Source organism: Cricetulus griseus, chromosome 3 (genome assembly GCF_003668045.3).
Source record: "Cricetulus griseus strain 17A/GY chromosome 3, alternate assembly CriGri-PICRH-1.0, whole genome shotgun sequence".
Classification (NCBI taxonomy): Eukaryota; Metazoa; Chordata; class Mammalia; order Rodentia; family Cricetidae; genus Cricetulus; species Cricetulus griseus.
This window is the reverse complement of record NC_048596.1, coordinates 144,520,172-144,592,260: the sequence shown is the minus strand read 5'-3', so window position 1 is coordinate 144,592,260 and position 72,089 is coordinate 144,520,172. Positions and strand designations below refer to the sequence as shown.

The 72,089-nt window shown below is 40.2% G+C and overlaps 1 protein-coding gene across 2 annotated transcripts; it reads left to right on the top strand.

The window, feature by feature from the left end:
• The first annotated feature begins 14,684 nt into the window (after positions 1–14,684).
• Positions 14,685–34,298, top strand: Nlrp9 (NLR family pyrin domain containing 9). Of its 2 annotated transcripts, XM_027404759.2 has the most exons (9): positions 14,685–14,955; positions 19,474–21,049; positions 22,255–22,419; positions 23,964–24,128; positions 24,694–24,861; positions 27,069–27,239; positions 28,754–28,924; positions 30,634–30,804; positions 34,154–34,298. In XM_027404759.2, the coding sequence occupies exons 1-9, from the start codon at positions 14,685–14,687 to the stop codon at positions 34,296–34,298; spliced, it is 3,003 nt and encodes a 1,000-aa protein (XP_027260560.1). The 2 variants fall into 2 exon arrangements, with proteins under 2 accessions (XP_027260560.1, XP_035297288.1); XM_035441397.1 differs by lacking the exon at positions 22,255–22,419.
• The last annotated feature ends 37,791 nt before the right edge of the window (positions 34,299–72,089 follow it).

The following is a 72,089-nucleotide window of genomic DNA, read 5'->3' as shown; positions in this document are numbered from 1 at the left end:
TCCATGTCAAAACCAGATTTAAAAATACATATCCACAAACCCAGCAATACAGAAAGTCCTAGAGGGCAAACTGCAAACCAATGAAGATAACTACACTCACAAAAACATAGATAATAGATAATCCAAATTTACCAAACAGGAAAAGAAACAGAAGGACGAAATACACACACAACGACACCACCAACAACAAATCTAAAACAAACAAAAACCAACAATCAACGGACAATAATATCCTTCAATGTCAATGGTCTTAACTTGCCAATAAAAAGATACAGGTTAACATAATGGATACGAAGACAGAATCCATTCTTCTGCTGTATACAAGAAACACACCTCAACCTCAGACACAGGCATTACCTCAGAGTAAAGGGAAAGATTTTCCAATCAAATGGACTCAAGAATCAAGCTGGTGTAGCAATTCTAATATCTAACAAATTAGACTTTAAACTAAAATCAATGAGAAGAGATGAAGAAGGGCATCTCATACTCATCACAGGAAAAGTTCATCAAGATGTAGTCTCAATCCTGAACATCTATGCCCCAAATACGAAGGCACCCACATTTGTAAAAGAAATATCACTAAAGCTCAAACCACACATAAAACCACACACACTTATAGTAGGAGACTTCAACACCCCTCTTTCACAACTAGAGAGGACCACCAGACAGAAACTTAAACAAAGGATCTGACAGAAGCTATGACCCAATTGGGATTAACAGACATCTATAAAACATTCCAACCAAACACAAAAGTATATACCTTCTCAGAGCCACATGGCACCTTCTCTAAAATTGACCACGTAGTTGGCAACAAAACAAACCTCCACGGATACAAAAGAATTGAAATAACCCCCTGTACCTTATCAGGCCACCATGCTTTAAAGCTAGAATTTAACAGCAATACAAATTGCAGAAAACCTACAAAATCTTGGAAATTGAGTAACACCCAAATGCACCATTTCTGGGTTGAGGAAGAAATAAAAAGTGAAATTAAAGACTTCCTAGAATTTAATGAGAATGTAGACACAACATACCCAAACTTAGGGGACACTCTGAAAGCAGTTCTAAGAGGAAAGTTCTTAACACTAAGTGCCCAAATAAAGAAACTGGAGAAAAGTCACACTAGAGAATTGACAGAAAAACTGAAAGCTTTAGAGCAAAACGAAGCAAACAAACTCACCACGAAGGAGTAGATGCCAGGAAGTAATCAAACTGAGGGCTCAGATCAATAAAGTAGAAACTAGGAAAACATTACAAAGAATCAATGAAACAAAGAGTTGGTTGTTTGAGAAGATCAACAAGATAGACAAACCTCTATCTAAACTAACCAAAAGGCACAGAGAGAGCATGCTAATTAACAAAATCAGAAACAAAAAGGGGGGGTATAACAACAGACACTGAGGAAATCCAGAGAATCATCAGGTCATATTTGAAAACTGTACTCCATAAAATTCAAAAATCTAAAGGAAATGGACAGTTTTCTGGATAGATATCACTTACCAAAATTAAACCAAGATCAGATAAGCAGTTTAAATCGACCTATAACCCCTAATGAAATAGAAGCTGTCATCAAAAGCCTCCCAACCAAAGAAAGCCCAGGACCAACGGCTTCACTGCAGAATTCTACCAGAAATTCTAGCAAGAGCTAATACCAGTACTCCTCAAATTGTTCCACACAATAGAAGAAGGGACATTGCCAAAATCTTTTTATGAGGCTACAATATCTTTGATACCCAAGTCACACAAAGATTCAACTAAAAAAGAGAACTACAGTCCAATATCCCTCATGAACATTGATGCAAAAAATACTAAACAAAATATTGGCGAATCGAATCCTAGAACACATCAGAAAAATCATCCTCTATGATCAAGTAGGCTTCATCCTAGGGATGCAAGGATGATTCCACATACAAAAATCCATTAATGTAATCCACCATATTAACAAACTGAAAAAGAAAAACCACATGATCATCTCACTAGATGCTGAAAAAGCCTTTGACAAAAATCCAACATCCCTTCATGATAAAGTTCTTGGAGAGAACAGGGATAACAGGAACATACCAAAATATGATAAAAGCAATATACACCAAACGAACAGCCAACATCAAACTAAAATGGAGAGAAACTCAAAGCGTTTCCTCTAAAATCAGGAACAAGTCAAGGCTGTCAAATCTCTCCATATCTCTTCTATATTGTATGTGAAGTTCTAGCTAGAGAAATAAGACAAGAAAAGGAGATCAAAGGGATACAAATTGAAAGGAAGAAGTCAAACTTTCACTATTTGCAGATGATATGATCGTCTACATAAGTGACCCAAAAAACTCTACCAGGGAAATCCTACAGCTGATAAACACCTTCAGCAAAGTTGCAGGATACAAAGTTAACTCAAAAAAATCAGTAGCCCTACTATATATAGATGATAAATCCAATGAGAAAGAAATCAGAGAAGCATCACCCTTCACAACATCCACAAGCAACATAAAATATCTTGGGGTAAGAACAACCAAAAAAGTAAAAGACCTGTACAGTAAGAACTTTGAGTCTTTTAAGAAAGAAACTAAAGTAGATACCAGAAAATAGAAGGATCTCCCATGTTCTTGGATAGGTAGAATCAATATAGTAAAAATGGCAATCTTGCCAAAAGAAATCTACAGATTCAACACAATCCCCATCAAAATCCCAACACAATTCTTCACAGACCTTGAAAGAACAATACTCAACTTTATATGGAAAAACAATAAACCCAGGGTAGCCAAAACAACTCTGTACAATAAAGGATCTTCTGGAGACATCACCATCCCCAACTTCAAGCTCTAGTATAGAGCTGAATACAGCTTGGTATTGGCACAAAACTATACAGATAGACCAATGAAACTGAATTGAAAACACTGATATTAACCCACATACCTACGAACATCTTATTTTTGACAAAGAAGCTAAAGCTATACAATGGAAAAAACATAGCATCTTCAACAAATGGTGCTGGCACAAACTGGATTCGAACACGCAGAAGATTGCAGATAGATCCATATCTGTCACCATGCACAAAACTTAAGTGCAAAAGGATCAAAGATCTCAACATAAATCCAGCCACACTGAATCTTCTAGATGAGAAAGTGGGAGACACCCTTGAACGAATTGGCACAGGAGATTGCTTCCTGAACATGACACCAGTAGCACAGACATTGAGATCTGCAATTAATAAAAGGGGACCTCCTGAAACTGAGAAGCTTCTGCAAGGCAAAGGATACAGTCAGTAAGACAAAATGACAGCCCACAGAATGGGAAAAGACCTTCACCAACCCCACATCTGACAGAGGGCTGATTTCCAAAATATAAAAGGAACTCAAGATGCTAGCCACCAAAACACCAAACAATGAAATTAAAAAGTGGGGCGCAGAACTAAATAGAGAATTCTCAACAGAGGAATCTGAAATGGCTGAAAGACACTTAAGAAAGTTGCTCAAAATCCTTGGCCATCAGAGAAATGCAACTCAAAACAACTCTGAGATACCACCTCACATGTGTCAGAAGGGCTAAAATCAAAAATACCAATGAGAATCTATGCTGGAGAGGATGTGGAGAAAAAGGAACACTCCTCCATTGCTGGTGGGAGTGCAAACTTGTAAGACCACTTTGGAAATCAGTATGGCAGTTGTTCAGAAAAATGGGAATCAGTCTACCTCAAGATCCAGCCATTCCTCTCTTGGGCATATACCCAAATAGTGCATTCCATACAACAAGGACATATGTTCAACCATGTTCATAGCAGCATTGTAATAGCCAGAAACTGTAAGCAACCTAGATGCCCCTCAACTGAAGAATGGAAATTAATGCTTGTTCAGCTTTACACACACACTGCATCCCACAGTCCCCATGGAGACTCTTAAAACTCCATGGACCCATCATGCTGATTTTAGGGTCACACAAGAGCCCTCACTCGACCCATCACACTGATTTTAGGCTCTAGCTCATCATCATTTCAAGCCATGGACCTCAGAGGTCCTGCCAACACCTGCCTCACTTCTCCTTGAGGGCAACACCTGGCTCAGCCCCCCTATTATCACCGTGTGGTCAACAGAGAGAAAGATGGAGGGTGAAATGAAATCACTATCAGTTAACATGAAGCTAGGATTTCCAGGAACGTCTGGGCACAAAAAATTTAACTTCAAAGCCAACGAGCCCAAACACCATAGCAACAGGTGTTATACTTCATTCACTTTCTCCCTACATAATTGCATAGCTTTCATCCCTCTGCCAGGTTCCCTTCTTCTCACAATCAGACCTGGCTCAGTCAACAAGTCTGAGAAACAGACCTTTCAGTTTTCATGGTCCCTCCTTTTACCCTTAATTCTCCAAATATCCAGAGCTTTCAAATCTCTATGCCTTCAATTAATATTTTCAAGGCGTGGTCTCAGGAAACCCAGACAGGCCTCAGACTCACCATAGATCTGAGGATATCCCTGATCTTCTGGTCCTGCAGTGTCTACCTCCCAAGTGCTGGGATCATACTATTGCCCAGTTTGATACAATGCTGAAGAAGGAACCCCAGACTTCATGCCCTCCAGGCAAGTACCTACAATGCTATGTTCTCAGCCATAAATAATTTTAAAAGTTATAATGAGCCCTGACTCCTTTGGGAGGAGGTATTTCCTTTCATCCAGTTTAGAGTTCAAAAACAGAGGCTTAAATTTTTCCTACATTTATTTTGAGGCCAGGTCTCACTATGCAGCCCTAGCTGGCCTGAACTCTGTATGTAGACCAGGGTTGCCTCAAACTCACAGAGATCTGCCTGCCTCTGCCTCTCTACCGAGACTAAAGGTATGTGCCACCATGCGCAGCCAACTGCAGTTTTACTTGGGGGTGGGGGGCATGCATGTGCTACAGTGCATATGTGAAGACAAGAACAATTTCTGGGAGTCTGGTCTCTCTTTCCACCAACTGGATTCCAGAGATGGAACTCAGGTATCCAGGCTTTGTAGCAAACACCTTCACTCACAGCGCTATCTCACCAGCCCAAGGGAAAGCTAGGCATTTAAAGGGAAGAAATGCTGGGTGCACAATCTCTTAATAATCCACACATTTCCCTTTGACTACCTCCACATAGTAACACAAGGAAAGAGGTTATCAGCTCTGGAGACCCCACTTCTGGCCAGTCCTCTAAAGAAGTAAGAGTACCAATGAAAAACAACACAGCGAGGGTGCAATTAACTGTATGGACTTACATAAACAACGAGACAGACAGATCACAGTCAATGTTGAATGAGGGTCAAAAGAACTCACTCGTGGTTCTGTAAACCATCTGTAAATCACTGACTGGACAAAACAGACAGAGAGAAAAGCCATTCCACTAGAGGAAATGAGTTCCTTACCCAGTCTGGAAAGCGTCCTATGGGCTGGTACTCATCAAAGACCACCTTGGCAACTAAGAATAAGAAGTCATGCTAACTTGTTGATTCGTGGTTGACTCTCTCCCCTTCATTGGCTGCTAGGGCTCCATCATTGGCCTCAGGCTTTGTAAAAAGGTTTTGCCTGTGCTCTAAGACCCCAGGTGTAAATGGTGTAAATGTTCACCCTGAGGTTGCTGTAGGACAATGTAGGGAAACAGGGAAAATTTTTGTGCTGACAAGGCAGCAGTCTTCACAACTCTTTCCTCTACTCTGATGCCTTCAAATACTTGGGAAAATGGGGATCCTAATGTCAACTCTGACCCCAGCCAGTCAGGTGGGTTGTGGCCTTAAAGTGAAGGGCTACACCATCAGCTTTCATCTGATGCTAGATTTTCAAGAGGAACTCAGGGTGCTGAAAGACACCTAACACTTATAGATTCTGTGTTTTGTAAATGTAAGTAGTCATTGCAGAACCATCATCCATTTCTTCACAGACAATTCTGAGGTCCTGCTGTGAAAATTCAGAACCATAAGGTGCTTTGCCTTGGAGAAGCACAAAAAAGGAAGGTAGATATTCATATTATATACAGAATGGACCCATGAATCGTCTCTCTTATCAGGAGCTGAAGGTTGTAGAGAGAAGTCCTAGGGTTATACTTACAATACTGCATGATGCTATAATTACAGTTATCATATTACTAAAATCATGGAAGTTTCCAGATAGCAACCGGAGGTTAACCATTTACACCATTTACACCTGGGGTCTTAGAGCACAGGCAAAACCTTTTTACAAAGCCTGAGGCCAATGATGGAGCCCTAGCAGCCAATGAAGGGGAGAGAGTCAACCACGAATCAACAAGTTAGCATGACTTCTTATTCTTAGTTGCCAAGGTGGTCTTTGATGAGTACCAGCCCATAGGACGCTTTCCAGACTGGGTAAGGAACTCATTTCCTCTAGTGGAATGGCTTTTCTCTCTGTCTGTTTTGTCCAGTCAGTGATTTACAGATGGTTTACAGAACCACGAGTGAGTTCTTTTGACCCTCATTCAACATTGACTGTGATCTGTCTGTCTCGTTGTTTATGTAAGTCCATACAGTTAATTGCACCCTCGCTGTGTTGTTTTTCATTGGTACTCTTACTTCTTTAGAGGACTGGCCAGAAGTGGGGTCTCCAGAGCTGATAACCTCTTTCCTTGTGTTACTATGTGGAGGTAGTCAAAGGGAAATGTGTGGATTATTAAGAGATTGTGCACCCAGCATTTCTTCCCTTTAAATGCCTAGCTTTCCCTTGGGCTGGTGAGATAGCGCTGTGAGTGAAGGTGTTTGCTACAAAGCCTGGATACCTGAGTTCCATCTCTGGAATCCAGTTGGTGGAAAGAGAGACCAGACTCCCAGAAATTGTTCTTGTCTTCACATATGCACTGTAGCACATGCATGCCCCCCACCCCCAAGTAAAACTGCAGTTGGCTGCGCATGGTGGCACATACCTTTAGTCTCGGTAGAGAGGCAGAGGCAGGCAGATCTCTGTGAGTTTGAGGCAACCCTGGTCTACATACAGAGTTCAGGCCAGCTAGGGCTGCATAGTGAGACCTGGCCTCAAAATAAATGTAGGAAAAATTTAAGCCTCTGTTTTTGAACTCTAAACTGGATGAAAGGAAATACCTCCTCCCAAAGGAGTCAGGGCTCATTATAACTTTTAAAATTATTTATGGCTGAGAACATAGCATTGTAGGTACTTGCCTGGAGGGCATGAAGTCTGGGGTTCCTTCTTCAGCATTGTATCAAACTGGGCAATAGTATGATCCCAGCACTTGGGAGGTAGACACTGCAGGACCAGAAGATCAGGGATATCCTCAGATCTATGGTGAGTCTGAGGCCTGTCTGGGTTTCCTGAGACCACGCCTTGAAAATATTAATTGAAGGCATAGAGATTTGAAAGCTCTGGATATTTGGAGAATTAAGGGTAAAAGGAGGGACCATGAAAACTGAAAGGTCTGTTTCTCAGACTTGTTGACTGAGCCAGGTCTGATTGTGAGAAGAAGGGAACCTGGCAGAGGGATGAAAGCTATGCAATTATGTAGGGAGAAAGTGAATGAAGTATAACACCTGTTGCTATGGTGTTTGGGCTCGTTGGCTTTGAAGTTAAATTTTTTGTGCCCAGACGTTCCTGGAAATCCTAGCTTCATGTTAACTGATAGTGATTTCATTTCACCCTCCATCTTTCTCTCTGTTGACCACACGGTGATAATAGGGGGGCTGAGCCAGGTGTTGCCCTCAAGGAGAAGTGAGGCAGGTGTTGGCAGGACCTCTGAGGTCCATGGCTTGAAATGATGATGAGCTAGAGCCTAAAATCAGTGTGATGGGTCGAGTGAGGGCTCTTGTGTGACCCTAAAATCAGCATGATGGGTCCATGGAGTTTTAAGAGTCTCCATGGGGACTGTGGGATGCAGTGTGTGTGTAAAGCTGAACAAGCATTAATTTCCATTCTTCAGTTGAGGGGCATCTAGGTTGCTTACAGTTTCTGGCTATTACAATGCTGCTATGAACATGGTTGAACATATGTCCTTGTTGTATGGAATGCACTATTTGGGTATATGCCCAAGAGAGGAATGGCTGGATCTTGAGGTAGACTGATTCCCATTTTTCTGAACAACTGCCATACTGATTTCCAAAGTGGTCTTACAAGTTTGCACTCCCACCAGCAATGGAGGAGTGTTCCTTTTTCTCCACATCCTCTCCAGCATAGATTCTCATTGGTATTTTTGATTTTAGCCCTTCTGACACATGTGAGGTGGTATCTCAGAGTTGTTTTGAGTTGCATTTCTCTGATGACCAAGGATTTTGAGCAACTTCTTAAGTGTCTTTCAGCCATTTCAGATTCCTCTGTTGAGAATTCTCTATTTAGTTCTGCGCCCCACTTTTTAATTTCATTGTTTGGTGTTTTGGTGGCTAGCATCTTGAGTTCCTTTTATATTTTGGAAATCAGCCCTCTGTCAGATGTGGGGTTGGTGAAGGTCTTTTCCCATTCTGTGGGCTGTCATTTTGTCTTACTGACTGTATCCTTTGCCTTGCAGAAGCTTCTCAGTTTCAGGAGGTCCCCTTTTATTAATTGCAGATCTCAATGTCTGTGCTACTGGTGTCATGTTCAGGAAGCAATCTCCTGTGCCAATTCGTTCAAGGGTGTCTCCCACTTTCTCATCTAGAAGATTCAGTGTGGCTGGATTTATGTTGAGATCTTTGATCCTTTTGCACTTAAGTTTTGTGCATGGTGACAGATATGGATCTATCTGCAATCTTCTGCGTGTTCGAATCCAGTTTGTGCCAGCACCATTTGTTGAAGATGCTATGTTTTTTCCATTGTATAGCTTTAGCTTCTTTGTCAAAAATAAGATGTTCGTAGGTATGTGGGTTAATATCAGTGTTTTCAATTCAGTTTCATTGGTCTATCTGTATAGTTTTGTGCCAATACCAAGCTGTATTCAGCTCTATACTAGAGCTTGAAGTTGGGGATGGTGATGTCTCCAGAAGATCCTTTATTGTACAGAGTTGTTTTGGCTACCCTGGGTTTATTGTTTTTCCATATAAAGTTGAGTATTGTTCTTTCAAGGTCTGTGAAGAATTGTGTTGGGATTTTGATGGGGATTGTGTTGAATCTGTAGATTTCTTTTGGCAAGATTGCCATTTTTACTATATTGATTCTACCTATCCAAGAACATGGGAGATCCTTCTATTTTCTGGTATCTACTTTAGTTTCTTTCTTAAAAGACTCAAAGTTCTTACTGTACAGGTCTTTTACTTTTTTGGTTGTTCTTACCCCAAGATATTTTATGTTGCTTGTGGATGTTGTGAAGGGTGATGCTTCTCTGATTTCTTTCTCATTGGATTTATCATCTATATATAGTAGGGCTACTGATTTTTTTGAGTTAACTTTGTATCCTGCAACTTTGCTGAAGGTGTTTATCAGCTGTAGGATTTCCCTGGTAGAGTTTTTTGGGTCACTTATGTAGACGATCATATCATCTGCAAATAGTGAAAGTTTGACTTCTTCCTTTCAATTTGTATCCCTTTGATCTCCTTTTCTTGTCTTATTTCTCTAGCTAGAACTTCACATACAATATAGAAGAGATATGGAGAGATTTGACAGCCTTGACTTGTTCCTGATTTTAGAGGAAACGCTTTGAGTTTCTCTCCATTTTAGTTTGATGTTGGCTGTTCGTTTGGTGTATATTGCTTTTATCATATTTTGGTATGTTCCTGTTATCCCTGTTCTCTCCAAGAACTTTATCATGAAGGGATGTTGGATTTTTGTCAAAGGCTTTTTCAGCATCTAGTGAGATGATCATGTGGTTTTTCTTTTTCAGTTTGTTAATATGGTGGATTACATTAATGGATTTTTGTATGTGGAATCATCCTTGCATCCCTAGGATGAAGCCTACTTGATCATAGAGGATGATTTTTCTGATGTGTTCTAGGATTCGATTCGCCAATATTTTGTTTAGTATTTTTTGCATCAATGTTCATGAGGGATATTGGACTGTAGTTCTCTTTTTTAGTTGAATCTTTGTGTGACTTGGGTATCAAAGATATTGTAGCCTCATAAAAAGATTTTGGCAATGTCCCTTCTTCTATTGTGTGGAACAATTTGAGGAGTACTGGTATTAGCTCTTGCTAGAATTTCTGGTAGAATTCTGCAGTGAAGCCGTTGGTCCTGGGCTTTCTTTGGTTGGGAGGCTTTTGATGACAGCTTCTATTTCATTAGGGGTTATAGGTCGATTTAAACTGCTTATCTGATCTTGGTTTAATTTTGGTAAGTGATATCTATCCAGAAAACTGTCCATTTCCTTTAGATTTTTGAATTTTATGGAGTACAGTTTTCAAATATGACCTGATGATTCTCTGGATTTCCTCAGTGTCTGTTGTTATACCCCCCCTTTTTGTTTCTGATTTTGTTAATTAGCATGCTCTCTCTGTGCCTTTTGGTTAGTTTAGATAGAGGTTTGTCTATCTTGTTGATCTTCTCAAACAACCAACTCTTTGTTTCATTGATTCTTTGTAATGTTTTCCTAGTTTCTACTTTATTGATCTGAGCCCTCAGTTTGATTACTTCCTGGCATCTACTCCTTCGTGGTGAGTTTGTTTGCTTCGTTTTGCTCTAAAGCTTTCAGTTTTTCTGTCAATTCTCTAGTGTGACTTTTCTCCAGTTTCTTTATTTGGGCACTTAGTGTTAAGAACTTTCCTCTTAGAACTGCTTTCAGAGTGTCCCCTAAGTTTGGGTATGTTGTGTCTACATTCTCATTAAATTCTAGGAAGTCTTTAATTTCACTTTTTATTTCTTCCTCAACCCAGAAATGGTGCATTTGGGTGTTACTCAATTTCCAAGATTTTGTAGGTTTTCTGCAATTTGTATTGCTGTTAAATTCTAGCTTTAAAGCATGGTGGCCTGATAAGGTACAGGGGGTTATTTCAATTCTTTTGTATCCGTGGAGGTTTGTTTTGTTGCCAACTACGTGGTCAATTTTAGAGAAGGTGCCATGTGGCTCTGAGAAGGTATATACTTTTGTGTTTGGTTGGAATGTTTTATAGATGTCTGTTAATCCCAATTGGGTCATAGCTTCTGTCAGATCCTTTGTTTAAGTTTCTGTCTGGTGGTCCTCTCTAGTTGTGAAAGAGGGGTGTTGAAGTCTCCTACTATAAGTGTGTGTGGTTTTATGTGTGGTTTGAGCTTTAGTGATATTTCTTTTACAAATGTGGGTGCCTTCGTATTTGGGGCATAGATGTTCAGGATTGAGACTACATCTTGATGAACTTTTCCTGTGATGAGTATGAGATGCCCTTCTTCATCTCTTCTCATTGATTTTAGTTTAAAGTCTAATTTGTTAGATATTAGAATTGCTACACCAGCTTGATTCTTGAGTCCATTTGATTGGAAAATCTTTCCCTTTACTCTGAGGTAATGCCTGTGTCTGAGGTTGAGGTGTGTTTCTTGTATACAGCAGAAGAATGGATTCTGTCTTCGTATCCATTATGTTAACCTGTATCTTTTTATTGGCAAGTTAAGACCATTGACATTGAAGGATATTATTGTCCGTTGATTGTTGGTTTTTGTTTGTTTTAGATTTGTTGTTGGTGGTGTCGTTGTGTGTGTATTTCGTCCTTCTGTTTCTTTTCCTGTTTGGTAAATTTGGATTATCTATTATCTATGTTTTTGTGAGTGTAGTTATCTTCATTGGTTTGCAGTTTGCCCTCTAGGACTTTCTGTATTGCTGGGTTTGTGGATATGTATTTTTAAATCTGGTTTTGACATGGAACATCTTGTTTTCTCCATCTATAGTGATTGAAAGCTTTGCTGGGTACAGTAGTCTTGGTTGGCATCCATGTTCCCTTAGTGTTTGTAGGATATCTGTCCAGGACATTCTGGCTTTCAGAGTTTCTATTGAGAATTCAGATGTGACCCTGATAGGTCTGCCTTTATATGATACTTGATCTTTTTCTTTTGCTGCTCTTAATATTTTCTCTTTATTCTGTATGGTTGGTATTTTGATTATTATGGGGGGAGGGTAGTCATTTTGTGGTCCAGTCTATTATGTATTCTGTAAGCTTCTTGTACTTTCATAGGCATATCCTTCTCTAGGTTGGGGAAGATTTCTTCTATGATTCTCTTTAATATGTTTTCTGTACATTTTTCTGTATATCTTCACCGTCTTCTATACCTATTCTTAGATTTGGCCTTTTCAGGGTGTCCCATATTTCATGGATAGTTTGTGTTAGAGATTTGTTAGAGATTTTCCTTGGATGATAACTGTATATTCTTTAGCGAGTCTTCACCAAGTAAGATTCTCTCTTCCATCTCTTGTATTCTATTGGTTATACTCACATCCTTAGATCCTGATCATTTATCTAGCCTTTTTTTCCAGCATCCCCTCTTTCTGTGTTTTCTTTATTGTTTCTATTCTAACTTTCATGCCTTGAACTGTTTTCAGTGCTTCCTTCACTTGTTTTGTTTTTTTTTTTTAGATTCCTTAAGAGAATCACTTATTTCTTGAATTGTTTTGTTTTTATTTTTCTAAGAGATTTTCTTGCTTTCTTTAAGGTTCTCGAACATCTTCATGAAGTAGATTTTTAGGTCTGTCTCTTCTTCCTCTGTGTTGTGCTTTTCCTATCTTGCTGGTCTGGAGTCCATAGATTGCAGTGGTGTCATATTTGTCTTTCTGTTGAGTGTGTTCTTATTCGTTCTTCTTCCATCTCTTCTTCCAGTTGGTGCAAGTGGGTTCACTCTATTTCCTCTTGTCACTTTGTGGTGTATGTGGGCTATGACATCAATGTCTGCAGATATGGATGTTCTTGCCTCTCCTGGTAATCTTCTCACTCAAGAGTTTGGGGTGGCAGAAGCAGAAGGGAGAGTGAGGTATATTTCCTGACTCATGGAGATCCTTCCTGTCTGGGCTGGTCCACTCTATGCAGGTGGGACCACTCTGCAGCTGCAGGCCCAGAGAGATCCTGGGCTGATGGGGACCTTTTGGAGGAGTAGGCCTCAGAGGTCAGGGAGCCAGAGGGAGAAGGAAGAGTGAGGTATTTCCATACTCATGGAGGTCCTTCCTGTCTGGGTGGGTCCACTCTATGCAGGTGGGGCCACTCTCTGCAGCTGCAGGCCCAGAGAGGTCCTGGGCTGATGGAAACCATGGGGAGGAGTAGAGCTCGGGTGAGGTCAGGGAGGCAGAACTGAATACAATCTTTAAGGAACTGGATAGATGATTGCACAATTGAGTGTACTGGCTGATCTATACTACCATGAATCCTCAGTACAACACAGACTCCACTGTTCTCCACCAATCCTCATACTCCAATCCTCTGTCTCCTCCTGCCTTATATTCCCCTCGCTGCCCTGCTATATCACTCCTGTTCCACCTCTCTAGTATAGGGATTAAAGGCAAAGTATTCCAAGTGCTAATATTGCCTTTGTGTGAGCCGTTTTCTCTTTTTAGACTGAATCAATTTTGTGTAGCTCAGTGTGTCCTTGTACTAACAGATACTTCTACCTCTATCTACCAAGTCCTGGGATTAAAAGTGTACATCAGTGCTGCCTGGCTCTGACTGTTGCCAGCTTTGCCTTTTGACCCTCAGTGGCTTTATTAAATCATAAATAATACCGAGGTAAACACTTTGTCTTTAAGTATTTTATAGCACAATTTTTATCTTTACTGTCAATTTATAGTAAGCATTTTCATGAGGAATTTTGTGGACCAATTCCCAACATCTTTGGATGTAAGTTATAATATGCAATGTTCAATTTGTAATATGAGATTTGGCATGCCATTTTTCTTGTTTGTAAAAGCTACTTTTAAATTTTGAGAATCTGCACATGAAGAAAGCATTAGCCACTAATCACATATAGTAATAAAACATTCAGAAATAATGGGTAAAATTTAATTTTCATTAATATGATATTTAATTTTATTTTACATTTTACATAACAGCCTATGTAACCTCTCCCTTGTCTTCTCCCACTCCCACTGGCTGATCTACAGAGGATCAATTTCCAGCAAACTCTGAGGGCTCACAACCAACTGGAACTCCATTCCTACAGGATCTGATGCCTCCTTCTGGCCTCAACATGTACTGCATGCAAGTACATTTTTCATAGGCATAATTGCAGGCAAACACAGAACACTTTTTAATTAAAAACGTTTTTTGGAGCTGGGCACATTACAGCTTGCCTTTAATACTAGCACTCTGGAGGCACAGTCAGGTGGATTTCTGAGTTTGAGGACAACACGGTCTACAATTCACTTCCAGGACACCCAGAGCTGTAACACAGAGAAACTGTGTGTGGGGGCAGGGTAGGGTTTTTTTTTTTTTTTTTGACCTATTAGCTACACCAGACATTGTTTAAAAATAATCCAGCTTTAGTGTGTTAAAAATTTATAGAGTGGTTCTCACAAGGACTCTGGTTTACTATCAGTTCTAAGACATGTCCCTAGGAGTATATAGTAGCAGGAACAAAGAATGCCAACATGCCTTCTTTGGCTCTATTGATAAATTCACTGCTTTGTAGATTTCTTTGAAGTGTTATTCTCTAACTGTGGAATTAACATAGTTCAATTTTAACATTGCTTCACATGCATCATAGATACAGTGGGAAGGATGAGCCACCCATATCTGAAGGCAGGGATGCATGGCATCAATAATTTTGAGCTTTTTTAAGTTGAGACTTCTCATGTTATTCTTGTCCAGGTGTCACTTATTTCTTGGTTTTCAAGATTTATCAACCACTGAAGTCCCTGCTCATCATCTTAGATGGAGGAAACAACAGGTTATAGATTGACTCTTTGCCTACAAAAGCTCAGTGATGCAGAGTTCCTGAAATTTAAAGAGCTGCTCAGGAATGCGCCAGAGAAACATAAACTCAAGCCAATCCCCTGGACTACAATTAAGAGGACTTCAAGAAAAGACATGGAAATGCTGTTAAACACACATTATCCAGAAAGGGTCTGGGGCATATCGTTGAGACTGTTTCTAGACATCAATAGGGAAGACCTCTGGATTATGACTCAGGAGCTGAAAAGAGGTAAGTGAGCATGGAGAAAGGGGGGACACAAGGGAGAAGGTTAGCCACATAGGAGCTGATTTTTAAAAACGTATTCTCTCATTTCCTATATCCTGACCAGTTTCTCCTCCATCCGTTCCTCCCACTCTTTCCCACTTCCCTGCTCCCCAGATGCACTGATCCTGCATTTTCCTTCAGGAAAGAGCATACCATTCAGGAACATCAACTGAACATGTCACGCCAAGCTACAAGACTAGGTACAAACATTCATCAAGGCTGGGCTAGGCATTTCTGTAGTAGGAAATGGGTCCAAAAAAACAGGTGAAAGAGTCAAAGACACCCCCTTCCACTTCTAGGAGTCCCACCAAGCTAAGAACCAGAATGTGGAGGTCATGTCACTCCTGTCCTAAGTGTTGAAGGCTGTACTGAAGAAACCAATGGTTGTTACATACATGATCCTTTAACTGGGCTTGTGAGGGTATCCTAATGCACATGCCCATTACCAATAAAAGAAAAGGTAGGATCCATTGAAATAAGTAAAGCAGATCCTAGCATTAACATTGCTTTCTTTGGTTCATGAAGAAAATGATTCTTTCCCTTGTGTTTTTAAAACTAAGAATATCAAAAATTAATTTCATCACAGAATTCCTCCCCTGTCTCTTCATTCTCTCTCCCTCCATTTCTGTCCCTGTTTTGTTTGTTCTTTCTATCTTTGAAAATGTATCACTGTGTAGCCAAAGCTGGATTCAAAGTCACTCTATAGACCAGACTAGTCTTAAACTCATGATTTCCTGCCTCAGCTTCCCAAGTTCTGGAGTTTCAGGTGCACTGTGCCACACTGAGCTGAAATGGAGTTCTAATTTAGTACTTATCCTTTTGGCCAGACATTTAGTGGTAAGACTAGGCCTTCATCTCCTTTCCAAGAGACCTCACCTTTATTTCCTATGAATTTCTTGAAGCAGTAGAGGAAGACCTCAAATTATTAAGCTTGGATGATCTCTAGGTGGGGGAGCATGTCATAATACATCCAGGGGGAATAATTTACCAACACATCATCCCACATTTCAGATGCATATTAATTAGCATAGTGTTACAATTTGTTGTTCATGATCATTTGACAGAACTATGATGTACCAGATGCTGTGTCAGTAGTGTCAGCCAAAATGATGACACATCTGGAACTATGCATCATTTAGCTGCTCCTTAGTCATGTGACTTGTTATCTGGTCATCTTGCTGAAGCTGACTAATGTCACTACATCTGTCTCCTCATGAGGATAAAGATCCAGTAATTTGGCAAAGACCAGGTAGACACATGCATACAAGACATGGAGAATGAAAGGTCATGGTTATTTTATCAGTTACATTTTGGTTGCTGTGATTAAATACCACAAACAAAACAGCTCCTGTAAAAGAACATTATTTTGGCTTACGTTTCCAAAGTGATGAGCCTCATCATGGAGAGAGGTAAGGAAACACACAGACATAGTTATAGGGGCCAGAAGCTAGCTATAAGCATGAATCTGAGAGGGAACTGAAGCAGGGTGAGGCTATAAAATCTCAGTGCCTGCCCTAAGCAAAATGCTTCTCCAGCAAGGCCACACCTCTTAAACCTTCCAAACAAGACCATTAACTGGGGAACAAATCTTTACATATACCAGTCAATGGGGCACATTTCTAATCCAAACCCCCACACTGATGCAGTATAGTCCCCCCTAGTGTTCCACACAGGTAGGGGCAAAAGGTAGAGTTTGGGAGGATAAGGTCAGCCTTCTTGGCTATTTTGAGGTTGGTGGTCATTCTGGTCTACACAATACCCTGACCCTAAAAGAAGAAGAGAAAAGAAACTATATTAAAGCAAGACAATTTCTAGCTCACATCACCCTAAACTTTTGTCTTTTTTAGGCCACTACCATAGGAGTGATTGCAGGCTGGTGGTCTCTTACTGGACCATGGAGCTAGATCATTTCTACACAGTGAGAGTTCTGGTTGCCTGCCTACACATAGAGATGTAATGATGTCCTTTTATTAACCATGCATTTGATTAAGTAATTACACCTTGGTCATTTTAAGGGGTTGAATGGTACACATGGCAAGTTGCTCTCATTTATAAGCAGGTTGCATGGCCACACACACCCCAGAGCCTGCAATAGCATGTGACAGATAGCAGATCCCTTAGGATGAATGAATGAAGTGTCTGTCCTCTGTGGACCTGTGCAACATTTTCTCCTTTTCTTCTGATAAAAAGGTTTCCCAGGCCTAATGACTAAGTTTGGGGTTGTTTAAGTTTTTACTTGGAGTTTGTCTTGGTGGTTGAGAGAAATTATTTGTGGTTTTATTCCTCACCAGATGACAGGATTCCCCCTACTAGTGATGAAATCAAACAATACACATGTTATATATTGTCTTGTTGGTGAGACAAACATAGAGCAGGAGCCACAGACATAGGGCACAAAAAGAAATTTAAAAAATTAGGTACAAGATTTGTATAATAGAAATAATCTAGACCTTATAGTTTCAAATAAAGGAGCGGTGAAACTTCATACAATCCTGATATTTGTCATCATATAAACCCTCAACATACAGTTTTACATTTATTATTTGTAGGTTTATTTTTATTAGGTTTATATGTGTTTGACAATATGAGAATATGTTCAAGAGTGCAGGTTCCTTGAGGTGAGAGACATAGATTCATAAGTGGTGGAGTCGTAGGCATTTGTGAACCACTAGATGTGGATGCTGGGAACTGAATTCAGGTCCTCTGCAAAAGCGATATTCATTCTTAAACTCTTAGCTATTACTCCTACCCATGTTGAAGTGTTTCCTTATTTCTCTGGATTTACAACTGAGAACATGTGAAGATCATATGAAAACCTGTTGGAACTGGTTATGTGTCCCCATCTATTGAGCCAGGTTGACAACTTCAACACTTTATAATATGTGAATGTTGCATTTATTTTTTAATAAAACAATTTACTAGCATTTAAAAGTCCACACAGATACCATTTTTCATTTTTGAAAAGATTTTCGTGTGTGTGTGTGTGTGTGTGTGTGTGTGTGTGTGTGTGTGTGTATGTATGTGTGTACCTGTGGTGGCCAGTAGAGGGCAGGAATCCCTGGAGATGAACTAAACAAATTGTAAGTGGCTATGTAGGTGGTAGACACTGAACCCAGCTCCTCTGGAAGAACAGCAAGTGCTTCTAATTTATTGAACATTTGTAATGTACTAGTCACTGATGCAAGTCCCAGTAAATCTCAGAATAGAGCAGGCTTTTCTCAGAAAGCTGGTGTCAGAAATTCATGGGAAAATATTAAAGTATGGTACTGATTATATCCTAACTGCCTGCTAAATACCTCCATGAATGACTAGAGAAAGAATTTTGTTAATATTATTTGGCTTAGAACATTGATCCAGATTTATTAAATAACATATCTAAAACTATGAGATGCTTAAGATTGAACATAGGACAATCTGACAGCCTGATCTGGATTGTTTTCCATAGATTTCTAATCATAAGCCCAAAGTTTGTTTCACTCTCTTGTTGCCTGAATCAAATCTTGCTTTGACTAAACATGGAATTACAAATATGTAAATCCAAAGGAACTTATAAATTGTAAATGACTTATGGAAGGTATGAAAGTTTTACACTTGTGTAACACTATTCTGAGCCCTCACTCATGAAATTAGTACAAATGAAGTAGTCATAGATTTGGTTCCGGGGAGATAGTCTGCCCTTTGCAAATTTGTAATGCATTACCCAGAATTCATGCCTTACAGTAGCTGTCACTCAGAGGTGAGTTTCCATTTTGCTCATAATAGTTTTACAGGCAATATGTCAAATACATTATCACCCTGGATGGGGTAAATTGACAACTGAGGCTCTGGGGTTTATGCTATAGGTGTGTACCAAGATGAGGGTGACCATTTAGTGATTCATTTTAATCCCTGAATTAAAGAATTTAATGGGAGGAAAAGTTTCAAGGAAAGTGAAATTTGAGTTAATTTGCATTGTAGCTTTTTGTAGGTAAAGAGGCCCTACATATGGAGACTATTGACTCTAGATGGAACCTCAATTTTACTTTGGTTTAAAGTAAAACTTTGGTTTACTGTAGTCCTCCTTCGATTCTATTGGTCTTAAAATATTCATATATACCCTTTATGACAGTGATTTGAGTAAGTTAACATTTCTAACACTTGTTCACAAGCATGGAAAGATTTGCATACAGTAGAAGTCTGTATCTAGAGATGTGGGTATAGAAAGAACCAGTTTGTCAGTTGAGTTAGGGTTAGGGTTAGGCCTAAACATTGTTTGAGGTGTAATGGGAAGAAAAATTCTCTATCAGTTGTTGGGAAATGGAAACTTGTTACAGGGGAAGGGGTAGATGGCTCTTCTCCTTTTCTCCTTTCCATGAGACCCATGCCCTCACTGGTCGTCCAGATGTATAGATCACTCTAGACATGTATTTAAGAAAATCTGTGATTCATTCTCAAGGGCATCCTATTCCTAACTGCCTTATGTTCTGATTTCATCAAACTCAGATAAACAACGTCCATACAAAGAGACGATGAAGACTATATTTAAATACATATGGACCCAGGAGAACTACATTCATTTTCAAAATGAAGAATACCAAGTAATTATAAAAAAGCAGTACAGTGCATTGCAAGAAACATTTGATCATCAGTTAAAGCCAGTTACTGCAGTCGTCTTGGGTAACATCGGAGAAGGCAAAAGCACTTTCTTAAGAAAAGCAATGTTGGATTGGGCATCAGGAAACTTATGGCAGAACAGATTTCAGTATGTTTTCTTTTTCTCTCTCATTTCACTTAATAACATCACAGAGTTAAGCTTAGCTCAGCTCCTCTTAAGTAAGTTGTCAGAATCCTCAGAGGCACTGGATGATATCTTATCCAATCCCAAGAGAATCTTGTTTATCCTGGAGGGATTTGATTACCTAAATTTCGACTTGGAACTCCGGACCAACTTGTGCAGTGATTGGAGGAAGCATTTGCCAACACAAATTGTCTTGGGCAGTTTGCTACAGAAAGTAATGCTCCCAGAATCCTCTCTGCTTCTTGAATTGGGACCCCAAAGTGAGCCAAAAATCTATCCTTTGCTGCAGTACCCAAAGAACATAATTATTGGAGGATTTAACTCAGCTATGCAGTTATATTGTATGCTTTTCTTCAATATTGATAAAGGCTTAGAAGTCTTTAAGTATATACAAACCAGTAAACCATTGTTCTCTCTATGCAGCAATCCTTATGCTTGCTGGATGGTCTGTAGTACTTTAAAACAGCAGTGTGACAGGGGAGATCGAATAATCTTACCTTTAGGAACAGATACAATTCTGTACACAATGTTTATGTTGAGCTCATTCAGATCAGTGTATGCCAACTGTTCATCTAAAGAGAACAGAGCCCGATTAAAGACCCTTTGTACCTTGGCTGTGGAGGGAATGTGGAAACGGGTATTTGTGTTTAACTCTGAGGATCTCAGGAGGAATAGGATATGTGAATCTGAGCAGACGGTGTGGCTGCAAGTGAATTTTCTCAATACTCGTGGAGACTGCTTCGTGTTTTACAATCCTGCACTACAGTGGTATTTTGCTGCTCTATTCTATTTCCTCAGAGAAGACAAAGACAAACCTCACCCCATCATTGGAAGCCTACCCCAACTTCTAAAAGAAATTTATGCTTGTGGTGAAACCCAATGGTCTATGACTGGGATATTTGTGTTTGGAATCGCCACTGAAATAGTTGCTGCCATGCTAAAACCACACTTTGGTTTTATACCATCAAAGGAGGTGAGACAGGAAATCCTCAAATGCTTTAGAAGTTTGAGTCAAGGGGATTGTAGTGGGAAACTGAGTCCCCAGCGGTTATTTGATGGCCTTCTTGATAGCCAGGAAGAACCATTTGAAACACAAGTCTTGGATCTATTTGAAGAAATGACTATTGATATTAGTAGTACTGATGAATTGTCACTGGCTAAAATCTATCTGCTGAAATCTCAAAAATTAAAGAAACTTCATCTGCATATACAACACAGAATTTTTTCAGAAATCTATAACCCAGAAGAGGGTGACTTAGAAGAATTTACACAAGAGAAGACGTGAGTACATCTCTGAACCTTGTCTTCAGTTTTGCCCTTGTGTCCAGGGCACTATTTTATAGGTGTGTTTGTGTGCACATTGTATTTTTATGAATTCATGAAGAAGTCAGAGGAAGATGTGGGGTCCTTCTCTATTTTCTTTCATCTTAACCCCTTGAAACAATCTCTCACCAAACTTGAAGCTCACCATCTTGACCAGGCTAATGGCCCAGTAAGATATGAGGATCTACCTGTTTCCCCTTTCTCATGCTGGAGTAACAGCTTCCTGCATCCATGCCCAGCCTATTATGTCAGTCTGTCCATCTGAACTCAGTTCCTCATGCTTGTACAGAAAACTCCTACCCACCAATAGCTCTCTCCAGCATAGTGTTTCCTAAGTTCTTATAGGTCTATGCGTGAGTGTTTTAGATGGCATAGTCGGGAAGGATTTTGGTTGAATGTTCCCATTGCCATTTATATCTATGTGACCCTAAACAGCCATGCCTTGAGTTCCTCCATTTATACAAAGAACAAAGATGTTGCAAGGCCAGTGTGAGGTAGAAATATGTGCAGCTTTGCTTGATTGTCTGGCTCTTTCCTTCATCCACAGCCATGATTAGTGCTCTGTTGACTACACTGGAGAGTATTCTAGGAACTCATGTCTTGGTTAAGGCTGTATTCTTACTACATTGCTCTGGTTGGTTTGCCTTGCATTGGCTGTAGGCTGCTAGCTCATACTTGATATTTTAAGGATGTTGCTACTTTTATGATACTAATGGATGTAGGCCACTATTCACCAAGGAGTTGCAAGTATCTCCCTGAATTCACATAAAAGTTATGTTTTCTCACTGAAAAAGGTGGCATTTGAGAAAAGAGTAAGTGTGGATGTCTTCAGCAGTTATGCAGTGGTAACAGACCAGGTATTTTGCAAGTAGTGGAGGCATCCATAGCTCTTGTGCAATTAAGACTGCAATGGTGATTCCATGCCCAGATGATGACATTTTGTAGCCCACAGTGCTTGCTCTCTCTGCTGCCTCTGTCTCTTGTATGCTACTTTTCTTTTTCAAAGATTTATTTATTTTTACTTAATTTGTAGTCATGTCTTGCCTGAGTGTATGTCTATGTGCCATGTGTACTCCCACAGGGGGTTGGGAGTGATCTTCCCTTCTTAGGAATGTCTTGCATTGCATTGAGCTACCAGAGAAAAATGTGTTATCTCATTGCAGGAAAATAAAGAAAGAATGGAGTGAGTTATGCAGAATTTTCCAGAACTTGCAGGTGTTAGATCTGGACAGCTGTAATTTCAGTGAAACTGCGATTCAGGATCTTTGTTCTTCCATGTCTCCACCTCTTATGATGCCTCTGAATGCATTTAAGCTCCAAAGAATGTCGTAAGTTTGATAGTCACCCATCCTTTAAATAGATAGGGGAAATTCCTTCTCTACTTGGAGACTAATTCATAGCAATACACAACTAAATCCAAACTAACGAATACAATATTAGCACATATTTGATGTATTCTATGTGACACACATAATACATACTTATAGGTTGTTTGTAAATATCCATACATCGTGTGTATGTGTGTGTATGTGTGCACACGTGTGTGCGTATTCATGTTCATGTACACAGCAAAAAGGAATTGACTAATCTCTAGAGAATGCAATGAATGTTAATGAAAAGTTCAATTTTAAAGTCTCATTTGATTGTGTATATGTATGTGTGCATCTAAATTGGGTCTTATGGAGTCAGAGTCAAAATAAGCAGTGAGCTGCCAAACATGGGTGCTAGGAACAGAACTCCAATGCTCTGCAAGTGCAGTATGTGCTCTTAACCACTGAGCCATATGTCCTGCCCAATGATTCTTAGCCATCATGCTGACATCTGTTCCTTATGAGTAAACATGACAAGGTGTAAGTTTGGCTACAGTAACCCAACCTTGAAAATGAATAAATACATAAAGCATAAAGAAATCACATTTAATTTTCTTGAACTTTTAAGACAATTCTGGATAGGGATGCTTTAAACAGCAGTAGTATTTACTAAGCTGGGAACTGGTGGCACATGACTTTAATCCCAGAACTTGGGAGGCAGAAGCACAGATCTCTAAGTTGGAGACCCACTTGGTCTACAGAGTCAGTTTTAGGAAACCCAGGGTTGCACAGAAAAATCCTGTCTCAAACAACAACAAAACATCAGTCCTTAAAGAGAAATGGGCACCTCCCCTGGGATACAAAGCAGAGAACATTAATATACTTATAAGAATCTGTATTATACATAAGATAACTCTGGTTTGTTTTGTCCTGCTGGGACAGGCACCATGACCAAAAGCAGCCCAAGAAATTAAAGAGTTTATTCTATTTTACCACTCCTAGACATAAGCCATCACCAAGTGAAGTCAGGGCAGGTACCTGAAGTTAGGAACTGAAGCAGGGACCATGGAGGAATGCTGTTCCCTGGCTTGTCTCCCCCTGTCCTTCTCAGCAGTCTGTCTTATTCATACCAGACCTACCTGCCCAAGAACAATGCTACTCACACTGTCATTTTGATGCCAATTACCTATCAAGAAAATGACACTCACACATGCCAATCTGATGGAGGCAATTCTTCAATTCAGGTTCCCTTACCTAGATAATGTTGAGGTGGAAACCTTGATTAGCCATGACAGGCAATGTTTAAAGTGAGGGTACATGTGAGTCTTCCTAGGATGTTCTGCATGTTCCACAGAGGCAGGGGAAATAGAAGGGAGAGATAGGAGAAGCTTGAGCCTGTGTGTTTTTCTGGCACACGGAGATAATCAGCCAGATCTTGTGGGGCAGCCAGAATGCCCAAACAACCATGGTGTGAGGCAAAGTTTGGAGGAGCATGTGTACAATTTTCTTTGGCATGTACCCACACAGCCTGGTATAATGTGCTATTTGGCCTTATTCTACAGCTGTTCCTTCATGACTAACTTTGGAAATGGTGCATTATTTCCCACACTTCTTCGACTACCTCACCTGAAATCCCTGAATCTCTATGGCACTAATCTCTCCAGTGATGTGGTTGAGAATATGTGCTCTGTGCTGAAATGCCCAACATGCAGAGTGGAGGAGCTGCTGTAAGTCAGGGCACTGTCTACAGTCAAGGGCTTCTCTAAAATCATTTTAAAAATCGCTTTTTAGGCTTAATTTGAAAGTTTTGCTTTGCATTGTACATGCTGTGGTAGAAATGAGCTTCATTGTGATAGTTATTTTTTCTTAAAAATGTCCACGTGCTTCTGGTGTGTGCATGGCTTGTGTTTCACTGATATTGGTAATCAGATATACAGTGTTGCAGACCATGTTTTAGTGATCGAATTCTAATTATACATTAAAGGCCATGGCTTCTAACCACTGCATTCCCACAACCACTATCTCTATTACTTTTTGCAACCAACAACATCATCACCAAATATTTCTAAATGGATCCTTGAGAGGACAAGTCACCCATATCTGACAACAAGTGGCTTGTCATTCACCATGATAGTCACATAAATATACTTATGAATTAAATAAGCCTATGATGTAGATGTGGATGGATATGTACAGCATTAGAATCTGGGGTGTTTGTTTGAACAATAGGCAGTCTTACACAGATTACCTAAACATGTTGTTCCTAACCTGTGACATGTACCTCACATGTAGGTTGGGGAACTGTGACATCTCCAGTGAGGCTTGTGGTGTAATTGCTACTTCCCTAACCAAATGCAAGGTGAAACATCTATCATTGGTTGAAAATCCCTTGAAGAATGAAGGAGTGATGCTACTGTGCCAAATTCTGAAGCATCCAAGCTGTGTGCTGAAAACACTGATGTGAGTTGTTCTTGGGGAGCATGCTCTGGAGACATTGCAGAACTCTGCATGTGGGTGCAACTATCATAAAGCTGGTCCAAAGCCCAGTGAGGAATGAAGGAGGCTATGAGATATGTCACTAGTCCCTGCCTCAGTACCATATCAGTAAGTGGATCAAATGTAAACAGATTCCATGAGATGAACTTCAGAAAATTTCAAGGGTAGCTCTGAAATTCCTTACATATAATTTTATCTTAATGGATATGATTATTATGGGGAAAGATGATGCCCTTCGAAAGAGCCTGGCCACAAGGCCAAAGAAGAATATAAATAAGAAAAAATATTCCCTTCTGAGACAGGCCTTCCTACATCTTACCTACATCATTGTGTGCTGTCTCCTGCCCTGAGGCTGAGGTTGATTCCTCATGGAAGCATTCTGCCAGGCTATTGTCTCAGGGAAGTCATACAAGCTAACTCAGGGAATGTGCTCAAAGATACCTGGGTTCAATGAAGAGAAAGAATATACAGACACAAAATTGTGTCTTCTATGATCATGTACTCGTGTACTAGTATGTATATGTGCAGCTTACAGACATGAAGATGCATATAAAATGTAGGAGCTTTGAAATTTGACCCTCATGGAGATATCTGTTTACAGAAGAAAAATGCAATTAAGTACCTCTTACATGAACTGCTTATGACTAGACCAGAAATGTTTCATATTCCATTTATATTTTTGAATACTTTCATATCATGAGTCTTGTTGATGCTCCCTAAGTCCAAACATGAAATTTATTTGCATGGTATATAAAATTTGTGCACATGGCTTAGGGATAGTTCTATGTAGTATTTCAGTGCCTTTTCTGTTTTGACCTGGGCTGGGTACATGAGAGCAGTTGTGTAATTTTCTGTGTACCATGTGAGTGCATGAGCATGCAGAAGCCAGAAGAAGCCAGTAGTTCTCTGGAACTGCAGTTACAGGAGATTTGAGTACCTTATACATATTTTGTGGGTGCTTTGCCCTGAACCCCATGTTCTCTGAAAAACCAGCAATAATCTTAAATGTTGCACCATTTCTCCAGTCCTGAAAAGAAATTTGTAAAAGGAGAAAAAATGCACTATAGAAAATGTTAAGAATGTTTCCTAAGAATAGGAATAATGACATTATATGACAAGGACTAAATGAAATTATATGAAACATTATTTGGTTATTTAATTGCTAGTATAGAGTACATTGAAGTAAATTTAAAAGAGCCACATAAGCATGAGTTATTTCAAATTTTATCTAGTCATTGCAATACTAGCCTTCACCAATACAATTAAAGGATTAGGAAAACGATTTCAAATGGGGCTGGAGTAATAGCCCAATAGTGGGTAAAACACTTGCCAGGCTAGCATGATGACATAACTGATTCCCAGAACCATGTGAAAAAGACAGTTGCAATTACACACCAAAGACATGGAGACAAAAGGAACCCTAGACCTCTTTGGGCAACAGTCATGTCTAATAAATGAGTTCCAGTCCACTGAGAGACTCTTTCTCATAGGAAGCATGTCATGTTCAGCATGTGTCACAAGAACTTGTCCTCTGACCTCAACTTGCATGTGCACCAGCATATATACATACACACACACACACACACACACACACACACAGAGAGAGAGAGAGAGAGAGAGAGAGAGAGAGAGAGAGAGAGAGAGAGAGAGAGAGAGAGAGACAAAAAGATATCCCACTAAGACAGGCATCTGCAACATGGTGAATTTCTGATGTAGGTGAAGGAATTAGTTGATTGTCTCTCTTTTTTTTTTTTTTTTTCAAAACAACCAGATTGGGAAACCTCTATGGTGAACTATAATTTCAGGATTTCAAAAAACTTTTTCAAAATGATTGCCTCTGTGTGTGTGTGTGTGTGTGTGTGTGTGTGTGTGTGTGTGTGTGTGTGTGTGTGTGTGCGTGCGTGTGCGTGTGCGCGTGCGCGTGCGCACGTGTGTGTACTCACACACATTTGAAGGATAGAAGACAACTCATGGGGTGGGTTATTCCTTTCCATCATGTGAGATTGAACTCAGGTTCCCAGACTTGGTGGCAAGGGCCTTTATGTGTGGAGCAACCCATTTCAATATGTGTTCATGAAAGTGAAAATTCAGTATGAGAAAATGCCAGGCTTTGCAGAGGCATGTAACCCTATGACAATAAGTGAGCTGCTGATGTGGAATCATCTTTGCAGGTTGTCATATTGCTGTCTCACCTTCATTGCCTGTGGCCATCTCTATGAAGCTCTTTTGTGCAACAGATCCCTCTCTCTCCTTGACCTGGGCTCCAATTTCCTGGAAGATACTGGAGTAAATATTCTGTGTGAAGCTTTGAAAGACCCAACATGCTGCCTGCAGGAGTTATGGTAGGGATGTGTTCTCATCCCTTGCTGGGAATGCAGATTCTGTTGTTGGTCTTCAGAAGGAAGTGGGAGGGTAGACTTGTGTGAATGTCAGTGTCTCCTCACACTCTGTGGTGAAGCTTACCAGCCATGAAGGGTGTCTTAAGACAGGGAGCTCTTGGTGATTGGCTCATGAAGCTGAGTCCCCAGGAGTGGGATTACTGCTCTGATGAAAGAAGCCCCAGAGAAAGGCTATGGGAGTCACCTGCTTCAGAACCATTAATACACTCACATTTTAGACCTGTAGAAATCTTATCTGCATATACCTCCACCAATCATAAATCTATGCATTTGCTTATACATTTACAAATCTCTCTGCCAATCATATATCTACCCACCTATTATCTGTCATCAATGAATTCAGCAGCTTTCCCTTATTGCTATTTATAAATTTATTGTCTTATTTACACATCATACATCTCTTCTTATAATAATCTGCCTATCACCTATCTATTATCATTCTAAACATCATACTAATTATATGTTCCCTATACATCTAACATATCTGCCTGATGTCTATATTTAACATCTATGCATTGATCATCTTCACATTCTCTATCTTCACCCATCTTATACCCAGTATCTTCATTCTGTCCCTCAACCTCTCTCTTAGCCATTTTTGCAAGTTCTATGGGGAACCATGAGCTTGAGGCTTAGGGAGGTTTTGGGGATTTATTATGTTAAATACTGGCAGAAGTTCACCACGTGAAGACATCTGCACAGATATATGAAATTAGGGACAAAGTAGCCTCACTTATTTTCAGGGCTTCTATAATTTCACCAGGGAAATTAAAAGGCAGAAGAATTGCCGGGAGCCAGGATGGAGGCGAGTGCCCAGGATGGAGAAGCATCGTCAGTATTTTAGAAGGGCTTGGGCATTTCTGTTTCATACAAATAAATGGATATGTGCCAAGATGTTAAGATGGAATATCATGGCCTAGGGATGTAGCTCAGTTGGTAGAATGCCTACTAAGCACACAGATCCCTGGGTTTGATTCTACAGCATGTCTGTAAAAAAAAAAAGTGTGATAGTTACAAAATTATGATCTTAGAGCTGGTAGATAGAGGGGGAGGGTCAGAAGTTGAAGGTCATCCTCAGCTATGTAATGAGGCTGAAGTCAGATTAGCATGTGACCGTCTATATAAAAGATAGTTAAGTAATGGCTGAGAGGGAGAATGTGTCACTCTCAAGGACAAGCTCTATAGGGTTAAGCAATCACTGGACACACCATACATATAAGCAAAGCTACTGGACTTAGTAGGTTATATAATCAAGTACATGTGTGCATATATGAATATATATATATATAGTAACAACAATAAAGATTATTAATTTGGGGGAACTGGGAGAATTGTAGGTGAGTCAGAGGGATGCAGATGCAGGGCTCATATGAAGTTCTAAAAATAATTAAGAAGAATTCAAAACAAAAAGAATGGGCCTCATAATAAATCAGTCTGCTTGCATGTGTGTTTCCCAGGTTGTCTGGTTGCTATCTCACTACAGCCTGCTGTGAGGGGATCTCTGCTGTCCTTTTGAGAAATAAAAATCTAAAAACCCTGAAACTGGGCAACAATAGCATACAAGACACGGGCGTCCAACAGCTATGTGAAGCTCTGAGGAATCCTGAATGTAAATTACAGTGTCTTGGGTGAGGCTTTACTCACTGTGAATGGTGGGATGGGTTCCCAATTCAATGAGGAAAAGCTAGAGGGTTAATAGGTGTGGCGGTTTGGAAGAAAATGGCCCCCAAAGGGAGTGGCACTATTAGGAGGTGTGATGTTTTGGATGAAATGTCATTTTGGAGATGGGTTTTGAGGTCTCATGTTTGCTCAAGCCAAACACAGTGTGTCAGACTATTCCTGTTGACTGTGGGTCAAGATGAAAGAATTCTCAGCTGCTTCTCCAGCATGCCACCATGTCCCACCATGATAACAGACTGAACCTCTGAACTGAAAGAGAGCTGCCATAATTACTGTTTTTCTGTATAAGAGTTGCTGTGCCATAGTGTTTTCACAGCAATAGAAACCCTAAGACAATAGGATTACAAAGAACTCCACCTAACCTAGTCTCAAGTTTTAAGAAATACTAATACACAGGTCTTGAACAGACAATTGTTGCTGTGGGTTTGAGCATAATGGCCCTCTCATATCTTTCCCATGACAATATTTGGTTCTTCTAGTCTTGTTGGCCCCTCTTCTGTGATGTTTCTGAGTATTCGGGGAGGGGGTGATACATATGTTCCATTTGAGGCTGAGTCACTCTCAGGATGTTGACTTGCTGTGCATCTCTGTATCAAGCAGTCCATTTCAAAGGGGTGCCTCTCTGAGGTTTGAGGGCTGAACTAACATAATACCAAGCATTTAGAAAAATGGTTCTCTTTCTGTGGGTCATGACCCATTAGGAGGTCAAAGGACCCTTTCACAGGAGTCACCCAAGATCATCAGAAAACAGATATTTACATTGATTCATAAAAGTAGCAACAATACTGTTATGAAGTATCAATGAAAATAATTTTGTGGTGGAGTGTCACCACAATACAAGGACCTGTATTAAGCTGTCACAGCATTAGGACAGCTGAGAACCACTGATTTGAAGGTAATTTTGTTATGTCCCCTTGGGAAAGCAGTAGTATTGAGTTGTCCCTTAGGGCTCACAGGATCTGCACCAATTTACAGGACCTGGCATGAGTGAAGCTAGTCAAAATCCCAGAGGGAAAAGGAGAGGCATTCAAGGGGCCCCAACCCTAGCTGAGGGGCTATTGGCAGGTGATGGCTTCTGAGGGAAGGAGAGCCAGTTTTCTTCAGAGATTAGGCCTGGTTACCTGTGCTCTAGTGGACAGTCCTAAACCCAAGCCCCTAAGTCAATGATAATTGAGCAGAGTGCAGTGTTTCTCAACCTTCCTAAAGCTTCAACCCTTTAAATACAGTTCCCCTTGTTGTGCTGACCCCCACCATAAAATTACTCTAGTTGCTCCTTTAGAACTATAATTTTGCTACTGTTGTGAATCACGATGTCATTATATGATGTGCAGGGTGTATGATATGTGACCGCTGTGAAAGGGTCATATGACCACAAAGAGTTCATGAACCACAGGTCAAGAACCACTTACCTAGTGGGTTTAAAAGACTATGAAGTTCTTGGGGTAAAGAATAGAGAGGTCTGGGAGGAGTTGGGAGTGTGGCAAGTATTCAGATGTAATCAAGACATGTGGTATACATGGATGGTATTCTCAAATAATAAAATATAGTGTTCCATGAGAGCTGGATTTTGTTTTTGCATACTGTGGACATTTGGTGCTGGAAGCTTGGAACTGTCACCCAATGTCACAATGCTTTTTGGGTATTTTCCATGTCACAGGTTAGACATGTGTGAGTTCACCACTGGCTCTTGTGCAGACCTTGCCTTGGCTCTCACCAAATGCAAAACCCTGACCAGCCTGAACCTGGACTGGATGACCTTTGACCCTGATGGGCTAGAGCTGCTGTGTGAGGCTTTGAATCACAAAGCATGTAACTTGAAGGTGCTGGGGTGAGTACTTGCTGTCTCCAGGGTCAGGAGTGATATCATTGAAGGTGCTGGAGTGAGTAAAGCTGTCTTCCAGGCTTGGGAGTGACATGAGAGCAAGCTCTTCTGTGTGGGTTTGCTCAAGTGCAGCCCCGCTGACCCTGGGGGCTGGGGAGTTCTGTTGTGAAGGACCTCCTTTGTCCTCTAGGACACTGAGATCACCTGTGGATTTCTATCCACTCATGAGTACCACCCTTTGTGGTAATTACTTTCAACATAATCAGACATCTTCTTTTAAATAACTTAGATTTTTTTAAAATTTATTATTCAGTTCTAAAGAATAATGAAATCACAATATTTGTAGAAAATGAGTGGACTTAGAAGTATAGCAAAAATAGGGTCACCTAAACTAAGAATGTAAAAACATATATTCTCACCAATATATGAATCCTAGTCTATAATATATACACACACAAAAAACATACAAAACATGGGTATCATAACATTAAGAAAGTTTAAAGGTAATAAAAGTAAAATATTTAGAAGCATGAGACCACATATAGCATACTTTGTACAAGTCACTTAAATGATTTGTAAACTTTTTCAATACCAAATTCATCTTTAAAAGGGTTTTACGTGTGATTGTTTTCCTCTGCACATAATTCTGTGCACCATATGCCTGCCTGTTGCCTGCAAAGGCCAGAAGAGGGCATCAGATCCCCTAGGGAAGGAGTTATAATAGTTGTGAGCCCACATGTGTGTGCTGGGAGTTGAAGCATAGTCATCTAGAAGAGCATCCAGTGCTCTCACCAATGAGCCAAATCTCGTCCAGAAGTTAATTTTAATAATGTTATGTATTCTTTGAAATTTTCATACATATATACAGCATGTTTTGATCATATTCCATATCCCACTAACAAACTCCAACACCCCAGGGACCCTCCAATACTAATGAATAACCTCCTGACACTAAGTCCTTTTGACCATGTGACTACAGGTATGGAGTCATCCACTGGGCATGGGACAGCCTACCAGCAGCCAAATCTTAAAAGTCATTCTCACTCAGCAGCCTTTAGATACTAACAGATCCTCTGATAGGCGTGGATCTCAGTGTTCCTCCCCAGTCCATATTGGAATTTTGAATGCAGGTGTTGTGCTGGCAATGTCAGCATCAACTGTGAGTTGATGCATAAGATGGTCACATCATGTCTAGAGGACAGCATTTTGTAGTGCTTCTTCCCATGCCATCCTCAGCAAATAAGGTCTATCTGCCTCTTTCATAATCCCTGAGCCTTGGATAGGGAAGACTGATGGATAGGGAAGACTGATGAATAACACATCTATGGCTCAGCATTCATAGTCACTTGATCTAAGCACTTTTGAGCAGTTGTGAATCTCTGCATTAACCACTACTCAGAGGGGGGAAATCAGCTTCTTTGACCAACGTTGTGAGAAGGACACATCTTTGTGTATAAATGTAATATTTAGAAGGAAATTTGACAACAATCCCATTTAAGAGATCAATAGTAGGTTTCCCTCTGGGGCCTGTAATCTCCTCAGCCATGGGATTTTGACAGTGTTTATAGTAGCAGACCTTAAATCACCCCTGGGGAGCAGATATCATGAACCAATCAAAAAGCATTTGACTACTCCTACAACTATCATGCCAGTATTCTACCACTGGGCACAGCTTGATCGAGCATTTTCATGCCTTCTGGGAGACACACTCACCTTAGCAAGGGCTACCATTCTACTTACAAACACTACATCCCACATTACCCATAAATGTTCAGTCCCAGCTAGAGAACTTACTCCATATGTGCAGGTTGATTAGATGAGGGCCTGTGAAGATGTCTGGAGGAACATCCTGTGGGGGAAAAATGGTTCCTGCCTCTGCCCTATTGACTTGGGTCCTATACAGGGCTATAGAGAGTAATATGCTGGCTAGGATGAGATACTAGAAAGGCTGTGGAGGGGCACAGAGTGGTATATGAAATAAGTGAGGAAAAAAGCAGACAAAGAGGGAGAAAATTGAAGAAGCGAGCTGTACTTTTTGTGAATTTAAGGGTGACCTAATATCCAAAAATCTAAGGGAATATTTTTTATGAAAAGATAACAATGCTCATTGTTTACTGCTTAAGACCTTATTTTTAAAATGGAGGCACAGGGCACACTGGTCACTCATATCCAAAGTTCAGGGAACACTGAGAAAGAGGAGGTAGAAAGACTAAGAGTTGGGAAGACTCCTCCAAAACAGCCTCTTCTAGCCTTGACACAGAAGATCCACTCATGAACTGAAAGTGGCAGTGGCTGCATGTATGATTCCTTCACAACATTCCAGCAGGCCCACTGGAGGGGCGCCTGGCCCACACCCCTAGGTGAAGACCTGGGAGGCATTTGGTGGCTTCAAGGTGGAGAAAAGGTTTTCTTTTGGCATGTGTACTCTGGTAGGTTGCATATGCCCCAGAGCATGCACCTACATCCAAACATATATGGGCATCACTAGTTAGACTCAGGAGCTACTGGTGAAGAAAAGACATGAAATTTGGAAAGGAATGGGGAGGGGTCACAGGGGAATGGGGAAAGGATATGATCAATATACATGGTATACATATGAAAATCCTAAAAGAGAAACAGTGTTTTAAATATAGATGTAGAGATAATAAGCTTCTGTAATTCAAGTTTTCTAGGTAAGCTTACTGATAATGGCACGGGGAAACAGGCAGTGAGAATAGAGGAGCATCAGATATACTCATGGGTGAGCTATAGTGTAGCATAAACTTCAAGTGTCTCATAGAAGGTATCTAAGGATGCCAAAGGGACAACCTTAACATAGATTAGTAGATCAATAGTGACATTAATTATACAAATTTGAGAAAAGTCAACACAATATTAAGGTGTAATGCAGAATAACAAATAATTATTGTGGATAGACATTTAAACATTGGATGGGTGGAAACAGTCATATTATTTCAATGTTTTTAACTTTAATCTTAACATCTTAAAAGGTGATTTACACGTATATCTGTATTACATACCTGTATACATGAGAGGGGCCCTACTTTGCAGGAGAGAATCGGCCTTCTCTTCATACTCAGTACATTCCTCTAATTCAATCCCAGGGAAGAGTGACAAAGAGGTATTCATAGGGGTAAAGAGGGGCAAATGATTGTCAACAAAATATGGCATGGTGACAGGACACAGTGGCTAACGGCACTTGCTGCTGAGTGTTACAACCTGGGACTCATAGTAGAACAGGGAGGATGGTCTCCTATGAACTGTTCTCTGACCTTGACATGTACACTCTTCATGCACCTGTACAAGCACATACCAACTAGTAAATGGAATAAAAATAGAACTTTTTTCTCTCCAGACTGGACAAATCTGCATCTTCTAAGGAATCACAGATGCTACTGGAAGGTGTGGAAAAGAAAAATCTGATTATTTTGCATTATCCCTGGATCAATGAGGAAAGGAAGAAGAGGGGGGTTTGTCTGGTGTGGAACAGCAAGAATTGATCTGGAAATAATGGTTTTTTCTTGGTCACATTGCTCCTATATACCCTGTCCCATGGTGCACACCTGGTACTGGTAGCTCATTTCAGGGTTGTTCTTTCATAGTGTCCTGCTCCCATCCATCTTTATTCTTCTCCTCACCACTCTGCAATATTTAGATAACACACATTTAATAAAGTCTAAGCATGTTTGAAACCATGAATGCTTCTTTGATGGCTGTTTTAGAGTTTGAAACTGAAGAAACGCTGATCCTCTTACAGTTCTGGTTGGGAGTGATGTTTATGGCATGTCTACACTTGGTGTAATTCTCGGTGCAGCTAACATCCACATGATCTGTAATTCATGCCATGATCCTAAAAGACAAAACATCACAGTGCAGAAAGTGGGAACCATGAAGATAATATCTAGAATCCCCAAAGTTAAAATCAGGAATCCATACTTTTTGGAGATGTGATCTAAAAAATTATTTTTCTAAGTTTCAGGAATCAGACCCAAGCCTCCCCCTTTGTTACTTCAAAGACCAGGTGCAAATATAAATAGGTAGTTAAAAGTGTTCCCCCATCTTCAGAAGGCCAGAATTCAAACCTACATTTTTGGCTCAAAACTGCCTGTAACTCCAGCTCTATGGTATCTGATGTGCTCCCAGGCTTCGACAATTCCTTCATGCAAGCATCACAGAGCCACATATACACACAGGAATAATAAACATCTAAACCTGAAGATTTTACACATTAACTTTTATGTACAGCAAATGGATAGTGACTAACAAAGAAGTTAGTCCTTTTATTCAATATTGTAAATTATAATAATCTAAAGGAATAGCTTCAACTTGTGGGTAGCAATCCCAAAGGGGAATTGCATATCATACATCCTACTTATCAGATATATACATTACAATTCATAACAGCATGAAAAATAGTTATAAAGTAGTAATGAAATTTATTTTATGTCACCAAAACGTGCACTGTACTAAAGAGTTGCAGCATTAAGGAAGTTGAGAACCACTGCATAATTAGATTATGGTTTTCTTTTAAGAAAATATTTACTTCATGGGTATGTGTGTACTGAAAGACCCCAACTCAAACCCAGCCTGATACCCACCAGAATGTATTTAAAAATCACCCTGGCCACACACACACAGCCCTGGGAAAAACACATGAAGTGGTTATGATGACCAGTCGCTGGAAAGTGTTATTAGTTTCCAAGGAATATTATCTTCAACAACTATCTGGTTTCTAAAATTTGTTATGGGTTACCCTGCTCCAAAGAGTCATTCCCACCCATGTTTTGAAAATATATGTCACTCTGTTCCTAGAAAAACCACCAGCTGTCCCATGGCCTGGCAAATGTAAAAACTAAAATAACATTCCAAACCCCTCATGGGCAAAATTGTAAGTTCAGTTCCCAACCAATCAGTAAATGACTCATATGTTATATCCAATTGATATGTTGTCATACTCTTGCCTAATGACCAAAAAGATATAAAAACTGATTTCTTTGGAAAATCAGGGTTGATCTCTTCTCAGAGAAAGACCCCAATGCTTTGGAATAAAATCCTTTTGCTTTTGCATCAAACTTGTGTCCTGTCAGTGACTCTATGGGGTGTGTGTCCTGAAGTTGGACCCCACTTTGGGCCCAACAGTACCAGTATGTGTATGTATACCATGTGCATACAGAATCCCTTGGGGCTCAAGGGGCCATAAGATGCCAGGAAAATGTACTTACATGTGATTAGGAGCTGCTATGAGGTTACCTGCAAGAGCAATAATTTATTTAAATTAGAAACAAGCTTGTTTGAATACTCTTAATCTCAGCTATTTCTCCAGTCCTTCTATTAGTTTTTTCAAGAACTAGAATTAAATTTTTTCCTTGTTCAATTGAGCTTTCCTAACAAATAACTGACTTTCCCCCACACTAATAATTCATCTTCAATTTAACTGATACAATTATTGCAGTGCAAATTTCTTCTTAACCAAATATAATCCCTACTCTATAATTTTCTTTCAAATTATCTGTGTGCCCATGAGTAATGTTGCCTGTGGAGGTCCCCAAAGGGCACTAGATGCCTTGGAACTGGAGTTAAAGGCAGCTGTGAGGGCCTGGTGTGGGTGCAGGAAACACCCATATGCTTAAGAGCCATGATGCTTTCTACTGCTGACCTGGTGCTACAGCCCCATCTGTTTTGAGTTCTGACTAGAAAAGTGTTGACAATTTGTGAGTTTCTTCAACTATAGAGTAAAAGCTCAGACAAGCATATACTTTTCTCTGCTTCCCCCTTCAATACCATTAAATTCACAATTGTAGTTGTGTAAAATGGCAATAAATTGAGGTTTTATTATGAATAACTTTCAATTCAGTTTTGGAGAACAGGAACAGATATGTCTACTCTAGACTCTATCAAGTTTTTTTTTCCAACTTTTTTTATTTGAATTAGAAACAGGATTGTTTTACATGACAATCCCAGTTCTCCCACCCGTCCTCCCCTACCTTCCCCAACTAAAACCTTATGTGTCACATATGGAAGGATGGTGAGGCCTTCCATAGGGTGCCATTAGAGTCTTTCGTATCCTTTGGGATAGGGCCTAGGCCCACCCCCGTGTTTCTTGGCCCAGGGAGTATTCCTCTATATGGAATGGGCTCTCAAAGTCCACACCTATGCTAGGGATAAATACTGGGCTTCTACAGGAGGTCCCATAGATTTCTGAGGTTTCCTCACAGAAACCCATGTTCCTGGGGTCTGGATCAGTCCCATGCTGGTATTCCAGCTATCAGACTGGGGAGCAAGAATTCCCAGATGTTCAGGTCAGCTGTTTCTGTGTGCTTCGCCAGCCTGGTCTGGACCTCTGTGCTCTTCACTGGTCCTTCTCTGCATCTGGGTTCCAGTTCAGATCGGTGATTAGTTATGGGTGTTAGCTTCTACTTCCACCAGCTGCTGGATGTAGGCATATAAGACAGTCATCAATCTCATAAGCAGGGGAGGGCATTTAAGGTAGCCTCTCCTCCGTTGCTAAGATAGTTAGCTGGTGTCATCTTTGTAGATCTCCAGACATTTCCCTAATGCCTGATTTCTCTGCAAAACAAAAATGTCTCCCTCTATTATGATATCTCCATTCTTGTTATCGTGTATTTTCCCCCTGACTCATACTTTCTGCTCCCTCATGTCCTCAGCATCCCTCCTCTTCTCCCCGTCTCATTCTCCTAGCTCCCTCCCCCGTCTTCCCGTGCTCCCAATTTGCTCAACAGATGTTGAACCATTTTTTATAGTTTTTTATTTATTGAAAAAAGATTATTCTCTCGCACAGTACATGACAACCACAGGTTCTCCTCCCTCCGCTACTCCCTGCAGCTCCCCTACCTTACCTCTGCCCCAGATCACTACCCCTCCATTTCCCTTCAGAAAAGAGCAGGCCTCCAAGTTTTTTTAACAATTATTTTGTTCTGAGTTTTATGTGGGGCAGCTCAAAAGGACAGTATTCTAAAACCATTGCATTGCTGTGATAAAATGACCAAAAACAACATGGGGAGGGAGGATTTATTGGGCTTAGAGGTAAGAGGCAGGAACTGAAGTAGAGACCTTGGAGGAAGATGCTTACTGGCTTGCTCCCTGTGGCTTTCTCCACATGGCTTGATCAGATTCCTTTTTAATACATCCCAGACCTTCTTCCCCAAAGATGGCCCCACCTAGATGAGAGAAGGCCCTCCTACAGTCAATCTGATGGTGGCATTTTCTCACCAGGAAAATTGAGATTTCCTGGTCCCAGATGACTAATTTGCTTCCAGATGACAAAATAAAAAACAAATCAAAACAACAACAACAAAAAAACAAGGACAGATAGATTTTTGAAGTATCAATAGCTAACATTAAGAGTTCTTAAAATGTTCACAGTCTTTTCAACCAGACAGCTGGGTAGTGGTGGTGCATGCTTTTACTCCCAGCACTGAGAGGCAGACGCAGGCAGATCTCTGAGTTCTAGGTCAGCCTGTCTACAGAGTGAGTTCCAGGACAGCCAGAGCTACACTGAGAAACCCTCTCTGGGATGGAGGGGAATCAACAGTCTTCAAACCAGGGGAAAAGACCAGGATACAGCCTTGACATCTTCTCCTGATGGACTTTGTCAAAGGCTTCACTTTGAGTCACAGTGAAGTGACTCTTTCAATTCCCACAAATGCCTGTCACAAACAGAAGAAAAAACACCAGGAAAATGAGCAAAAAAAAAATGCACACATGCAGCTAAGCCTGTCACACTCTCACCACATCAGTCCACTTGCTATTTTATCAAGAACACAATGAGTCATCCTAGAACTTTCTACTTCATACCAACTGTCAACTGCCAAAACTACATTAGCACAAAAGGGACACGGCTTGAGATGATACCAGTTTGGTGCTGTGAGTGCCAGAAATGTCATGTGGAAAATCCTAGTCTTGAAATTTTGAATGAAAAACTGAGAAAGTTCTCATGTGGAAAACACTGCAACCACGCGAGAGAGTGGCAGGTTTTAGAATTGGCACCAAAAGTTTGTGTGTTTAATGTAAGCTTTTTGGATGGCTCGGATGGGGCAGGTATTCTGGAACTAACTCTAAACCTTTTGGGCAGCTCAGATGGGAGAGGTGTCCTGGAACTCCGGAGGCACAGAACACTCAGTGTTACACAGCTCTGTTGGAAAGGTATCCTGGAGCTCAGGGGCCAAGGAATACCACAGGTCACAGTAAGCACAGCAGCTTACAGCCCTGTTTCAAAGGGGGCTTCCCCAGTGTATCAGCTCTGCTCTGGCCCAAAAGGGCTTCTCCTGCGATGTTGTTTCGCCTCCATTCCAGGGGAGTGTAACAACTCCGCTCTGTCAAGGGAATGTTTCCCCTGATAGAAGCCTTACAATGTTGCTCGCTTCACCCAGCCCTTGCTGTTCTGCTGCTCTTGTATGCTGCCCTGCCACTCTCCGCTGCTCCTCTCAAAGGAAGGTTTTCACCAAAAGCTCCTTTAGGGATTTTTATTCTCTCTCCTTCTTCTACAATTCCTTAGGGACACAGGGTTTACAGAGTTTGGATAGTTTTCTGCATGGGCTTAGGGCCAGAATGCGCTCTAGTTTCAGGGCCAAAGTGTGTGTGTGTGTGTGTGTGTGTGTGTGTGTGTGTGTGTGTGTGTGTGTGTGTGTGTGTGTGTTTTGTTTTTTTGTTTTGTTTTTGTTTTGTTTTTTTCTGGTCTTTGTGGTCTTCTGGCTCTAGCTTTAGGGCCAGGGTGTATTTCTTTCACTGTCTCTGATTCTAGGGACAAAGTGTGTTTCTTTGGCACTAGTTTCAGAGTCAGGGTACATTTCTTTGGTTCTGGTTGCTGGGTCAAAGTGTGTCTCTTTGGATCTGCTCAGGTTGTGTTTCTTTGGCTAGATTCCTTTCCCTACATTTAAACTATTTTTCAACATAGGTTTATTAAAGTTACGGGAACTTTTACACAATGCTATGATCAGACAAAAAAATCTCCCTTGGAGAAATGGATGTATTCTACATTACTTCTCTCCTAGAGGGATTTTTTTTTTGTAATCCATTTCCACCTACATACATTGACAGACCACCACCAAAAAACCTCCTAATACTACTACTTTTTAGTCAATATGAACCGCGAAGTCCCACCATCCAGAAATAAAAATCTTAATATTAACTCTGCCATCTACCACTGCACCAGCAGATATATTCAGACAAAGCAACAAAAAACTTCAAAAGGTTCACATGGAACCAGATTGATTAGAACAGCTCCTATTTAACATATAATTGTGAGGTTTCATTCATACACATGTAAAATGAATTTGGTTAAATGAATTTAAAACAAATCCAGTGTAACTAATACCAGACCAAGACAGATACTGAAAGAATGTTCCCTTCACTACATGGCAACTCTGTCCTACGAAACTGCCATATTTAATGGCATGATTCAGACCATTAACACTTCTGTCTCCATAGTCATTTTTAATCTTCTAAAACTGAAATTCTATCAGTTAATATTCCTGGTTAATAATTAGTCTATATTCTACCTGAGGACATTCTTTCCATCGCAATGTTTTTGTTTTATTTACTTATTTAGAGACAGGGTCTCACTGTGTAGGCCTGGCTGGCTTGGAACTTGCTTTATAAGGCAGGCTGACCTCAAACTGAGATTTCTCTCTTGACTTTTCTTCTCTGTTGGGATTAAAGGTGTGTGATACCACACCCAGCCATGTCATTTTTTAAAATTGGTGCATATTCTTGCTTGTAATAATGAGACTTTGGGAATATTTTCATAGTAGCATATAATGTACTTTACCCTGTTCCACATCACACTACCCAATTTTGCTTTGTTCTCCTTTCTACTGTTAGTACCTTATATACCCTAGACTATTTCCTCCTTTCTTATATCATACACATAGATAAATTGTCATAAATAGATATATTTTCTATATAAATATAACAAATAATATATGCATTGTATATGTAGTATTTGTTAAATTAATTTTAATTTAAAATAAAAACAATCTTATTTTACATACCAATCCCAGTTCCATCTCCCTTCCATCTTCCCGTTCCTCCCACCAAAACCCCATCCCCAGTTCAGGGAAAGTGAGACCTTCCATGGGGGATAATCAAAGTCTGTCACATCATTTGGGGAAGGCCTTAAGCCTTGTATCTAGGCTGGGAGAGTATCACTCCATAAAGGATGGTCTTCCAAAATCCTTTTGTGCACTAGAGATAAATCGGTTCAATGCCAAAGGTCCCATAGAATGCTCAGGCCCCCGCAACTGACACCCATGTTTAGCAGGCCTTGTTGGGTTCTATGCTGGTTCCCTGCTGTGAAACTGGGGTCCCTCAGCTCCCACTTGCTCAGGTTAGCTGTTCCTGCAGGTTTCCACAGCATGGTCTTGTCCCCTTTGTTCATCACTCTTCCCTCTCTGCAAATGGATTCTAGGAGTTTGGCTCAGTGCTTATCTGTGCATCTCTGCTTCTGCTTCCATCAGCTACTGAGTGAAGGCTCTATGAAGACATTTAAGGTAGTCACCAATCTCAATATAGAGGAGAGGCATTTAAGTTAGCCTCTCCACTATTGCTTAGATTCTTAGTTAGGTCATCCTTGTGGATCTCTCGAGATTTCCCTTGTACCAGATTTCTCTTTAAACCTATAATGGCTCCCTCTATTAAGGTATCTCTTTTCTTGCTCTCCTTCTCTGTTCTTCCCCCAACCTGACCTTCCTGATCCATCATTTTCTCTTCCCACCTCTCTCTCCTCCTCTTTCTCCTTTCTCCCTCCCCCTCCCCCTCCCCCTGTACTCCCAATTCACTGAGGGCATCTTGTCCCTTCTCTGGGGGTTCATGCATGTCTCTCTTAGGGTCCTTCTTGTTTCCTACCTTCTCTGGGGATGTGGATTTTAGGCTGGTTATCCTTTGCTCTATGTCTAATATTCACTTATGAGTGAGTACATACCATCTGACAAAATGAAAACAAAAATCCAAAGAAGCCACAGGTTCTCACTCCATAGCTCTTGCTGGTCTAGATCTCACTAGGTAGAGCAGGCTAGCCTAAAACTCATAAAGGTCCACAGCCCCTGTTTCCCAAGCAGTTAAAATTTAAGCATACATTTTAATATCACTCCAAACAAAATCTGAATTCACTTAGACAGAAATGAATACATACATGAGAGAAATTGAAAGTTGTTATATACAGCAAAATGATGAAAGGAGCTCATTTCTCATTCCTATAGATATAGTATATAAATACAGCATATAAAATATATAGAACACACAACTTGACAGGTGCACAATGCAGTTGTATAAAGACAAATGTGTGGACAGTTTTGGGTGGAAACCGGTCAGTGTCCTTCCACCAAAACAGAAAGGAAATCCTGCCTTTGTGTGACAATATCATCGCCTTGAATTCATTCCCAAGTAACAACTACATGCTCAAAATTACATTTGAATAAATGAACATGCCAAAGTTTTAAAAGACCCAAACTTAAATACTCAAAAATATGAAAATAGTCAAATAATGGTTCAATGAATTTGTACAATTAACACACTGGAAATTAAAGTTAACTGGGACCCAAAGAGGACTCATTCCTGCTACACAAAAGGCCTTCACACTTCTGTCAGAGACCAAGGGGGAATCCTTAAGGTGTTAGGTCATCACCATTGTGTATCTCTGAATCCCTGGTAGGAAAATGAAGACTGCACAAGTTTACTTGTTGAGTAAAACTTTTCATTGTATACTAATGCTCACAATATCACTGTCCAATGTAAGCCAAGAGCTGGGAAGGGCTAAATATCCATCAGAGGGTAAGTAAATCAGAATATTGTATTGCAATACGTTGGTATATTTGTCCTCACAGGGAAGGAAGTGTGGGCATGTGCTAGCATGGCCAGACCTAAAGAGGATGAAAAATGAAAACCATCTACTTGAAAGTTATCATATTATACTCATTGGAGTTACTTAGATCCAATTCTAATCTCTGGAAGGTAGAGTCTAGGGAGTGGAGGAAGAGGAGAATGGTAAGCTGCTTTCTGAAATCTTCCCTGAAGGTTCAGGATCTCCCACAAATGTCTCAAATGCCTGATGCTTAAGTAGCTTTATCCCCACAGTGCATCCTACAGTCCCCATGTATGGACCATTCATACTGACTTTACACTCTAGCTCATTATCATTTCAAGTCATGGACCTCAGTGGTCCTGCCAACACCTTCCTCAATACTCATTGAGGGCAAAACCTGGCTCAGTCCACCTATTATCACCACCTTGTGGTGTACAGAAATAAAGGTTGAGGGTGAAATGAAATCGCTATTAAATAACATGAACCTAGGATTTCCAAGAACCTCTGGTCACCAAAATTTAACTTCAAAGCCAACCAGCGAAAACACCATAGCAACACTTCATTCACTTTCTTTCTATATAATTCCATTGCTTTCATTCCTCTGCCAGGTTCCCTTCATCTCACAGCCAGATCCAGCACACACACCAAGTCTCGGGAACAGACCTTTGAGTTTCCAGATCCCTCCTTCTACCCTTAATACCCCAATATCCACAGCTTCCAAATCTCTATGCCTTCAAGTAGTATTTTCAAGGTGTGGTCTCATGGAAGCCAGATAGGCCTCAGACTCATCGTGGATCTGAGGATAGCCCTGAACTTCTGGTCCTTCAGTGTCTGCCTCCCAAGCGCTGGTATCATACTTTTGCCAGTCTGTTAAGATGTTGAGGAAGGAAACCCAGACTTGATACCTGCCAGGCAAGTACCAACTAAGGTACCCATGGCACAGGTCTCAGATATACTGCTTCCAGAGTTCATGCAGAGGTAGGAAGAGGCTGTATCTGTCATAAAGCCATAAATATGTAGAAAGTCAGAACCATGAGCTTGGGATTTCCAGTGTTCAGCAAAATAGAGCAGGGCTTGAGGCTGAGAATGAGCATGAGGGAGCACATCAGGCTGCGTGGAAGTCCTAGGTTCCCCAATGACACTGTGACCAAGGCCAAGTACACTCCCCTCCTTCAACTTCAATTTCTTCCCTGGTAGAACATGTTCAAGTCTAAATTTCTGCTCTTGAGAAGGGAAAAGGTGGTCCACTGCCTCGATGCCCTTCCTGCTGGCCAGTTGTAGGTGTGATGGTGGACCCCCGGGCTCAGAGCAAGAAGATCAAATGAAGGAGGCAATGTAGCATAACCCATATCAACCTATCTCCTTTTCCCAAGAGCAATGAACAAATGAACATCAGTCTTGTTTAACCCCATTAAAGCAGGTGAAGGTTCCCAGGCAGGTCCTTTTGTAAGGTAATAGGTTTTCTGGAAGTTGAGAGTAAAGGATCAAAAACTTTTCTCTGGGGTTGTTATCATTTGTCTTGGTGCCCATTCATACAAAGCCAGGGCTAGAGAATCAAGAACACCAGGCTCAAATCTGAAACAAGCACTTCCTGCAAGGACCCCAGGGAGGCAGCCGCAGGGCACAGTGGCACTTCTCATGCCTTCACGGCCCATGGGAGGCCGTGGGGTTATAGAGTGTTATAAAAAGCCTATGAATAGTGGCTATAAACACAAACTCAGAACTATCTGGAGGGAGACATCCTCCCACAAGACAGTGATGCATTCCCTTCAGAAACTTCTGAAATGCATGTGCAGGACCTCTGCTTTGAGTGGGTGATTCTGTCTTGTGATAATAAAAGCTATAGGAAAGTATATTAAGGAATATCATGAGGTTACTCTTTTCTAGGAAGCAAAAGATAAACAGTTTGTAACCATGGGAAACAGACTCACTTATTAGTGATGCTAGGAGACAAGACAGATGATGGAAGTACCCAGTCTCACCAATGCCTGTCTTTTGGAAGCCAAGCCAAGACACAAGAAAACTGGTAGGGTGAGGGTGCCCCCTGGTGGCAGAAGGTGGAGAAGCCCCTGAGACTAAGTGGGCAGGGCTGCCCAGTAAGCCCCTGGAGTCTCGAGGAATTCACACCTTGACCTTGAAAACTAGGCAATGTTGAGTGGAAGGCCTTTAGAAAAGATGGATGTACCTCCGCTGCTCTGAGTTAATGTCAAAGAGTCTCATGTCTCTCCTCTGTTTGCAGAGAGGCCTTTAGATTTCTTCTGCTGCTGCTTTGGCTTTGGGTGAGTGAATTATTTTAAGACCACAGCCTTGCGCTGAAGATGGCTTTTGAAATGTTTCTGGCTCAAGTGGTGGTATGCTCACTTCAGGAAGGCAATCACAAAGGCCTCAGTCCACTGGGTTCCCAGCTCCTGCTCAAAGACATGGTGGTGTGGTTCACTGTTCTGCTCTCATACACCAGGACCCTCATACTCCATTCCTGAGAGCCACTATCTTTGCTGACCTCTCTGTCTATCCAAGTGTTTCTCCACACAACTGCCAAGATGTAGCAGTAACACTCATATGCTAACTGTGACACTGTCCCACACAGCAGCCAGGTCAAACACTGACTTCTTGCTCTGCTTCTTTGAGATTACTCTATGGATCATTCAAAATCCTTTGTAATGCAAGGCTTCTCTAATCCATGTGGGGAAAGAAGCTTGAGTAATGGATGATCCAGGTCATTTAATAAGTCATGACCACAAGACTAGACTGAGGTGGAAGGAAGATGAGCTTGTTAGGGAAATGAGCCATTCCAGTACCAGGGAAAACTGCCTGGGCTTCCAGGGAGGTCGAGGAGGTGGAATTCTGACTCTGAGCACCACGGTCCTCTGTCGTTGTTTTTCAGCCTTGTGGACCCTATGTGGCGGCTCTTGGAGGGGTCTGCTTCAGCCCCACTTTGTGGCAGAAAGCGTGCATGCATCTTGAACACTGCTCAATCTCAACAACAGGACATGCAATATCACGTTACACAGATTCCTAGGGAAGACTGACCGAAAATATTTCACAGTTGCATCCAGTCCTGAAACACTCTAGCATCACCACTTCTCAAGGCAACAGTCAATTCTTCACTGGGCAGCAGGTACCTCATTTGGCCTTCATCTGCTGTAACCCTGGACAGTGCTGTTTGCTGAGGACCTACCTGTCATGGAATACTATATTAAGATGTGTCTTTTGTTTATGATGCATTTGTTTAAATCTGTGAAGCTGTATTACTGTGCCTGTCTAAAACACTGGATGGTCTAATAAAGGTCCAATAGCAAGGCAGGAGCAAGGATAGGTGGGGCTGTCAGACAGAGTATACATAGAAGGAGGAGAGGAAGCAAGAAGAGAACAAGGGGAGGAGGATGTCAGAGGCCAGCCACCCAGTCAGCCAAGAAGTGAGAAGAAAATAAGATGCAGAATTAAGAAAAGGGAAAAGCCCAGAGGAAAAAAAGGTAGTTAAGAAAAGCTGACTAGAAACAAGCCAAGCTCAGGCCAGGCATTCATAATTAAGAATAAGCCTGTGTGTGTGGTCTATTTGGGAGTTGGGTGGTAGGCCCTGTAGAAAAGTGAGAGTAAAACATCATACTACACCTAACTCTTGGCTGAGCCACTTTCTGGTCTCTTTTTGCACTAACCAGATAAAACCAGGTAAAAGCAAGTCTGGCTAACTGCTAGCTCTAGGTCAATATATCAACAGTGACTGATATCATCTCTGTGCTAAAGAAGGGGTATAAAGACAGATTACATAATCTTTGAGGTACTTCAAGGCAGCAATGGCTAAATAGTCCATTATCAATATCAGGACAATTTGGTTCTTTTAAGTACACATGTGGTCTCTCTTTCATGGGGAAATGAAATTGAAGGTTTACTGGCCTTTCAAAGATTTGAAGGATACTCTGTCTCTGTCTGTCTCTGTCTCTGTCTCTCTCTGTCTCTCTCTCTCTCTCTCTCTCTCTCTCTCTCTCTCTCTCTCTCTCTCTCTCTGTCACTCTCTCGCTCTTGCTCTTTCTCTTTTCAAGACAGAGTTTCTGTGTGTAGCCCTGGCTGTCCTTGAACTGAAACAGCTGCCTGTCTCTGCCTCCCAAGTGGCGGGAATAAAGGCACGCTCCACACAGCCTGGCTGGATATGTTTTCTTTATGAGCCACAAGTGAAGCTTCTGGCCAACTGATGAACTTGCTGACATGCCGAGATAGAATTTGTAACATTCACTTATGAAATAGGCTGATTACTGAATGGGGCAGAGAAGCAAGAATAAGAGAGGTTTCAGGTAGTCACAGGCTGTCACTGTCATTCCCTATGGAGTGGCAGATGACATGAAATCAAGGAGTCCAAGTCCCTCAGAGCTGACACTGGTACCCTAGGAAAGGAGCCTGACACATGAAGACATCAGCACAAAAGACCTTGATGGGGCCTAATAATCTGAATGTAAAGATAATGAGTAATCCATGGGCAAGGAGAGCCCAGTCTTAGAAGATTCTGAAACATCTTTGCTGCCAAGTCTCCTGCTCCCAGCCCACCTTTGAAAGTCTGTATCTGTACATCGTGCTCTTTGGTTTCTTTATGAGAATAGGCATGGTAAAATACAGTTGGAGGATGAAAGACACAAAATGGAAGATTACTTCCTGTGAGGAGTGAGTATAATATCCAAGGCTTTTCTTTTTGATTTATGATTTAGTTTCATTTTGATACTAAAATAGCTTCAGTTAAAAACTTGTAATTTTCTTCTTTCTTTTTTTTTAGTTTAGATAAGAAACAAGCTTCATTTACATGCCAATCCCAGTTCCTCTCCCTATGCTCCTCCCCTGTCCCTCAGTGACCCTCTATCCCATCCCCTTTCTGTTCCCTATGGAGGGCAGGGCCTTCCATGTAGATCTTCAAAGTTTGTCATATCATTTGGAGCAGGGCCTAGTCCCTCCCCTATGTGTCTAGGCTGAGAGAGTATTCCTGTTTGTGGAATGGGTTCCCAAACTCCATTCATGTACTAGGAATAAATACTATTCCACTACCAGAGGCCCCGTAGATTAACCAGACCTCCAAACTGTCATCCTTATTCAGGGGAAAGGGAACAGTCCTATGCTGGTTTTGCAGCTATCAGTCTGGGGTTCATGAGGAACCCCTTGTTCAGGTCAGCTGTTTTTGTGAGTTTCTCCAACCTGGTCTTGACCCCTTTGCTCACCACTCCTCCCTCTCTGCAACTGGATTCCAGAGTTTAGCTCAGTTTTTAGCTGTAGGTGTCTGCTTCTACTTCCAACAGCTATTGGATGAAGGCTCTAGGATGGTATATGAGGTAGTCATCAATCTCATTATCAGAGAAGGGCTTTTAAGTTAGCCTCTCCACTATTGCTTAGATTGTTAGCTGGGATCAACCTTGTAAGCCTTTAGATATTTCCCTAGTGCCAGGTTTCTCTTTAAACCTGTAATGACTCCCTCTATTATGGTGTCTCTTTTCTTGCTCTCCTCTATTCTTCCCCTGACTTGATCTTCCTGCTCTCACTTATCCTCCTTCCCTTACTCTTCTCCCATTCTCTTTCTTATCACTCCCTCTCCCCTCCCCCATACTCCCAATTATCTCAGGAGATCTTGTCCCTTTCCCCTTCCCTGGGGGACCATGCATGCCTCTCTTGGGGTCCTCCTTGATTCCTAGCTTCTCTGACAGTTTGGATTGCAGGCTGCTACTCATTTGCTTTAGGTCTAAAATCCATATATGAGTGAGTGCATACCATTGTTGTCTTTTTGTGACTGGGTTACTTCAGACAGAATGATTTCTTCTAGTTCCATCCATTTGCCTGTGAATTTCAAGATTCCATTGTTTTTTTTTGTGCTGAGTAGTATTCCATCGTGTACCACATTTTCTCTATCCATTATTCAGTTGAGGGGCATCGAGATTGCTTCCAGGTGCCGGATTTTACAAATAATGATGCTATGAACATGGTTGAACAGATGTCCCTATTGTATGAATATACATCTTTCGGGTATATGACTAAGAGTGTAATTGCTGGATCTTGTGGTAGACTGATTCCCATTTTCCAGAGGAGACGACATACTGGTTTCCAAAATGGCTGTACGAGTTTGCACTCCCACCAGCAGGGGAGGAGTGTTCCCCTTTCTCCACATCCTATCCAGTGCAAACTGTCATTGGTGTTTTTGATTTTAGCTATTGTGAAAGGAGTAAGATGGTAAATCAGAGTTGTCTTGATTTGAAATTCCATAATGGCTAAGGATGTTGAGCACTTTCCTATGAGTCTTTCAGCCATTTTAGATTCCTCTATTGAGAATTGTCTATTTAGTTCTGTACCCCACTTTTTAATTGGATTATTTGGTCTTTTGGAAACTAGCTTATTGAGTTCTTTGTATGTTTTGGATATCAGCCCTCTGTCAGATATAGGATTGCTGAATATCTTTGCCCATTCTTTGGGCTGCCATTTTGTCTTGTTGACTGTGCGCTTTGCATTACAGAAGCTTCTCAGTTTCAGGAGGTCCCATTTATCAATTGTTGATCTCAGTGTCTGTGTTACTGGTGTAATGTTCAGGAAGAAGTCTCCTATAACAATTAATTCAAGAGTATTTCCCACTTTGTCTTCTAAAAGATTCAGTGTGGCTGGATTTATGTTGGGGTCTTCGATCCATTTGGACTTAAGTATTGTGCATGGAGATAGACATGGATCTATCTCCAGTCTTGTACATGCCAGCATCCAGTAATGCCAGCACCATTTGTTGAAGATGCTTTCTTTATTCCATTGTATAACTTTAGCTTCTTTGTCAAAAATCAGTTGTTCATAGGTGTGCATCAGGGTTCTTAACTGGATTCCATTGGTCTATGTGTTTATTTTTGTGCCAATAACAAGCTGTTTTCAGGACTATAGGTCTGTAATAGAGCTTAAAATCAGGAATGGTGATGCCTCCAGAAGATCCTTTATTGAACAGGGATGTTTTGGCAATCCTGGGTCTCTTGGTTTTCCATATAAAGTTGAAAATTGTTCTTTCAAGATCTGTGAAGAATTGTGTTGGGATTTTGATGGAGATTGCGTTGAATGTGTAGATTGTTTTAGGTAAGATTGCCATTTTTACTATGTTGATCCTACCCATCCAAGAACATGGAAGACTCCTTCCATTTTCTTATATCTTCTTTAATTTCTTTCTTTATCAACTAAAAATTCTTATGGTATAGGTCTTTTCTTTGTTGGTTAGCATTACCCCAAGTTATTTTATGTTGTTTGTGGCAATTGTTAAGGGTGATTTTTCTCTGATTTCTTTCTCAGCACATTTATCATCCATATATAGTAGGGCTACTCATTTTTTGAGTTAATCTTGTATCCTGCCACTTTGCTGAAGGTGTTTATCAGCTGTAAGGATTCCCAGGCAGAGTTTTTCTGGTCGATTATATAGACTATCATATCATCTGCAAATAGTGAAAGTTTGACTTCTTCCTTTCTGATTTGTATCTCCTTGATCTCCTTTTGTTGTCTTATTGCTGTAGCTAGAACATCAAGGACAATATTGGAGTGGTATGTAGAGAGTGGACAGCCTTGTCTTGTCCGCAATTTTAGAGGAATTGCATTGAGTTTCTCTCTATTTAATTTTATGTTGTCTGTTGGCTTGCTGTATATTTATTATGTTAAGTATGTTGATGTTATCCCTCATCTCTCCAGGACCTTTATCATAAAGGTGTGTTGGATTTTCTCAAAGGCGTTTTCAGCATTTAGTAAGATGATCATGTGTTTTTTTTTTCTTCTCAGTCTGTTTATATTGTGGATTACATTGATGTATTTTCATTAGTTGAAACATCCTTGCATCCCTGGGATGAAGCCAACTTGATTATGGTGGATGATTTCTCTGATGTGTTTATGGATTCGATTTGCCAGTATTTTATTGAGTATTTTTGCATCAATGTTCTTGAGGGATATTGGTCTGTACTTCTCTTTTTTAGTAGTGTCTTTATGTGGCTTGGGTATCAACGTTATTGAAGCCTCATGAAAAGAGTTTGGCCATGTCCCTTCTGCTTCTATTGTGTGGAATACATTGAGAAGAATTGGTATTAGCTGTTCTTTGAATTTCTGTTAGAATTCTGCACTGAAGCCATCTGGCCCTGGGCTTTTTTTGGATGGGAGAATTTGATGAGTGCTTCTATTTCATTAGGGGTTATATGTCTATTTATGTTGCTTATCTGTACTTGATTCAATTTTGGTAATTAAAATCTATCCAGAAAATTGTCCATTTCATTTGGATTTTCAAATTTTGGAGAATACAGGTTTTCAAAATATGACCTGATGATTCTCTGGATTTCCTCCGTGTCTGTTATGTCCCCCTTTTCATTCCTGATTTTATTAATTTGCATGTTCTCTCTCTGATGTTTGGTTAGTTTGAATAAAGGTTTGTCCATCTTGTTGAAATTCTCAAGGAACCAACTCTTCATTATATTTAGTCTTTGTATTGTTCTCCTAATTTCCACTTTATTGATTTCAGCCCTCAATTTTGATTATTTCCTGGCTTCTGCTTCTCTGGGTGTATGTATTGGCTTCTTTGTGTTCTAGAGCATTCAGTTGTGCTGTTAATTCTCTAGTTTGATTATTCTCCTGTTTCTTCATGTGTGTATTTAGCGCTATGAACTTTCCTCTTAGCACTGCTTTCAAAATGTCCCATAAGTTTGGGTTTGTTGTGTCTTTTTTATGAGATAAAGAACATCCAAAATGTCATTGAATTTATTATTTGTAATTTTTTATTATTTCAAATTAGGAACAAGCTTGCTTCACATGTCAATCCCTTTGACCACTCCCTACCCTCCTACCGAACCTCTCCCCAAATCTCTCCCCAACCTCCTACCTGCCTCCCACCCCATCCTCCCTCCACTCCCCAGGCTAGGTAGGGCCCTCGATGGGGGCTCCCCAAAATCCAACACATCATCCTGGCCTAGGCTTAGGCCATCCCCCATGTGTGCAGGCAGAGACGTGGGATGGGCTCTCAAAGTCCCTTCTTACACCAGGGAAAAATTCTAATCCAATACCAGGAGCCCCCTAGAGTGCAGAGGCCTCCTCATTGGCATCCATGTTCAGGGGTCTGGATCAGTCCCTTGCTTGCCTCCCAGACAGCAGTCTGGGGTCTATGTGCTCCTTCTTGTTCAGGCCAGCTATTTTTGTGGGTTTCACCAGCCTGTTACTGACCTCTTTCATCTTCATTCCTCCCTCTCTGCAACTAGGTTCCAGGGTTCAGTTCAGTGAATATCTGTGGGTGTCTGCATCTGCTTCCATTAGCCACTGGATGAGGGCTCTAGGATGACATTAAAAATTAGTCATCAGTCTCATTATAGTGGAAGGCCATTTAGGCTATCCTCTCCACCATTACCTAAATTGTCAGTTCATGTAATCCTTGTAGATCTCTGGAAATCTCCCTAGTGTAAGATCTCTCCTCGGACCTATAATGGCTCCCTCTGATATGGTATCTCTCATCCTGCACTCTTCTGTTCTTTCCCCAAATCAATATTTCTGCTCCTCCATTTCCTCCTCTCCCATCCTCCTTTCCTCCTCTCATTCTGGCAGCTCCTTCTCCCCTATCCTCATGCTCGCAATTAGCTCATGAGATCCTGCCCCTTCCCATTCTCAGGGTTCCACGCATTTCCCCTTAGAGTCCTACTTGTTTCCTAGCTATTCTGGCAGTGTGGGTTGTAGAATGGTAATGCTTTGCTCTATGTCTAAAATTAATATATGAGTGAGTACATACCATGTTTGTCTTTTTGTGACTGGGTTACTTCACTAAGGATGGTTTCTTCTAGTTCCATCTATTTGCCTGTGTATTTCAAGATTTCATTGCTTTTTTCTGTTGAATAATACTCCTTTGTATAAATGTACCACATTTTCTCTATCCATTCTTCAGCTGAGGGACATCTAGGTTGCTTACAGGTTGTGGCTATTACAAACAATGCTGCTATGAACATAGTTGAACATATGTCCTTGTTATATGAACGTGCATTATATGGGTATATACCCAAGAGAGGAATTGCTGAATCTTGAGGTAGACTGATTCACATTTTCCTGAGCACCCTCCATACTGATTTCCAAAGTGGTCTTACAAGTTTGCACTCCCCCCAGCAGTGGAGGAGTGTTCCTTTTTCTCCACATCCTCTCCAGCATAGATTGTCATTGGTATTTTTATTTTAGCCATTCTGGCTGGTGTAAGATAGTATCTCAGAGTTGTTTTGAGTTGCATTTCACTGATGGCCAAGGATTTTGAGCACTTTCTTAAATGTCTTTCAGCCATTTCAGATTCCTCTGTTGAGAATTCTCCATTTTCTTCTTCACTCCACTTTTTAATTTCATTGTTTGGTGTTTTGGTGGCTATCTTCTTGAGTTCATTGTATATTTTGGAAATTAGCCCATTGTCAGATATGGGGTGAAGGTCTTTCCCCATTCTGTGGGCTGTCATTTTGTCTTGCTGACTGTGTCCTGTACCTTAGAGAACATTCTCAGTTTCAGGAGGCCCCATTTATTAATTGTAGATCTCACTGTCTATGCTACTGGTGTAATGTTCAGGTACCTGTACCAATTCATTCAAGGGTATTTCCCACTTATTCTTCTAGAAGATTCAGTGTGGCTGGATTTATGTTGAGATCTTAGATCCTTTTGGATTTAAATTTTGTGCATGGTGAAAATTATCGATCTATTTGCAATCATCTGCATTTAGGAATCCAGATTTTAGAGGAATTGCTTTGATTTTGTCTCCATTCAGTTTGATGTTGGTTTTTGGCTTACTTTGTATTGTTTTTGTTATGTTCAGGTATTTTCCTGTTATTCCTGATCTTTCCAGGACTTTTATCATGAAGTGGTGTTGGATTTTGTCAAAGGCTTTTTTAGCATCTAGTGAGATGATGATGTGTTTTTCATCTTAGTTGGTTTATTTGGTGGGAAACATGGATAGAATTTAGAATGTTGAGACAACCCTTGATTCCAGGGATGAACCCTACTTGATCATGGTGGATGATTTTTCTGGTATGTTCTTGGATTAGGTTTCCAGTATTTTATTGAATATTTTTTCATCAATGTTCATAAGGGATATTGGTCTATAATTCTCTTTCTTAGTTGTGTCTTGGATATGAAGGTAATTGTAGCCTCGTTAAAAGAGTTTGGCAATGAACCTTCTGCTTCTATTGTGTGGAACAATTTGAGGAGATTTGGTGTTACCTATTCTTTGAATTTGGCAGAATTCTACACTGAAGCCATCTGGCCCTGTGCTTTTTCTGGTTGGCAGACTTTTGATGACTGCTTCTATTTCCTTAGAGGTTATAGGTCTTTTTAAGTTGCTCATCTGTTCTTTATTCAATTTTGGTAAGTGATATCTGTTCATGGTGTGAAATTCCCAAAGAACCAATAAATAATAATGTTATACATATTTAAAAGTTATTTTGGGTGGAGTTAAAGACAGGGCTGAGCAGTTAAGAGCACTGGCTGTTCTTCTAGAGGACCCATGTTTTGATTCTCAGCTTCTGAACGGTAGCTCATCTATCACTGTGGTTACAGGAGATCCAATGCCCTCTTCTTGATTCCTTGCTGTCAAGGACACACACCTGGTACACAGACATACATGCAGGCAAAACATCTGAACTCACATAATATAAATTATTTTCAGATTCTATATCAAAATTATAAAGTTACATCAAAAGCTTTTGCTTAGAATGAATATCTTGACCCAACATATTGCAAAAACTCGTCATTCACTATATATATATATATATATATATATATATATATAATATATATTCATTCATTCAAATTGTGGTTTTGGTGGTATTTTTTAAAGAATAAAAAACAAATGTCACGTTTAAAATCTCTACAGTTGACAGTAATGATTTTGTGTGTTTATCTCATTCCTTTTACCTACTTCCTCCTAACCTATTTTCCATATTGTTGGATTTAGTATGAAAACACTCATTAATTCAATGTGCATAAATGCATGGTTATCACAGCAAGTTTAGTAAGATAATCATAGTTAACACAGCTCAAATGGACTAAATTTTTTCCCTCCTAGACTGTGTAGGTCAGCACTACAGCCATGGGGTCAGGATGACAATGTGAATAAATAGATGATATGCACACAGATAACCAAGGATGAGCCTTAGTGAAATTATCTTTCATATTTTGGAGATTTAAGCACAGAAGAAAACATTCTTTACAGAAATAATAGTGTGTTCACCATGAAAACTCCAATTCTCATAGCTATTAGAATCAGGTAGATAATGATGAGTAGTGGAAATCATGGAAAATAGAAAGCAAGTTTCAATTTGTACAGACCTCCCTAAATTATTGCCTCAATCCATGTCATAGGTGGGATGTGATACAAACTATTCTAGGACACCAAGAGAAGGTCAATTCCCCAGTAATATGTAGATTCTTGTAACTACTAAAATGTACTCAAATAAATCATGTATGTTAATGTTGTTTAAACATATCATTTTTTTCTGAGAGATGTGAACCCAAGACACAAGAATTTAAATCCCTTTCTGAATGATTTTTTCTCATAATTTTTTCTTTAAGTCATTGTATTGAAGAATTGGAAAACATCTATGCAACTATTTGTTAATTCTGTAATTACTACTCATATTTATATATCCATCACCCCCATTCCCTTGCCCTCCTATCCTTCCATGTTCCCCAACAGCCAACTCACCCCCAACTCCTCCACAGGCATAGTGAGGCCTTCCACGGGGGACCTTCAAAGTCCATCATATCATTTGGGGGAGGACCTAGGCCCTCCTTGCTGTTTCTGGGCTGCAATAGTATCCCTCCATAGGAAATGGGCTCCCAAAGTCCATTTGTGCTCTAGGGATAAAGACTGGCTCCACTGTTAGAGGTCCCATAGACTGTCTTGGCCTACTACCTGGCAACAACATTCAGAGGGCTTGGTTTGGTTCAGTGCTGTTTTCCAAGCTTTATGATTAGGGTCTCCATGATCTCACTAGGTCAGGTCTACTGTTTCTGCGGGTTTCTCCAGCCCCATCTTGGCTCTTTGCTCATACCTCCTTCCTCTCCACAACTGGATTCCAGTACATAGCTGTGGGTGCCTGTTTCTGCTTCGAACAGCTACAGGATGAAGGCTCCAGTAATGGCAACCAAGGTAGGCATCAGTCTCATTATAGGGGAAGGGCATCAATGGCATCCTCTCCACCACAGCCAGGCTTCTTAGTTGGGGTCATCCCTGTGAATCCCCTAACATTTTTCCCTGTGCCAGAACTCTCTCCAAAAGTGTACTGTCTCCCTCTATCAAGGCATCTCCTTTCGTGCCCTCCTCTATTCCTCCCCTGCCTCAGTCCTCTTGTTCTCCTCCCCCCTCCACTTCGTCCCTTCCCACCTCCTTCCTCTCCCTCTCCCCTGGGCTCCCACTTTGGTGAGGGGTTCTTCTTTGAGGGTCTATGCAATCTTCTCTTGGGGTCCTTCTTGTTTCCTAGCTCTTCTGGCAGCATGGATTTTAGACTAGTAATCTTTTGCTCTCTGTCTAAAAATCAAAAATGAGTGAGTACATACCATGTTTATCTTTTTGTGATTGGGTTACCTCACTCAGGATGGTTTCTTCTTGTTCCATCCATTTGCCTGTGAATTTCAAGATTCCATTGTCCCCAGCCCCCCACCCCACTGAGTAGTACTCCATGTGTAGATGAACCACATTTTCTCTACCCATTCTTCAGTTGAGGGGCATCTAGGTTGCTTCCAGGTTGTGGCTATTACAAATAATGCTGCTATGAACATAGTTGAACATATGTCCTTATTGTATGAGTGTGCATTCTTTGGATATATGTCCAAGAGAGGAATTGCTGGATCTTGAGGTAGACTGATCCCCGATTTCCTGAGAAACTGCCATACTGTTTTCCAAAGTGGTTGTTGAAGTTTGCACTCCCACCAGCAATGGAGGAGTGGTTCTCTTTCTCCACATCCTCTCCAGCATTTACGGCCATTTGGTATTATTGATTTTAGCCATTCTGACAGGAGTATGATATTATCTCAGAGTGGTTATGAGTTGAATTTCCCTGCTGGCTAAGGATGTTGAGAAATTTCTCAAGTATCTTTCAGCCATTTTGGATTTCTCTGTTGAGAATTCTCTAGTTATGCACTCCAACTTTTAATTGCAATGTTTACTGTTTTGGTGGCTAGCTTCTTGAATTGTGTATTTTGGTAATCAGCCCTTTGTCAGATGTGAGTGGTTGGTGAATATCTTTTCCAGTTCTGTGGGCTGGCATTTTGTCTTGCTGACTGTATCCTTTGCCTTACAGAAGCTTCTCAGTTTCAGGAGGTCCCATTTATTAATTGTTGATCTCAAAGTTTGTGCCAGTGGTGTTATATTCAGAAAGAAGTGTCCTGTATCAAGGGTACTACTGACCTTCTCTTCTAGGAGCTTCAGTGTGGATGAATTTATGTTGAGGTCTTTGAACCATTTGGACTTAAGTTTTGTGCATAGTAATAGATATGGATCTAACTGCAATGTCTACATATCTGAATACAGTTATGCCAACACTATTTGTTGAAGATTCTTTCTTTTTTCCATTGTATAACTTTAGCTTCTTTGTCAAAAATCAGGTATTCATATGTGTGTGGGTTATATCATGGTTTTCAATTTCATTCCATTGGTCTGTCTATTTTTGTGCCAATACCAAGATGTTTTCAGGACTATGGCTCTATAATAAATATTGAAGTCAGGGAAGATGATGCCTCTGGAAGTTCCTTTATTGTACAGAGTTGTTTTGGCTATCCTGGGTTTTTGATTTTCCATATGAAGTTGAGTATTGTTCTCTCAAGGTCTGTGAAGATTTGTGATGGGATTTTGATGGGAATTGAATTGAATCTGTAGATTGTTTTTGGTAAGATTGCCATTTTTACTAGGTTGCTCCTACTTATCCAACCATTTTCCATGGATATCTTACCATTTTCTTGTATCTTCTTTAATTTCTTTCTTTCAACACTCAAAATTCTTACAATATAAGTCTTTCACACTTTTGGTTAGCATTACCCCAAGATATTTTATATTGTTAGTTGCTATTGTAAAGGGTGATGTTTCTCTGACTTCTTTCTCAGCCCATTTATCATCTGTATATACTAGGGCTTTTGATTTTTTGAGTTAATCTTGTATCCTGCTACTTTGCTGAAGTTGTTTATCAGCTGTAGTAGTTCTCTGGTTGAGTTTCTCAGGTCACTTATGTAAGCTATCATATCATCTGCAAATTGTGAAAGTTTGAGGTTTTCCTTTTCAATTTGTATCCCCATGATCTCCCTTTGTTGTCTTATTTCTCTAGCTAGAACTTCAAGTACAATATTGAAGAGATATGGAGAGAGTGGACATCCTTGTCTTGTTCCTGATTTTAGAGGAATCACTTTGATTTTCTCTGCAATTAGTTTGATGTTGGCTATTGGTTTGCTGTATATTGCTTTTCTCATGTTTAGGTATGTATGTTCCTGTTATTCCTGATGTCTCCAGGACCTTTATCATGAAGGTATATTGGATCTTTTAAAGGGTTTTTCAGCATCTAGTGAGATGATCATGTGGTTTTTCTTTATCAGTTTGTTTATACGGTGGATTGCACTGATGGATTTTTGTATCTTGAACCATCCTTTCATCCTTGGGGTGAAGCCTACTTGATCAGGGCGGATGATTTCTCTGATGTATTTTTGGATTACATATTCCAGTATTTTGTTGAAGATTTTTGCATAGATGTTCATTAGGGATATTGGTCTGTAATTCTCTTTTTTAGTTGTGTCTTTGTTTGGCTTCAGTAGCAAGGTAATTGTAGCCTCATAAAAAGAGTTTGACAATGTCCCTTCTGCTGCTATTGTGCTGAACAATTTGAGGGGTCCTGGTATTAGCTCTTCTTTGAATCTCTGGTAGAATTCTGCACTGAAACCATCTGACTTTTGGGCTTTTTTTTGGTTGGGAGACTTTTGATGACTGCTTCTATTTCATTAGAAGTTATAGGTATATTTAAATTGCTTATCTTTTCTTGATTTAATTTTGGTAAGTGATATCTATTCTCAAAATTGTCCATTTCCTTTAGGTTTTCGAATTTTGTAGAGTACAGGTTTTCAAAATATGACCTGATGATTCTCTGGATTTACTCAGTATCCATTGTTATGCCCCCTTTTCATTTCTGATTTTGTTAATTAGCATGATCTCTATCTGCCTTTGGTTAGTTTGGATAAAGGTTTGTCTATCTTGTTGACTTTCTCAAAGAGCCAACTCTTTGTTTCATTGAGTCTTTGTAATAATTTTAAAGGGGTAAAAATGAAATAAAATATAATAAGAGAAAATATAATAAGATGTAATTTAAACAAACTATAACCACATATAGTATAGTAATATGAAACAAACACTAACACATTGGAATTGGACAAAACAAAATACAGAAGGAAAAGAGCACAAGAGACAGAGATCCACTTGTTTGCACACTCAGGTTTCCCACAAAAACACTAGAATATAGTTATACTCAAAGGCCCTGATGCAGACCTGTGAAGGCCCTGTGCGTGCTACTTGAGTCTCTCTAACATTATATGTGATGATGCTGATTTCAAGGAGATACTCTGATGGTGTCCTCCATCCACTATGGCTCCTGCACTCTTTCTACCTTCTCTTATGCAGGGTTCTGTGAACCCTGTGAGGAGAGATTTGATGGTGACATCACCTTAGGTCTGAATGTTCCAACGACTCTCATTCTCTGAATAATGTCCAGCTGTGGGCCTCTGTGTTTGTTCCCATCTGCTGCAAGAGGAAGTTTATCTGATGATGGCAGAGCAAGGCACTGATCTGTGAGCACAGCAAAATGTCGTTAGGAGTCATTTTATTGCCCCAAACTTTGAGAAGAACTAGTATTTCACCCTAGGTCCCTTGGCAATCATGTCTCACTTTCTTGATCACCCCAGCACTGTCAGGTATGGTTTCCATCTTGTGAAGTGGGTCTTAAGTCACATCAGATATTAGTTGGCTACTGCCACAATGTGCCACCATTGCACTAGCATATCTTACAGCCATGTCACCATTGTGATTTCATTCTTTTAACAGCTGAGTAATATTCTATTTGCTACATTTTTAAAAACAAGTTATCCACTGACAAAAATGTATCTAGTCTGTTTCCAATTTCAGACTGTTATTAATAGAGCAGCAATGAAAATGGTTAATCAAGTGTCTCTGTAGTAGGATGGAGCATCCTTTGGGTAAATGCTCAAGAGTAGTATAGCTGGTACTTCAGGTAGATCTATTTCCAGCTTCCTGGGGAACCTCTACACTGGTTTCCATAGTGGCTGTGTAAGTTTGCATTCTCACCAGCAATAGATGAGTGTTCTCTTTACCACATTTCCTTGCAAGCAAGACATGTTATCTGCTTTAATAATACTGGCCATTCTGACCGACAAGATAAAATTTCAAAGTAGTTTTGATTTGCCTTTTCCTGATGACTAAGGATGTTGAAAATTTCTTTAAGTGTTTCTCAGAAACTTAGTGTTTCATCCTTTGCCAACTCTCTCTGTTTAGATAACATACCCCATTTTTAATTGGGTTGTTTTCCTAGTTCCTTATATATTTTAGATTTTTCCCTCTATCAGATAGATTGTTTTTGGAAGGATGGCCATTTTTACTATGATAACCCCTCCAATCCATGACCATATGATATCTTTCCATCTTCTGATATCGTCTTCAATTTCTTTCTTCAGTGTCTTAAAATTTTTGTCATATAAATCTTTCATTTTTTTGTCTGAAGTTACCAAAGATATTTCATATTATTTGAGGTTATTGTGAAAGATATTGTTTCCCTGATTTCTTTATTATTATTATTATTATTATTATTATTATTATTATTATTATCATTATTATTATTATTTACATTTTATTAGTTCAAAATAATAACAAGCTTGTTTCACATGTCAATCCCTTCTCGCTCTCCCTCCCCTCATCCCTTCTACCACAGCACAACCTACCCCCACCCCATTCATGCTCCACTCCCCAGGCAGGATAGGGCCCTCAAACAGGGGCACTGCAAAGTACACCACATCATCCTGGGTTGGGCCTAGGCCCTTCCCCATGGGTCCAGGGCAAGAGTGCATCCCTTCACATGGGCTCTCAAAGTCTCATCTTATACCAGGGAAAAATACTAATCCACTACCAGTGGCCTCCTAGAGTGCAGAGGCCTCCTCATTGACATCCATGTTCAGGGGTCTGGATCAGTCCTGTACTGGCCTCCCAGACAGATTCTGGGGTTGCTGTGTTTCCCCTTGTTCAGGCCAGCTGTTTCCATGGGTTTCTCCAACCTGGTATGGACTCCTTCAATTTTAATTCCTCCCTCTCTGCAACTAAGTTCCAGAGTTAGGTTCAGGGTGTATCTGCGGATGTCTGCCTCTGCTTCCATCAGCCCCTGGAAGAGGGCTCTAGGATGGCATAAAAAAGTAGTCATCAATCTCGTTTTAGGGGAAGGGCATTTAGATTATCCTCTCCACCATTGCCTAGATTGTCAGTTTGTGTCATCCGTGTAGATCTATGGAAGTCTCCTGAGTGCCAGATCTCTCCTCAGACCTATGATGGCTCCCTCTAATATGGTATCTCTCATCCTGCTCTCCTCTATTCTCCCAACTCAATATTTCTGCTCCCCCATTTCCTCCTCTCCTTTTCTCTTCTCCTGCTCTCATTCTGGCAGCTCCCCCTCCCCTCCCCTCATGTTCCCAGTTATCTCAGGAGTTCCTGATCCTTCCCATTCCTGGGGTCCATGCATATATCCCCTAATTTCTTATCCTAATTTCTTTGGTGAAGAGGTTTGTAGGATGGTAATCCTTTGCTCTATGTCTAAAATTCATATATGAGTGAGGATATACCATGTTTTGGTTTTTTATTTTTTGTGACTGGGTTACCTCACTCAGGATGGTTTCTTCTAGTTCCATCCATTTGCCTGCAAATTTCAAGATTCCATTGTTTTTTTTTTTCTGTCTAAATGTACCACATTTTCTCTATCCATTCTTCAGTTGAGGGGCATGTAGGTTGCTTACAGGTTCTGGCTATTACAAACAATGCTGCTATAAACATGGTTGAACATATGTTCTTTTTGTATGAATGCGCATTATTTGGGTATATACTCAAGAGAGGAATTGCTGGATCTTGAGGAAGACTGATTCCCATTTTTCTGAACAACCGCCATACTGATTTGCAGAGTGGTCTTACAAGTTTGCACTCCCACCAGCAATGGAGGAGTATTCCTTTTTCTCCACATCCTCTCCAGCATAGATTGTCATTGGAATTTTTGATTTTAGCCATTCTGACAGGTGTGAGGTGGTATCTCAGAGTTGTTTTGAGTTGCATTTCTCTTTTGGCCAAGGATTTTGAGCAACTTCTTAAGTGTCTTTCAGCCATTTCAGATTCCTCCATTGAGAATTCTCTATTTAGTTCTGTACCCCACTTTTTAATTTCATTATTTGGTGTTTTGGTGGCTAGCTTCTTGAGTTCATTGTATATTTTGGAAATCAGCCCTCTGTCTGATGTGGGGTTGGTGAAGATTTTTTTCCCATTCTGAGGGCTGTCGTTTTGTCTTACTTACTATGTCCTTTGCCTTACAGAAGCTTCTCAGATTCAGGAGGTCCCATTTATTAACTTTATGATCTCAATGTCTGTGCTACTGGTGTAATGTTCAGGAAGCACTCTCCTGTGCCTATTTGTTCAAGGGTATCTCCAATTTTCTCTTCTAGAAGATTCAGTGTGTCTGGATTTATGGTGAGGTCTTTGATCCATTTGCATGGTGACAGATATGGATCTATCTGCAATCTTCGGCATGTGCGAATCCAGTTGTGCCAGCACCATTTGTTGAAGAAGCTATCTTTCTTCCATTGTATAGATTTAGCATCTTTGTCAAAAATAAGGTGTTCATAGGTTTGTGGGTTAATATCAGGGTTTTCAATTCCATTCCATAGGTCCATCTGTGTATTTTTGTGCCAATACCAAGCTGTTTTCAGAACTATGCCTCTATAATAGAGCTTAAAGTCAGGGATGGTGATGCCACCAGAAGATGCTTTATTGTACAGAGTTGTTTTGGCTATCCTTGGTCTTTTGTTTTTTCATTTAAAGTTGAGTATTGTTCTTTCAAGGTCTGTGAAGAACTGTGTTGGGATTTTGATGGGGATTGCATTGACTCTGTAGATTACTTTTGGCAAGACTGCCATTCTTACTATGTTGATTCTGCCTATCCAAGAGCATTGGAGATCTTTCCATTTTCTGGTATCTTTAATTTCTTTCTTAAAGGACTCAAAGTTCTTACTGTACAGGTCTTTCACTTTTTTTGGTTAGTGTTACCCCAAGATATTTTATGTTGCTTGTGGATATTGTGAAGGGTGATGTTTCTCTGATTTCTTTCTCATTGCATTTATCATCTGTATAAAGTAGGGATACTGATTTTTTTGAGTTAATTTTGTATCCTTCTACTTTGCAGAAGGTGTTTATCAGCAGTAGGCGTTCCCTGGTAGAGTTTTTTGGGTCACTCATGTAGACGATCATATCAATTGCAAACAGTGAAAGTTTGACTTTTGCCTTTCCAATTTGTATCTCTTTAAACTCCTTTTGTTGTCTTATTGCTCTAGCTAGAACCTCAAGTACAATATTGAAGAGATATGGAGAGAGTGGACATCCTTGTCTTGTCCCGATTTTAGAGGAATCACTTTGAGTTTCTCTCCATTTAGTTTGATGTTGGTTGTTGATTTGGTTTATATGGCTTTTATCTTGTTCAGATATGTTCCTGTTATTCCTGTTCTCTCCAAGAACTTTATCATGAAGGGATGTTGGATTTTGTCAAAGGCTTTTTCAGCATCTAGTGAGATGATCATGTGGTTTTTCTTTTTCAGTTTCTTAATATAGTGAATTGCATTGATGGATATTAGTATGTTGAACCATCCTTGCATCCCTGGGATGAAGCCTACTTGATCGTAGAGGATGATTTTTCTGATGTGTTCTTGGATTTGATTCGCCAATATTTTGTTGAGTATTTTTGCATCTATGTTCATGAGCTATTGGTCTGTAGTTCTCATTTTTAGTTGTATCTCTTTGTGGCTTAGTTATCAAAGTGATTGTAGCTTTGTAAAAAGAGCTTGGTAATATCTCTTCTGCTTCTATTGTGTAGAACAACTTGTGTAGTACTGGTATTAGCTCATGTTTGAATTTCTGGCAGAATTCTGCAGTGAAGCCATCTGGCCCTGGGCTTCTTTTGGTTGGAAGGATTTGATGACTGCTTCTATTTCATTAGGGGTTATAGGATGATTTAAACTGCTTATCTGTTCTTGGTTTAATTTTGGTAAGTGATATCTATCCAGGAAACTGTCCATTTTCTTTAGATTTTCAAATTTTAAGGAGTAGAGGTTTTCAAAGTATGACTTGATGATTCTCTGGATTTCCTCAGTGTCTGTTGTTATATCCCCCTTTTCATTTCTGATGTTAATTAGCATGCTCTCTGTCTGCCTTTTGGTTAGTTTGGATAGAGGTTTGTCTGTCTTGTTGATCTTCTCAAACAGCCAACTCCTTGTTTCATTGATTCTTTGTAATGTTTTCCTAGTTTCTATTTTATTGATTTCAGCCCTCAGTTTAATCCTGGCATCTACTCCTTATAGTGCAAAATTACCAATACGGAGTCAGGTAGAAATATAAGGGTATTTAATAGGGAAAAGCCTTACTTACAGAGCAACCTAGCCAGCCAGCGTGGTAGAGGTCTGTACAGCAAACAGCAAAAAGAAACCGAAACCGAAAACCCAATCCCACTTCTTCACACTGACCATGCCCTCACAAGCCTGGTCAGGCACACCTGTAGCCACCCCCTAAGAAGGCGTGGCTACAGCTTCCCCTACAATTCCCCTTTTAGTCTAAAAGAGGATTAAAACTTAACAGCATAAAGTATCCAAAATTAACAATCATAAATGTAAAATATAAGAAGATACAACAATCTGCTTATGTCACATCCTAACTATCTATTATAACTAAACCCTTAAGTCATCTGAAAGAGGTGTCCAAGACTGAACACCTCCTTCCAATCCCAACCATAAACAATAGGAAGCTATTCCTAACTAGGTATATACACTATCCTAAGTGACAACAATGGGGAAAGGGGGCGTAGCATTCTCCAAGTTACTTCCTGCTGAAATGGGACGATGATAGTCATGTGGGGTCCTGTAGAAAGAAAATGTTAGTATCCAGTCCATGTTAGATGGGATTCACTTGATTGAAGATCTCACTTGAAATCCTCAACTTGATTGAAGTCAGTACCCGAACCTCTGGCCGGAGTGTCCATTGAAATGGAGCAAGTTGGATCCAGTGCAGTCGAGGAGGTGTGGCCCATTTTCTTTCCAGGGTGTCCAGGGATTGCTGTCAGGCAGGACTTCATTGGCTGTGTGGGACTCAAACATAAACAGTTAGCAGAGAAATGTTTGCTTGTATATGTACACATGCTGGGGAATGCAACCATGAGAGCATAACAATTATGAGAGGGTGTACACCTTGAAAGAAAGATCCAAGAAAAGACAAAGACAGTCCCCAAATTCTTCTTTTATTCTGTATTACATCAATTGGCTTCTTGATACAACACAGAAACACTAAAGTTTAGTTAAATAACGTGCTTGGATTTTAGAGGAGGAAAGCCAAATCCACCTCTAAATCCAGCATTGGTTTAATTGAATAGGGACTAGGAAATAAAGAGAAATAGAGTTTTTTGAGAGACAGCTGTAAAGTTTACCGTATGGCACATTCCTTCTATTTGATGGTTATAGCTACCTTTTCTTCTTAAGTATCTACCCATGCAGTGTCCTTTGCCTTCTGAAGATGAGTTTTCCTGTGAAGATAAAAGCAAAACACTTCCCTTTCCTTTGGGAGGTTTCTATTTAGTTTATAAGATATACCTTAGTAGAATACCTGTCATTTGTCCTTGTCAAGAGGTTTTTCCTTTTCCACTCGAATCTTGATCAACTTTGATGGTATCCAAAGTTTTTCTTCTCCTGTAGAAACCAATGCAAAACCCCTACCCCAACATAACACATGTCCTGGTTTCCATACAGAGGTTAGTACATCTTTGAAGTATACTGGCTGATTGAGTTCAGCAGTTTTTTCCATAGTCCAGTGTCTTTCTGCAGCTGTTTGTCCTTTTTCATTGGCATTAAGAAAGTTTAGTGTTAATAAAGCATTATGCAACCTATGTTTGGGGGGTTTAGTCTTCCAAGCTTGTTTGTTGAGCATCTCCTTAAGTGTTCTATTAGATCGCTCAACCACTGCTTGTCCTGTAGGATTGTGTGGTATACCAGTAACATGCTTTATGTTATAATATTTGAAAAATTGTTCCAATTTTGTAGAGACATATGCTGGATCATTATCAGTTTTTATTTGTGCAGGTATATCCATAACTGCCATCACCTCTAGAAGGTGTGTAATAACAGAATCAGCTTTTTCAGAGTTAAGAGCAGTAGCCCATTGGAACCCTGAGAATGTGTCTATAGTATGATGCACATATTTCAAATTTCCAAACTCTGCAAAGTGAAAGACATCCATCTGCCAAACCTCATTTCTCCAAATGCCCTTAGGATTACAACCTGCTGGCAATGGAGTTTGATTATAAAAGGAACAAGTAGGACAGTTTTTCACTATCTCCTTGGCTTGTTGCCAAGTGATAGAGAAGTCCTTTTTCAAACCTTTGCTATTTACATGATGTTTCTTATGAAATTCTGAGGCTTCTAACACACTTCCAATTAATAAACGATCAGTCTCATCATTGCGTTTTGCTGGTGGGCCTGGCAGACCTGTATGGGAACTGATATGTGTAATATACATAGGATTACTTCTGTTTCTGGTAGTTTCCTGTAATTGTAAAAACAGAGATGTTAATTCTGTATTATCAGGAACAATTTCTGCAGTCTCAATGTGTAACACGACTCTCTCTGCATATTGGGAATCAGTAACTATATTAAGAGGTTCTGTAAAATCCTTAAGTACCATGAGAATTGCATATAATTCTGCCTTCTGTACAGATGTATATGGACTTTGAACTACTTTACTTACCTCACCTGCTTTATAACCTGCCTTACCTGATTTGTTGGCATCAGTGTAGAAGGTAAGAACTCCAGAAATGGGAGTTTGTCTTACAATACGTGGAAGAATCCAGACTGTCTTTTTTTGAATTTAATTCTGTCAGTTTTGGAATAGTTGTTGCTTAATTGTTCCCAAAAAGTCAGTAAGAGCTATTTGCCAATATTCATTATCTTTCCATAAGAAAGAAATTTCTTCATTAGTTAAAGGTACTATAATTTCTGCTGGATCTTTTCCAGTCAGCTGACGAAGTCTTAATTTACCCTTTAAAATCAAATCAGAAATCTTTTCTATATATGTCTTTAACTTTTTATTCTGTTTATGTGGCAGAAATATCCATTCCAATATAGTGTCTTCCCTCTGCATCAGAATTCCAGAAGGGTATTCTCTGGATGGCAAGATAACCAGAATACAGTCTAAATCAAGGTTTATCCGATCTACGTGTGCATCCAATATTCTATTTTCTACCCATTGTAACTCTTTTTCTGCCTCAGCAGATAATATTCTTGGACTGTTTAGGTCCTTATCACCTTTAAGGGCCATTTTCAAATGCTTTAAGCCATGTCCTTCTACACCAATAATCATCTGTAGTTGAGAAATTTCCCCTAATATTTCTGAAGAGAATTAAGAGTTTGATAACGATCTCTCCTAATTTGTACCTTTTGAGGTCTGATTCTTTGTAAGTCTATCTTGTAACCTAAATAGTTAATAGAATCTCCTCGTTGTATCTTTTCTGGTGCAATCTGTAATCCCCAATGAGGCAGAACTTCCTTTACCATTTCAAACATATGTTCCAAAGTTTCCTTATTAGAATCTGATAAAAGAATATCATCCATGTAATGATAAACAAGAGATTGTGAAAATTTCTTATGAATTATTCCTAAAGGTTGCTGTACAAAGTGTTGACACAAAGTAGAGCTATTTATCATTCCTTGTGGCAAAACCCTCCACTGATATCTCCTAACTGGCTGTGAATTATTAAGAGTTGGTACAGTAAATGCAAATTTTTTCTCTATCATTTTCCTGTGATGGTATTGTGAAAAAACAGTCTTTTAGATCAATGACTATGATAGGCCATCCTTTAGGTATTAAGGAAGGTAATGGCATTCCAGGTTGCAGAGAGCCCATTGATTGAATTACCTTATTTATAGCTCTCAGGTCTGTCAGCATTCTCCACTTACCTGACTTCTTTTTGATGACAAATACAGGAGAATTCCAAGGACTGGTAAATTCCTCTATATGTCCAGCATCTAGCTGTTCCTGTACTAACTTTTCTAAAGCCTCTAGCTTCTCAGAGGTCATAGGCCATTGTCCTACCAAAACTGGTTCATCTGTAAGCCACTTCAATGGCAGGGCCTTTGGTTCCTCTGAAGGTCCATCATTTATATCTAGTTTCTGTACAACATGGATGGTTGGTAACCGTTTTCCATAGTGTCTTACCAGATCTTTTCTACTATCTAAAGATTGTACATAACTTGTATCCAACACTGGAGGAATATTAATCTGAGTATTCCATTGCTGTAAGAGATCATGACCCCAGAGATTTATAGCTATATCTGCCATGTATGGTTTCAGTATCCCTTTCTGTCCTTCCGGTCCAATGCAGACCACTGAGTTAACACTCTGTCGAACTCTAGATAGAGTTCCAATTCCTAAAAATTGTACATTTGCCTCTCTAAGAGACCATTTCTGAGTCCAAGACTTTTGAGTAATAATAGTTACAACCACCCCAGTGTCCCCTAAGCCAGAAATAACTTTATTATTAATATTCACTTTCAACTGAGGCCTTTTATCATTAATAGAAGCTTGCCAAAATATGCGTTTCTCATTTTTTCCATTCACACTTGATTCTTCATCATTATTCAAAATACCATCCAGAGCAGTATGTTTTTTTCACAATACGCAATGAACTATCTATTGTTCCTGGGCAAGATTGTCTCCCACTGTTACTGGGAATGACCCGACCTTTCTCGATGTGGGGGACTTCTTGAGCCCCCCCCTCGGGGTTTCCCAACCTTAATGGGTTTCCTTGTATGTACCTGGTTGATCTACATTCATTGGTCCAGTGTCTGCCCTTACCACATCTTCTACACAATCCAGAAGGCAGTGGCCTTCCATATGAGGCATTGTTAGAATTTGTTTGTCTAAAATTTCCTCTTAGTATGCCCATTTTACCACAGTTGAAACATCTAGGTTCCTGGAGCCTTCATGGTCTCCAGGGGAAGTCTCTTCCTCCCCAAGGTTCTGGTTCATAGTAGTAGTAACATCTAGCCTCTTGGTACCTATGTTTACCTTTGTAAGGTGCTTCTCCTTGCCAAGCCCTTACATCCTCACCTCTAGAACTTTGAATTTCCTGTTGCCTTTTTAAACCTTTTGAAATGGCTTCTCCTATCCAAGCTCCAGTATCTTGTACATTATAATCAATGTTGGCTACATACAAAACCCATTCTTCTAGCGGAGCTGATCTGATTTAAAGATAAAAGTATTCTTTTGCATATTGGGTTTGCATTCTCATAAGCTATTGTATATATAATTGATTGTCTTGTTTCTGGATCTGTTACCTGTAATTCTACTGCCCTAGTTAACCTTTATAAGAAATCCTGGAACTGTTCTGTATGTCCCTGTTCTATTCTGGTATAAGCTTCTAGGCATTCTCCTGGCTCACGAACCTTATCCCAGGCATTTAATACTGCTTTCCTGCTTAGAGACAGTATATCGTCATCATATTTAGCCTGAACCTGTGGGTCAGCATAAATACCCTGACCAAGAAGTTTATCTAGAGGGGCTTCAAAACCTTCCTTTATGCCCTGACACTCAAGGAGCTTTGCCTCTTCCCTTACTAATGCCTTCCACTGGATTTGGCATGAATTCTCAAGTACAGCTGCTACCAGTCGTTCCCAATCTGTGGGTGTCACCATGTTAAAGGTTGCCCATGAATGTAATAGCTGTTTTACATATGGGCTATGGAAACCATATGAGACAACTGATTCTTTAATATTCTTAAGATCATTCAGCTGTATAGGTTGCCATTCATAAGCCATCTGTCCATGAGGGTGTTTCTTAGAAGCTGGCTTTTCTACCATGATAATTGGGTACACTAATGGTGTACAAGTAACAACCTTAGAAGAAAAGTCATGATACCTGGGTGGAGTAGATGCCTGGGATTGGAGTGATTCTGCTTCTGAGGTATCCCAATGATCTTTAAGCCTAGCAATGTTATCCTTTTGAAAAGTTTCAATCTCCTTAATCATAAAAGATTCCAAGCACATTAGTGAATCTGTAAATTGCTCTAACTGCTCATCTACATGTTTTTCTAGGTCTTTAATATGATCATCCTTAGGCAGCATCTGGATGGCATGGAAACTGCCTTCTAGGTATTGGAGTCTAGATTCGAGGTCATGATTTGCTGATTTTGAGTCCTCAGCAATCGACCGTATGGACCTATGTAATCTGTCAGCCCTGTACTGTAAATTATTTTCCAAACATTCAAATCTAGACTCAAATTTCTGATCTGCTACCTTGGATGCTTCAATAACTGATTGAATGGCATTGTCCAATTCTTCAACCCTATGCTGGGTATTTTGCACCGTTGCATCTAGTTGATGAGTAACATTGCCTATCTGAGTTTCTAGCTGGCTACAGATATTCTTTAGCTGGTCATGGTCTTCTGACAGCCTAGCCTCTAAGGCCTCAGACATGGAGGATCTCTCTGTGTTTATCTTATCATAAATATGCTGCATCTCATCAGACAGCTCTGTCTTTAGTGTATTGGACACAGAGCCAAGCTTATCATCCAATTTCTGTTCCACTTGCTGCAAAGTCAAGGTCTGACCTAATCTGTTTTCCAAAACCTCATTGTGTAAAGCTGTTATTTCCTGCAAGCAGGTGGTGAGGTTATCTCTGTCCCTGTTCCTGAGTCCTCTGGCTAGTAATACTATTTGTACCAGCAAGCTAACTGCCATTACAGCATATAAGCCTGTAATTGGCAAATTAGCATCCTCCTCAGTGAATTCACATAATATGCAAAAATATTACCAATTTTAGCAAATGATAAATATTCCGCCATAATTTTACCTGATTTCTACTCCAGATGCAGTAAATATCTTTGACCAGTGGGTGCCACAGGTGTTCAGTGAGTCCGAGGCGTTTAGCAGCAGTCGGTCAGCGGTGGAGAGAGGTCACAAAAACGGCTGCGCTTATCTTAGGGAGTATAAGGCTTTGCGGCTGCAACCACTGAAACAGATTCACTTTCCCGAAGCTGCCGCCAGGGGAAGCCTCTGCTGAAAGCCGAGGCTTACTCACCTCTAGGCAGCTAGAAACTGTCTCTGAGCTGCGTGGATGGTTCTGAGCAGCTCAGCTGCAGCAGGTTGGCTGCTAGCCTGGAATGCCTGTGGAGAAAGGGCACTTTCCAGGCCTAGGCTGCAGTCCCAATGGAACCCACAGTCTGTCCCAAATGGGGTGTAGGTTTCCAATATCCCGCTTCTGACAACGAGATATAGTGGGAAATTACCAATACGGAGTCAGGTAGAAATATAAGGGTATTTAAGAGGGAAAAGCCTTACTTACAGAGCAACCTAGCCAGCCGGCATGGTAGAGGTCTGTACAGCAAGCAGCAAAGAGAAACCGAAACCGAAAACGCAGTCCCACTACGTCACTCTGACCACGCCCTCACAAGCCTGGTCAGCAACTCCTCTGTGTTGAGTTTGCTTCATTTTGCTCTAAATCTTTCAATTGTTCTGTCAATTCTCTCATGTGATTATTCTCCAGTTTCTTCATATGAGCACTTAGTGCTATGAACTTTCCTCTTAGCACTGCTTTCAAAGTGTCCCATAAGGTTGGGTATGTTGTGTCTACATTCTCACTAAATTCTATGAAGTCTTTAATTTCTTTTTTTATTTCTTCTTCAACCCAGGAATGGTGTAATTGGGTGCTATTTAATTTCCATTTGTTTGTAGGTTTTCTGCAATTTGTATTGCTGTTGAATTCTAGGTTTAAAGCATGGTGATCTGATAATATACAGGCGTTATTTCAATTCTTTTGTATCTGTGGAGGTTTGATTTGTTGCCCACTATGTGGTCAATTTTAGAGATTGTGCCATGTGGCACTGAGAAGAAGGTATATTCTTTTGTGTTTGGATGGAATGTTCTATATATATATGTTAAACCCAGTTGGGTCATAACTTCTGTTAGATCCTTTCTTTCTTTGTTAAGTTTCTTTCTGCTGGTCCTGTCTAGTGGTGAAAGCGGCACATTGAAGTCTCCTACTATAAGTGTGTGTGGTTTTATGAGCGGTTTGAGCTTTAGTCATATTTCTTTTACAAATGTGGGTGCCTTCGCATTGGGGCATAGATGTTCAGGATTGAGACTTCATCTAGAGGAACTTTTCCTGTGATGAGTATGAAAT

Coding starts and splice junctions, on each gene's coding strand:
- Nlrp9 (XM_027404759.2), top strand. CDS start 14,685: ATGGAGGAAACAACAGGTTATAGATTGACTCTTTGCCTACAAAAGCTC. Junction 14,956..19,473: donor GACTCAGGAGCTGAAAAGAG/GTAAGTGAGCAT, acceptor CATCAAACTCAG/ATAAACAACGTCCATACAAA. Junction 24,862..27,068: donor TGTGTGCTGAAAACACTGAT/GTGAGTTGTTCT, acceptor TCATCTTTGCAG/GTTGTCATATTGCTGTCTCA.